The 72,089-nt window shown below is 46.8% G+C and overlaps 1 long non-coding RNA gene across 5 annotated transcripts; it reads right to left on the reverse strand.

Annotated features, from left to right (window-relative positions):
* Positions 1 to 9,675: 9,675 nt before the first annotated feature.
* On the reverse strand, positions 9,676 to 40,175 carry LOC139186866 (uncharacterized). Of its 5 annotated transcripts, none has more exons than XR_011570475.1 (5): positions 39,789 to 40,175; positions 36,780 to 37,886; positions 35,893 to 36,125; positions 29,135 to 29,361; positions 9,676 to 10,799 (listed from the first exon to the last, which is right to left on the reverse strand). It is a non-coding gene; the product is annotated as an uncharacterized lncRNA (long non-coding RNA). The 5 variants fall into 5 exon arrangements; XR_011570474.1 differs by lacking the exon at positions 9,676 to 10,799 and adding an exon at positions 17,580 to 21,246; XR_011570477.1 differs by lacking the exon at positions 9,676 to 10,799 and having other exon boundaries at positions 28,193 to 29,361; positions 36,780 to 36,852; positions 37,633 to 37,886; positions 39,789 to 40,173.
* Positions 40,176 to 72,089: the final 31,914 nt, after the last annotated feature.

The following is a 72,089-nucleotide window of genomic DNA, read 5'->3' on the forward strand; positions in this document are numbered from 1 at the left end:
ATGCCTGTATCTTGATTTTAGTCCCATAAAACCGCTTTTACCTCTGATCCCTGTAAGATGGTGTTTTTTTGATTTGTGTTGACTTGTGTTGCTTCATGTTACAAAGTTTATGACTAAAGGCAGCAAGTGGAAACTCATAGTGATAGGACTTTATACACAGTGAAAACTCTGTTTAGAACTGTATTTTCATATGATTGCTTTATCAAATTGGCATTCATGTTGATAATAAGAATTAATGCCAGTAATAATTATTAGCTATTATAAACAATTTATTATTATTATTATTATTACAGTCTTCACTTAGTATCCAGCAGTTCCTGGAACCAATCCCCCAAGGAAGGCAAAATCCAAGGTTGCTCAAGTCCCTTACATAAAATGGCAGAGTATTTGCATACAACATGCGTGTGTCCTCAGCATGACCTCATTTAAACCATCTCTAGATTACCCTATAGCACCTAATACAATGTAAGTGCTAGGGACACAGTTACTCGTACTTGGCAAATTCAAGTTTTGCTTTGGTGGACTTTCTGGAATTTTTTTCTCAGTATTTTCAATCTGCGATTGGTCGATTTAAAGATGTAGAGGGCTGATTATACTAGTGTTTGTTGATCACTCAGTATTTGCCGGGAAATTTTCTAAGAGCTTTACAAGAGCTAACTCACAACCTCCCTGTGAAATAGGAACTATGACTGTCCCCAGCTCACAGACACGGAAGTCGAGGCTCACCGAGGAAACGAAGCACAGAGAGACACGGCCACATGGTCAGCACCATGCAGCTCATCTGGCTCTGCACTTGGACATCGAGGGCCAGCGATGGGGAAGGATTCGCTGAAGTGGGGAAAGGGATGGCGGCCTAAGGCGGTGCATTCTGGTGGAGGGTGATTCCCACTGCACCTCTGGAGGGCACCACAGATACTGCCACAAGGAAGCAGAGAAAAAACAAAAGAAGCCAGGGCAAACCACGATACCAGCAGCTCAAACGTAGGAGCACATGGGCAATTAGTCAGCAGAAGGGACCCTTCCGGCATGAAACCCATCTCAGAAACCGTGATAATCAGAAGAAGCCTGGGTAATGATCTGTGAAAAGTTTAACATTTTTAAAAGGAGACTGAACACAGCAAGAGGCAGAAATAAAAGCAGGAAAGCAAGAGAGGAGAATGGGATGGGAGAAGGGAGGGCCACCCTGAGTTAAGCAAGCTTTAGATGCATAAGAAAAAGACGGCTCCTATGGGTGTACATAGTCCTTTCCGTGGTCCCATTGCCTTGTGGGGATGCTTTTAGAAGTTTCCATCCCTCCTGAGCTCAGCCAGGGGCTCTGTGTTGTGCAAACATAAGACCGTCTTGCATAGCCCAGCTGCAAGGGTGAACACCTGCAGCTCCCCTTGACTTTTGTTGTTGCTTGTTTGTTTCTGATAAACTTTTGATTTTAGAATACCTTTAGATTTACAGAGAACTTGGAAAGATAGAACAGAGAGTTCCTATAGACTCCACACCCCGTTTTTCCTACTGTGAACCTCTTACATTATAGTTGGATGTTATCTCTATGAGAATCCCAGTGCCAACTATTTAATTCATTAACCTAAAATAACATTGAACAGCCACTATGTGATAAGTGCAGGGTCTTGGCAAAATAACAGTGAGAAAGTGGACAGTCCATTTTATGTGGTCTGGGTTCTCACATAACATGTAGATAAGGTGGCTTCAGACAGATGAGAAATAGAAAAATGTGCAAGAAAGTGGCTTGCAGAGTTCGGGGAGGCAGGGTGGTCAGGGAAATCCTCTTTGATGAATTGACATGTGAGCTGAAACCTGAATCATGAGAAGGGAAGGAAGCAAGTCTCGGGCAGAGGATAGAGTCAGTGCAAAAGGTCTGGGGCAGAACAAGCTGAAAAAGTGAGAGACCAGACAAGTGTGACCGTAGCACAGGCGGCAGAAGCCAGACATAACCTTGCAGGTCAAAGGCTTTTGAGCCAATCAGATTCTTTGACAATCCAGGCTCTTTTCCTTCTGGGCTGTGTGACCTCAAGCAAGTTACTCAACCTCTCTGGTCCTTGGTGGCTTCTGTATAAAGAGCTGATGGGACAGGGCAACGTCCAGAGGCCTTGCAGCTCTGCAGCGAGCAAGATTCTTGCATGCAGCCCACCAGCAGTGCTAGCTGTGCGCTTTACAACTCCACTGGCACCATCATGGCAACCACAGGGGAAAGACGCTCTTGGAGTGTGTGATGCAGAAGCCTGGTTGTTCAGCTCCAATACTGTCCAGCTCTGCTCCCATGATAACCCACTCCTCCCCCCAACCCCATCCTCCCAAAGAAAAAAGTCAGGGTTGACATCACTGCAGAAATGAATTCTGGAAATGAGATTCCTTGGGACCAGCAGCTCACTCAGAGGCTCCAGGAAGGGCCGTGAGGAGAAGAAACACCCTTTACACATGCTCCAGGAACTCCTCAGGATTCCCAGACTTGTCTGAAGAGCCTCTGGGGCAGCTGACAAGATGATGAATGTCAGACAGGAAAGAAAGAGTTCAAAAGCCAAGGGCTAATTGGGTTGAGATAAATAAACCCTGACTGCAGGAGACCCGTACAGAAGGCCACTGCCCTGAGGTAGAGATAAGCCTGGGAAACAGGAAAGCTTCTCGGACTGGAGTCAGCCACATGGCGAGCCGATAATGGCCATTAGTGAGTACTGAGTGTGTGCTCTGAGGTGTTCTCACAAAAGCACCATTAAAGCTATGCAACCACTATCTTTACTTTTAGAAGGATGTTTCCGTTAGGAATATATTAACAGGCAAATCAGAAAACTGGATCAATAGTGGCTTAAACAAATAGGGTTTGTCTTTTTTTTTGCTTTTGCTGTTTTTCCACATGGGGAAAGGTCTGGAGACAGAGGGCTCCTAACATTGGTTGGGCCGCTTTGACCATGGCATCAGACACCCAAGTAACTCTGGGTTCTCTTCTTTGCCATCCTTACCAATTGCCATATTGCCTCATATTTGCTGCCTCAAGGTTGGAATGTGGCTGCTGTCAGTCCGGCTATCGCGTCCACTGTCAAGACACTCTTATCTGAAAGGGATTGAATAGGCAAGTAAAACCACGATATTAACTCATTGAAATACAGCCTTGAAGAAACAATTCACACCAAAGACAAAGAGCTGAAGCAGTGCCCTCAGTCCAAGTTTCTGAGCTGGTTGGTCACTGATTCTGAAACCTCCAAAGGTGTTTTATATCTCACCTAATAAAACTCCTATAAAAGCCAGAAAAATTGCTTTTTTAATTATTAAAAAGAATAAACATTTGGCAAAGGAGCTGTGCTACAGAAGTGCAGGAAGCACAGGCTTTTGAGAGTGTGGGGTCAGGGTTCTGCTTTAATAACCTGAGTTTCAGGTTATTAAAAATTGGGTTAGGTTTTCAGACAAGGTCTGCACCAAATATATACAAAACTGCCAATGTTCTTATCTATCACTAACTTGCTCTTTGACCTCAAAAATGTTACCCAGTCTCTCTGAGGTTCCATTCCTTCATCTATAAATTGAGGGAGAATAAATCGCTTTCTTTATACTGTTCAAGAATTAAATACCTTTTTTTTCTAGTTTATTTATTTATTTTTGGCTGCATGGGGTCTTCATTGCTGCACGAGGGTTTTCTCTAGTTGTGGCGAGCTGGGGCTGCTCTCTGGTTGAGGTGCGTGAGCTTCTTATTGCAGTGGCTTCTCTTGTTGAGGCAAGCATTGGCTCCAGGGTGTGTGGGTTTTAATTGTTGTGGTGCATGGGCAAAGTTGCTCCGAGCCACGTGGAATCTGCCCTGCCCAGGGATCGAACCTGTGTCCTCTGCACTGACAGGTGGATTCTTAACCACTGGACCACAAGGGAAGTCCTTAAATAAGTTAATACATGTAAAGTGCTTCATTAGTTCCATTGTGTATGTGCTGCTGCTAAGTCGCTTCAGTCGTGTCCGACTCTGCAACCCCATAGACGGCAGCCCACCAGGCTTCCCCATCCCTGGGATGTGTATGTAGTACTCAATAAATGTCAGCATTTACACACACACACACCACAATAAGCATCCATGTGCGGCTCAACAACATTCCAGAATTTTTCTCTATCAGAACCTTGAAGTGTATCACGAATGCCCTACTTTAGATAGGTGGGAAGCAGCTATGTGATCCCCTGAGTGCTCAGAGCTACTGGGTGGCTAAAGTAGGCTAGAGAAAAACCCAGGCATACACCCAGCTAGAAGGCACCTGAGTGACCAGTGAGCATCTATCCCTAAAAATTGCCTGTAACCTGGTTTCCCAAAACCTTCTGTGGAAATAAACATTGGCCAGGAGCATAGAGCTCCAAGAGCTGCTTGCTTATATTTGCTTCATATTTTGGGCTTCTGCATAATATTTTGTTTTAGGGGGAAAGAGTTCAGCAGCTAAAAAATAAACAAAAGGAATAAGCCACAGACGTGTCAAGTCACTGGCTTCTCCCCTCCTCCTAACTTTCCTTTTCTGGAAAGTAAGACTCAGAAGGGAGAGGCCATGTCGTTTGATGTCAAGGACAGCACCAGAGGCTGGGTCTTCCAGCTGCCGTCTCTCCAAGACCCACATTCCCCCTCTGCCTGGGAGCACCCATAGAGTATTTCACCCTGTTTGATTTGGAGAAATTAGACCATTTTAAACTTCCCCACAGACTGGACTCACTGTGCACCTGTCCTAAACAACCATGAAAACAACTGCAAATACCAAACTCATGACATCACACGCTGGCATCCTTCGGTGGGTGGATGCATGCCACTTTGAAAATGCTCTGCATTCGTGGAATGCTAATAAAACTTGTGCGAGAAATTGCATTTTAAAAGCATCATGGGAGACTGAGATTGCTCTTTTAAGAAACCCTAGGAGAAATCCTTTGATGGAGTAGGAATGGGGAAAAGCCTTTAACAATGGAATAAAAATCACTCATTTGAGTCTTATAAATCCAGACTGTGCTATATGGTGCTTCCTCGGAGCATATTGCTCTTTATGTGTGCAGCATATGCCTGAATGCTCGGAGATAAATCAGCAGGATAACCATGGCTGAAAAGCCACAGCTCCACCTCCTACCAGCCCCTTCTCACTTACTTACTCCCCACCTCTCCTGGCCCTCACAAAAGAAAACTACCTCCACCCCTAAAATATCTAAGTAAATGAGGCCAGGGTGATTTCAAGCAAGGAGAACAGAGTGGTGACAAGGAGACCTGCGTTCAAGCACTTTGATTTTTAGGCACCCCATCCCATCACCTCTCTGAGACTCGGTGTCTTCATCTGTAAAGCAGAAATAGTATCTGCTCAACTGAATTTAGGGAACACTTTGGGGAATCAAATTAGATGATGTATGTAAAAGCATTTATCAGATGGATGCCAGCTCAGAGGGAGGAGACAACACAGGCCTCAGAATGAATCTGCCCTCTCTTCTCCCGCCCCCTTACATGCAGTCAGCCACTAAGTCCTACAGAATCTACTCAATTAAATGCTCTTTATGTGTTATCTCCTCTTCTCCACCTCTATGGCATGGCCCTAACTCAGGTTCACCTCAACTCTCACCTATATTATTAAAACAGCCTCCTTACTAGCCTCCCACTATCAAGATGCATCCACAGAGCAGTGAAGGTGAATTTTCTAAAACGTAACTTTCTCTCTCTCTCTCTCTTTTTTTTTTTTTGGTTCTGTGGGATTTTAGTTCTCTGGGCAGGAATCGAACATACATCCTCTGCATTGGAAGCTTGAACTCTTAACCACTGGACCACCAGAGAAGTCCCTAATAAGTAACTCTTCACTTTTCTCACAAGAGGAAAGATTCAGCTCCTGTGGAAGGCTTAGTAGAGGCTTCAAGATTCATCTCGCCCACTTTCCAACTGTTCTGTGGCCAGAAACCTGGCAGACCAAGTATTTGCTCTTAAATTTTCCATTAGGCTCATAGTTCATTGGCCAAAGCAAGTCAGGGGGCCTGGGAAGGACATGTTGATTCTGCTCCTCACGGAGCAATGAATAGCTACCATGGGTGACGCATAGAATAAAGAACAAAATAAGAAATGGGTTCAAACCCTGCTCCCCACCCCCTGACCTGAAAGTGAAAGTCACTCAGTCATTTCCAACTCTTTGGTCCATGGAATTCTCCAGGCCAGAACACTGGAGTGGGTAGCCTTTCCCTTCTCCAGGGGATCTTCCCAACCCAGGGATCGAACCCAGGTCTCCCACATTGCAGGCGGATTGTTTACCAGCTGAGCCACAAGGGAATCCCAGGAATACTGGAGTGGGTAGCCTATCCCTTCTCCAGCCAATCTTCCTGATCCAGGAATCGAACTGGGGTCTCCTGCATTGCAGGCAGATTCTTTACCAAATGAGCTATCAGGGTGTGACTAACTAACAAGTCACTCAACCCTCAGAGCCTCAATTTCCCTATTTGCAAAAAATAAAACAGGGCAACATAACCTTGCCTTAAGGATTGGATGAGATCATGTATATAAACACCGGGTCGATATCTGGCACATAGTAGAAACTTAACATATGACAGCCTTTGTTACACTGGGCTGCTGTTTCCCTTGTTGATGGCTGAGAGAGTTGCTTCTCGGTGGGGTCCACAGCGTGCCACCAGTCCATAAACCCTGTTATCTACCTGCCACAGTGTAAGGGGCTTGCCCCAAATGTAAACACAGTCTTCCTCTCCCTGAGAGCAGGGCCTCGGCCCGCTGTCCCCGGCTCCCGCCCGGGGCAGGGATGCAGGCAGAAGAGGCTCAGCCCTGCCTCCCCCCAGAGAGGGCCCAGAGAAAGTGATGGTGACGTGACGAGTCTCCGCAGAGCTGGTAGCGGAGGAATCGGCCTCCTGACCTTTTCATTTAACTTCTTATTTTCCCTTTTGTTTCAGCTCCTCCGCAGCGTCTGGCTCTCATCACCAGACAGATGACGTTTGGGCCCCAGGTTCCTTGACCTCTCAAGGACCCTGCACATCTATCGGACTTATCAGAGCTCTGTGTTCCAAGCCAGATGAATGTGCCATGAAGACAAGGAAGCAGCTTGGATCTAGGAGGGAGGCTGGAGACTAAAGTGAGGACTGAGAGCCGTGCCTGGGCTGCAGGAAGGACTTGGGATCCTCAGGCCAACTCAGCAGTCCCCACAGCCCTACAAAGGCCCCTGCCGCCTTCTGCCCCCTTGTTCCAGGTTCCTTGCTAGAAGCAGAGACAGCACTGAACAGCTGAAATGTGCAAATCTTCTTGAAGACAGAAAAGCCCTCAATAAAGGACAGGGCTATTCCTTTATCATCAGTATCGTTTTTATGCGGAAGACGGGATGCAGAGACCGTTGCCGAGCACTGAGCACTCGTGAGGAACCAGACACCAAATTCGATCCTAGAGTATCCGTCTCACTCTCTCACAAGCGGAGACAAGCTGCATCTTTTCTTCTTGAACTTATAGAGGAAGAGATGGAATCCCATAGACATTGGGTGACTTGCCAGCGCCTCGGAACTTCCACAGAGCTGAGCCAGAGCTCACAGATGATTGTGTGTACCTCTAAAGCCCACCTCTCTTTTCAAGACTCCTCTGTGTGTGTGTGTGTGTGTGTGTGTGCGTGCGCTCAGTCACTCAGTCATGTCCCACTCTTGCGACCCCATGGACTGTAGCCCGCCAGGCTCCTCTGTCCATGGGTTTTCCAGGCAAGAATACTGGAGTGGATAGCCATTTCTATTCTATTCAAAACCCCTAGGTGTGCGAAGAGTAAGCACCAAAGCAGAAGCCCAGGAAAAACCTGAACTTGCCCAAAATGAGGTCAGGAGGCAGATCTGTAGTGAGGACTCAAAGGAGGGTCCCCAGAGAGGCCACTTCTGCATTGCACTTAAGCCAAAGCCCCTTCCTACCTACTTGGAACTAAGGGGACCTGCCCTGGTCTCAGGGGACCCCAACCTCCAGGTGCCACCCACCACCAGGATGGAGCAAGCACTTTGGAATCTAGAGGGCTGGTTTTTATTTTTAGCAGCTTTATTAAGATGTAATTTTCATACCATACACTTTACACATTTAAATTATGCAAGTCAGTGTGTTTTAGTATGTTCAGAATTGCTCAACCATCACCACGATCCATTTTAGAACATTTCCATTGTCTCTAAAAGTGACCAGTCTGGAGAAGGAAATGACAACCCACTGCAGTATTCTTGCCTGGAGAGTCCCATGGACAGAGGAGGCTGGTGGGCTACAGTCCATGGGGCTGCAATGAGTTGGACATGCCCGAGTGACTAACACATGCACACACATGCTTTAGTCATCATACAACCTGCAACCCACCCACCTCCCCCCAGTCCTAGCCAGCCACTAATCTACATTTAGCCTCTATAAATATGCTGATTCTGGACATTTCATAAAAGCTGGACTCATATATAACGTGTGGTCCTTTGTAACCAGCTTCTTTCATTTGACATAAAGTCCTCAGAGCTCCTCTATCCATATGCCATGCATGCAAGTATGCAGGCATCAGTACTTCATTCCTTTTAATGTCCAAATGATATTCCACTGTATGGATATGCCAAATTTTATTTATCCATTCATCAGCTGATGGACATATGAGTTGTTTATGTTGCTTGGGTATTATGAATAATGTTTTATGAGCACTCATGAACAAGTTTTTGTGTGGACATAAATTATTATGAACTTGTAAGAGTGCTTTTTATATTCTAGATAAAAGTTCATTAAAAGATCAACGACTTGAAATCTATCCTCCCATTCCATAGATCATCTTACACCTTCTCAAAGGCATCCTACAAGCATAGAAGTTTTTAATTTAAAAGAAGTTTAATTAATCTATTTTGCCATTTGTGTTTTTAGTCTTATGTATAAAAAGGCTTTGCCCAACTTGAGACCATGAGTACTTACTACTGTATTTTAGTCTAAGATTTTTATAGTTTTACTTTACATTCGAGTCTGTGATCCGTTTTGAGATCACGCTGTATGGTGTGAAGAAGAGATACATCTTTGACTTTTTGTTGCTGTTGTTCAGTCGCTCAGTTGTGTCTGACTCTTTGCGACCCCATAAACTGCAGTGCTCCAGGCTTCCCTGTCCTTCACTGTCTTCTGGAGCCTGCTCAAACTCACGTCCATTGAGTCGGTGATGCCATCCAACCATCTCGTCCTCTGTCATCCCTGTCTCCTCCTGCCTTTGTACTTTTGCATGGTCATATTTGGGCTTCCCATATGGCTCAGATGGTAAAGAATCCTCTTGCATTGCAGAAGACATGAATTTGATCCCTTGGTCATGAAGATCCCCTGGAGAAGGGAATGGCTTCCCACTGTAGTATTCTTGCCTGGAGAATTCCATGGACAGAGGAGCCTGATGGGCTGAGTCTGTGGTGTCACAAAGAGTCAGACACAACTGAAAGCATATGCACACACACAAACACACACACACGTATTAATTAATAATGATTTCAGTTTAGGGGCTGAGCAAAGTAGTGGGGAAATTGGGGCTTAATGGCAACACAGATAGTCTGCCCTTCACAGTCCTTGAATTACTCTTGTGTCTGTATTGGGCAGAGCTTCAGGAGGTCAAGGTGAAATCCTTAGCCACTACTGTTCCATGCTGTTTATTTAATGCCACCAGGCTCAGCATCCAGACCATACTGGAAAGGGGAAATATACTGAGAAAGACACAACAGCCATCACAAAAGCCATGCACTGAATCTTCTTTACTATTTAAGTATACTGACCCAATTTGCTCATAATTCTGATAAACTTCAGTATCCGTTAGAATGTTTTGCGGTACATGTAAAAGAATATTCAACTAAAATAGAATTATGCAACCCAAATGGCATATACAATAAAGGCCATAACATCACACATAATGCAAATCAGAGGTCGATGTTTCCATGTGAACCAACCAGTTCGGCAATCTCATCACGAGCCTGAGACTTTTCATCTGTCCACTCTGTCATCTTCACACAGTGGAAATGCCACCCTCAGAGCGTTAAGACATCTGTGGCAACTGTCTTCACATGGCATGTCCAAAGCCAAGGAGAGAAGAATTACCGTCTTGGGTTATTTTTTCAAGACCAGAAGCATCCACATGGTCTTTTTGTGGCATCTCATTCTTTGGAGCCATCACATGGCCCTACCAAACTCGGCATCCAGCAAGAGAGCAGAATCTCCATGAGTTTCTGCTCGGGGAGGAGGGTCACTTTTGGAGGTGGGAGGTTGACCCATGAGCACAAACCAGTCAGTGCTGCCCCCAGGGAATAAGCAGGATGATGATGGCTGTTTAGGAAATGGCAATGTTGTTCACTTTTTACGTGACTTCTAAGCCCAGGGCCACGAGAAACACAGATAAAAACACCCCTCCTACATCTGTAGCCCTTCATGTTCACACAGGAATTTACATCCATGCTCTAATTCTGGTCCCTGGGGACCCAGGAAGGCAGGAAGGATCAAGGATTCTTTATGACCACTTCACATATGAGGAAGCTGAGACTCTGACATTTTAGTGGGGTCCTTATCAGTCAAAGACAGCTCACCCCAAGTCCAAGGCTATAAGCCCCATTCCAGGCTTCAGATGGGCAGGCACACCCATCACTCAAGTCCTTCCAAGTGAGGCTTATGCGTGAACATAAGGGCAAGGGTTAGCAGACTCTTATCTGAAATTACATACCGCTCCTCTTTAAAGCTTAAAATCCTTGTCTTCAAAATATTTCAGGCTGCAAGTAGATGTGGTGTATATACAGTGGAATGTGATGATTCAGCCATAAAAAGGAATGACACGTCACCATCTGTAGCAACACGGATGCACTCGGAGGGCATCATGCTGAGTGAGATGTCAGCCAGAGAAAGATAAATATTCTGTGAGATTGTTTGTATGCGGCACCAAAAAATATAACAAACTAGTGAATATAATGTAAAAGAAGCAGACTTACAGATACAGAAGACAAACAAGAGGTTAAACGTGGCGGGGTGGGCATTACAGGGATGGAGGGTGGAAGGTATAAGCTATTGGACATAAGATAGGCTCAAGGATGCATTTTATAACACAGGGCATACAACCAATATTTTGTCATAACTGTAAATGGAAATGAAAGTGAAAGTGTTAGTCACTCAGTTGTATCCAACTCTGCAACCCCATCAACTGCATCCCGCCATGCTCTTCTGTCCATGGAATTCTCCAGGCAAGAACACTGGAGGGGGTAACCATGCCCTTCTCCTAGGGGTCTTCCCCACCCAGGGATTGGACCTGGGTCTCCCTCATGGCAGGCAGATTCTTTCCCTACTGAGACACCAAAGAAGCCCAACTTTAAATGGAAAGTAACCTTAACCCACAAGAACCTACTGTATAGCACAAGGAATTCAGCTTAGTATTCTGTAATAACCTAAATGGGGAAAGAATTTGAAAAAGAATATATACATGTGTATGTATGACTGAACCACTTTGCTGTGCATCTGAAACTTACACAACATTGTTAATCAACTATTGCCCAATATAAAATAAAAATTTCAAAAATAAAAAACAAAAATTGAATAAATAAAAATTTTAATTAAAAAAGAGAAACACCTTAAAAAACCAGTAGGTAACAGAACAAGAAGAAAAAAAAAAAAATTCAGGTTGAACAGTAAGCTCTGGGCAATACATGGAGGTCTTTGGAGCCATCTCATCTGATTTGCAGGCAGGGTAAGCATGCAGGTCTCGTCTAGGTGGCTTTGACATAATCTGCAGAGTTAATGGAGAAACAAAGCCATCACAGCTTCAGGCATCTGAGGAAGTGAGCAGAAGCCAACGGCACCCTCCAGCTCAGAGCATGAAATATTTATCACCCACTTTAATGGACCACGGCTGCCTGATCCAGGGAGGCCTGGAGCGGCCGAAGGTTAAGACACTCAAACAACAGCAACTCTATGTCTAAAGAGTTGTTTCAGGCTCGACTTGCACTGGTTGCTGGGAAAAAGCTTCTTTTTTGAGACAGAGCTGGTTTCAGTTGTCTACAGAGGGGGTTTTTTATTGAACCAGAGCTCTAAATGCGCTTTATGTGTTTATTCATTTTGTGAATGCTCACCAGCCAGCGGTGGGTTCAGGGGCTCTAAGGTGGAATTCGGCTGGCCTTTTCCATGCTCTCTGCTGTCCCGCCCTCTGTCAGGACCATGAGATGACAGGTAATCATCCTCGGGAGACGAAAACATCACGAGGGTTGGACATTTTATCCCTCCAAACCCAGCTCTTTGCTCTTGGGTCTCAGTGCTTCAGGGTTCATCTTCTTGCCTCTAATGCTGCTCTCCATGTGACCAGAAAATGTTTCTGTTGCTTGAAACCATCCAGTATGTGGTCATTTGTTACAGCAACTCTAAGAAACCAACACATCATCTAAGTTCACCGACATCTCAAATTCTAGCACAAAGGCCCCTTGCTCCAGCAGGACTATGTCACGCATTCATTCTGTAGGTCTGTGCAGAAGGATTACATTATAGGTTGTAGCTATTGGCACTGGAGACAGGGCAGTGGAGAAGCTGGCCTTAGTCTATGCCATCCAGGGAGCTTGCCTCCAATGGAGTGGGTGACAGAAGATCAACAATTGAATAATTAAAAAATACATTATCAGAGAGTGATAAGGAAAGGAAAGGAAAGTGAAGTCGCTCAGTCATGTCTGACTCTTTGCGACCCATGGACTGCAGCCTCCTAGGCTCCTCCGTCCATGGGATTTTCCAGGCAAGAGTACTGGAGTGGGTTGCCATTTCCTTCTAAGGACCTTGAAGGAAATAAAACAAGGAGCTGTAGTTAGAGTCCCTGGGGAGATAACCTAGACTGGGTGGTCAAGAAAAGCCTGGCTGAGAAGATGACCATTCAGCTGAGATTTAAGTGATTAAAAACTAGACCATAAAGAAGGTAGAGTGCCAAAGAATTGATGCTTTCAAACTGTGGTGCTGGAGCAGACTCTTGAGAGTTCCTTGGACAGCAAGGAGATCAAACCAGTCAATCCTAAAGGAAATCAACTCTGAATACTCATTGAAAGGACTGATGCTGAAACTGAAACTCCAATACTTTGGCCACCTGATTTGAAGAACTGACTCATTGGAAAAGACCCAGATGCTGGGAAATACTGAAGACAGAAGGAGAAGCGGGTGACAGAGGATGAGATTATTGGATAGCATCACCGATTCAATGGGCACGAACTTGGGCAAACTCCGGGAGATGGTGAGGGACAGGGAAACGTGACATGCTGAAGTCCATGAGGTCGCAAGGAGTCGGACACAACTTGGCAACTGAACAGCAACAGATGATTTAAAAACCACCAGAAAAAGGTGGAGGTAAAAGTTTTCCCGCAGAAGGGATGTGCAAAGACCCTGAGGCAGGGCCGAGCTTGGTGAGTTTAATGCAGAGAACAAGGGCTGTACAGCTGAAGCAGAGAGTGGGGGGAGGGGAGGGAGAGGGAGAAGACCACGCAGTTGCAGAACACTGGGACCTTGGTCTGGGTTCTCTGAGATGGAGATCAGCATGCAAGGGGATTCTTCTGGGGTTGCTCTCAGGATCACAGCTTGGAAGGGAGAGGAAAGGAAGCAGGATTCTAGGAGAGAGAAGTTGGGCTGCATGTGATGCGATTCACCCTCAGCTGAACTCCCCAGGGAGTTCTGGAGCTGAAAGGTCCTGCAGAGTTGTCCTGCCTGAAGGACAGGGAACCAGGCCCGATCCCCTGCACTGACCAGCTGATCCCAGGGTAGATAGTGTGACCATGTCTACGGGGACTCTCTTCATTTCTGGGAAGCCACAAGCCGCCAGCACTCCCAGCAGCTGGGAGACGGTCTGCTCAGTCCTGAAGGAGGACTACACACCGCAGCATCCACCCCAGGCCTTGGCAAGGAGTCTGGGTTTTACAACTTCATGTGGAAATCACAGCTCAGAGAGGGCAATGAGTTTTGTGAAGAACCAAGTTTAAGTACTTTGCTTCCTAGGCAGAACCAAGTTTAAGTACTTTGCTTCCTAGATCAATCTTCCTTGCATTATTCCTCATCCCTTCCAAGGGCCACAATGTACTATTTTGCTCCACGTTCTGATGCTCAGAGCTTCCCAGGGCAAGGCCACTTCTTTAAGTCCTTGAAAGTAGCTATTTCTAAGGAGCCATTTGATCTCTCCTCCTTTAGACACTATGAACCCTGAGAGGCATTGTGTGTACATCAACCCATGTGTGCAAACACACGTGTGCCTACACACACAGACATGTCCACACAGAAATGCACATACACCCAATAACAGAGGATTTCCCTGCATTTCTGTATCGTTGATGAAGTGAATTCTCCAGCCTTCCCTCAGTGTAGATGATTTATTACGCCCCACGGGGGTCATCGAGAAAGGTGTTTTGAAAAAAACCACGTGAAGACTGATCACCTGCTGTGTGTGATTTCTTCTCTTCTTAGCAAATAACACTTTCCCAAAGCCCCAGGCACTCAGAGAAGATGTCACCTTCCTAAGAAACAAAGGCATCTTCCACACATTCTGGATTTCAGTTTACCAGCCATGGCCAGTGACCGACTTCAGATCCTAATAGCACTGCCACTTCCATAAGCTGTGGAGGGTGCCGGTCAATGCAAGGTTGGTGCCTCCCAGGGCCTGGAAGCAGGTCAGATCAGCATCAGGTGGCCTCTCCAAAGAGCAGAAAGGCTGCGTTAGAGCTTCCCTCCACTCTCCAGATTGCTGTGCTTCTTCAAGCTTATCCCTTAATTTTATTTTAAAAGGAAAACACACACATGCTTAGAGTCGATTTTACCACCTTGCCCAGATTCTCAAGTGATGGTGGTGGCCGCTTGTGTAATCAGATGATAGAGGCAACTTGTGTAATTGATATGCTCTAAACATAGAGGCCAAGAACTGACTTCTCCAGCTGCAAGGAGGAAATAAGGACCCTGGCTCACTGTTGTCCTAGGGACAAAGGATGCTGTACAAAAGTGCCTCTCAGACTCAAAGCAGAATGCCTCTTTCAGGGTCTACCACTTGGAGCCACAGGTGGGACAAAACCTGGGCTGTTCCAACAGGTCACAGGCAGGAGGGACAGCTACACCCCTGGGACCCCCATTTGTGTGTCCACCATCAAGAGCCATCCAACCTGTTTTAAACACCCAGTTCTGCCACAGGTTAGCTGAGTGACTCCTTTCTCCATCCTCTGTGTATTCATCCTCTACAAAACGCCACACCTCTCCAAGGGTTGCGGTTGGCATTGAAGGCATTAAAGGCTCAGTACTGGAGAGGTGACTGTACCCTTGATGAGGGGTCTCAAATCTCACTTACCTCCAGTCTGGCTGGCTCAGGGACTCCCACCTGGGCTCAGACTTCCTCTGATGCTACCATCTCTCTCAAGAATGCCAAAGCAATCCATCAAAGGTCAAATTCCAGCCCATGGGTTCCCTACTCAAAAGTGCTACCATCTCTCAGAAATGTGAACAAAGACCTCTCCTTGGAATCAGAACTACATAGCATTGTGGGCTTCCCTGGTGGCTCAGAGGGTAAAAAATCCCCCTGCAATGCAGGAGACCAAGGTTTGATCCCTGTGTTAGGAAGATCCCCCAGAAAAGAGAATGGCAACCCATTCCAGTATTTTTGCCTGGAAAATTCCATGGACAGAGAAGCCTGGTGGGCTACAGTCCATGGGTTTGCAAAAGTCAGACACGACTGAACGACTAACACTTTCACGTTTCAGCATTGTGAGCAAGAGTATAGAATCATCTAGAGTCAGACTACCTGGGTTCACATCCCAGCTCCATCATTCAACAGCTGAGTGACTGGACAAGTCTGTTTTCCTCTCTGTACTTTATGTCCACGAGGAAGGCAAAGGTGTCCACTTCACAGGACTTTGGGTGTCGATAGTTGTGAGAGCGGTAGTGGATGCCTTGTAAATCCACAGTAAACTTCAGTGATTCTCAGTGTTACAATTATCCAAAATCTTCTATTATACAGTCCCAAATGCTAACCATGTAGCTGAGTCTGAGACACAGTGAAGGCAGGTGTTTATTCATGAGCCTGGGGCAGGGAACCCATCTACAATCAGCTACACTCCAGGAGGGGCTCGAGGTGCTGAAAAGCAGTCCGTTTTAGAGAAGAAAAAGGGATGCCAAGACAGTACCATTTGGTGAGGGGTTGGTGGGGGGAGTGGAGCTGGGCTGTGGGGAGACGTTATGGACGGTCTGCAGGTAGAGTCAATCATTTTTGGTCAACTGCAAGGAGCAAGCAAGCAGCCTGGGTTCTTTTCACTTGTTTGGCTGCACTGTGAAGCATGTGGGATCTTAGTTCCCTGGCCAGGGATCAAACCCCTGCAGTGGAAGCATGGAGTCTTAACCACTAGACCACCAGGGAAGTCCCAGGTGGGGCAGTTTTAAAGGGGAAGGATAGTTTGTTCAGTGTTTAGGGTGAAAGACTGTGACAGCCATCCTTTTCTCAACCCCCCAGCCCAGTTCCCCCTTTCTGAGGACGAGGTCTGATGTGGAACCTGCCCTCCATCTAACCTGTAGGAACGTGGGGGGGTGGATGGGGAGGGGACCTCCTCAATTTTGCAGCCACCACAGCCGTGCTCCACACACTCATTCCTAACTCCACACAGGATTTCCAAACACGAGCGCAGACATTCAGTTCTCCCCAAGCTTGACACAAATCCACCCAAGGCTGGTACTAAACATTTGGGAAATGTTTTATACAGGCACTTCCCTTCTCAAATACACTTTGCAGGGCTTCCCTGGTGGCTCCGTGATAAAGAACCCACCTGCCAACGCAGGAAACATGGGTTCGATCCCTGATCTGGGAAGATCCCACTTGCCTTGGAGCAACTAACCCTGTGTGCCACAACCATCGAGCCTGTGCTCTAGAGCCTGGGAGCCGCAACTACTGAGTCCACGTGCTGCAACCACTCCATGCCCTAGAGCCTGTGCTGTACATCAAGAGAGGCCACTGCAGCGAGAAACCCACACACTGCAAGTAGAGGAAAAACAACCCAAGCAGCAGTGAAGACCTAGCACAGCCCCAAATAATAAATTATTTTTAAAAATGCATTTTGCAAAGTCAGCATATTATGGTCTGGCTGACCTGGGGCAAAGTGGATGTGAGTAGATGCCCCTCTGGCCAAATTGAGTGACTCCAGAGGGAACACACTTGCGGGAGGGGAGGGGAGGCTAGGGCAGTGTTCCAGGTTTTTATGAGTAAAAAGCTTCCCTTTGGCTGGAGCCTAGCTCTGTAGGGGTAGGGGATATCCAGAGGCCTTTGGAGGCTACAGACCTGGGTGCAGCACACAGACACCAGCTCACACCCACCCCAAAACCAGGACACATATCACCTGCAGGACAGCATCCCCAGGTGCCTCCCTGATGTGGCCACCCTGTCAGGGCCAGTGTTTGGAGAGGGTCAGATATGGGCCTTCAAGACTAGCAGGTGGGTGAGGGCAGGGACTTCCAGGGAAGCTCACAGTACGGCTGCAACAGGGCAGGGCCCAAGTGTGCACACGGTTGTGAATAAGAGTCCCCTCCCTCCACTGCTCCAGGACTCAGAGGTGAGATACACAATTTTTGCTCAACTCTTATGTAAGTTACTGCATGGCTACAACATGAGTTGCATCTTATTAGAGCTGGCAACTTTGTGCAGTGCACAGCCTGGACAACTGTATACAGCAGCCCTGGATGGAGAGTTTCCTCTATTGAGATGAGGGTGAAAGCCATGGAGGAAAATCAGATCAGTAATTAAAGAAGAAGAAGGCAACAAAGTTCATTCTCATGGTCATCCCTCTTTAATTTATTCATTTATTGTTCACTGATTCAGTAATTCAAAACCCTATATTGAGCTCTTACTTAAGTCCAAGCTCTGAAGCAAGGACTAGAGTCCCAGAGACAACCCCATCAAGTCCCTGTCCTGGAGGAGACTGTAGTCACATGACACAAGAGAAGGTCTTTTGCAGAGAATGTTCACCTGACATCCTTGCCCTTTGCTTACAGTCATGAAACAAACATGTGGAGAGCTCCTGTCTGCTGCAGATATCACAATAGAGACGTGATCTCAAGAGTCTGGAGCTGATAGTTGGGACGGGAGCCAGACAAGGACTGAAACGGCTGCCACAGGGTGGGAGAGGTGATGCACCCCACCCCACCCCAAGCGTGGGTGCACTGTCCCCTATTCTTCCCAGAAGGTTCTCCTCTGATGACCCCCTCACCCTGTGGCTGGGTTCACAGCCTTTTTACGCTCTGTAGCTCTCTACTCTGCTTCTCACATCACCCGAACAGTGCCATGATCATCTACCTGCCCAAACCCACCCCTTTCTACACTGTGAGCCGCTTGGGATAAAAGACCTTTTCTCATACCTCTTCAAAGTTCAGTGTCTTGCACGGTAGATATTTGGGAAATGTTGATGGACTGTATGAATGTCTGCATGCTGCATGCAGCAATGATGTGGTTTCCAAAAAACATCACTACCAAAGAGAAGAAACCTGACTGTAATTCCTGACCCTTCCAAATTGCCCTCCCCTGGAGTTAGGTGCAGCTGGTCTTTGTCTCTCTCTCAGCCTGAACACAGAGCTATTTTTATTCACACATCTATAACATCTTCCCACCCATGCAGGAGCTGTTTCATATAAGCGGCCCCTTTCCAGCAACACACTCCTGCCAGGCCAAGTGCATTCCTTCGTCCCAGGAATGTGCCTCTTATCACTGCCCCATCAGTCAGTCAGGCTGACCCAGCAGTAGGTTCGTGTAATAACCAGAGCCTTGTGCAATTCCAAAAGAGAAGTTGACGGAGGGTGGTATGGGCCTTGAGTCTAAGCTCAGGGCTCATGGTCCCTGGAGATCCAGGGTTTCTGGAACAAATGCTTGAGGCTCACACAGCTCACCATGTGAAGCACCCCGAAACCCTGCTGCCTAATAATGTCCATTCCCCTGCCTCCTAAATCCTGGGCCTTGATCTGACCTGGTAACAGTGGGCATGGTGTTGTGGGCACGCTATCCTTCAGCCAAGTGGTGGCTCTGTCTTGGGCCATCTGGGCTTAAGTGTCCTTCACGCCACTGTTCCCCCAAGTTCCTTACACTATTAAGACTCTGCAGGGGGCTTCCCTGGTGGCTCAGTGGTAGAGAATCTGCTGCCAATGCATGAGACACGGGTTCAATCCCTGGTCCGGGAGGATCCCACATGCTGCTGCGCAATTAAGCCTATGAGCCACAACTACTGAGTCTGTGCTCCAGAGCCCGGGAACCACAATCAGGGAAGCCCTCGCTCCCTAGAGCCCGTGATCTGTAACAAGAGAAGCCACTGCAATGAGAAGCCTGCGCATTGCAACTGGAGAGTAGCCCCCGCTCACTGCCTATGCAGCAGTGAAGAAAAGTCGATGCAGAAAAGCCCAGCACAGCCAAAACACAAAACAAATACTAAATAAATTTTTTAAATTAAAAAAAAGAGTCTGCAGGTAGACACAAGCCTCATCCTGCCCTTAAGGCATCGTGGGGCCTCAGTACAGTCCCTTCCTCTCTCCCAGCTTCCCCTCACCTGCCCAGCCACCTCCTATATGGGGCAGCAACCCACTCTGCCAATTCTCTGACAAGCACCCAGTCTGCCTGAGCCTGCACAAGCCCAGGGACAGGGGACTCACTTGCTTACAGGCAGCCTGGCCCATCGTCAGAGACCTCTAAGACTGCAGCACCCCAGGCGGGGTCTGAGCCAACCACAATCGTGCAACCCCCAGCATTACCATCCCCCTTGGGTTCTTCCCCACATGGACTGGTGGCTTCTACCATCTCGTTCATGATTCCTCTTGGACAAGCTCTCTCTTCCCCTCTCCTTAGAATTCAGTTCCAGCAACTTCTCACCCAGAAGCCCTCTGAGCACCCACCACTGCTGGGCAGGCTTAGGGTTATTTTCTCTGTTGTCCCCAGACTATCCTGTTTTCTGTCACCAGCCACAGGGAGTTGAAAGAGCCTGTTCAATGTCAGTCATCCCAACACTCTGTGCGCATCTTGAGGAGATAGATAGAGGCTCCTTCATCTGAGTCTGTGGTGCCTGGAATGATGTTCGGCATCATGAAATGTAACCATGAATATTTGCTCAAGTTGTTATTATTGTTCAATTGTTCAGACATGTTGGACTCTTCGCGACCCCATGGACTGCAACATGCCAGGCTTCCCTGTCCTTCACCATCTCCTGGAGCTTACTCAAACTCACGTCCATTGAGTTGGTGATACCATCCAACCATCTCATCCTCTGTCACCCACTTTTCCTCCTATCTTCTATCTTTCCGAGCATCAGGGTCTTTTCTAGTGAGTCAGTTCTTCACATCAGGTGGCCAAAGCATTGGAGCTTCAGCTTCAGCATCAGTCCTTCCAATGAATATTCAGGGTTGATTTCCTTTAGGATTGACTGGTTGGATCTCCTTGCAGTCCAAGGGACTCTCAAGAATCTTCTCCAACACCAGTTCAAAAGCATCAATTCTTCCATACTCAGCCTTCTTTATGGTCCAACTCTCACATTCATACATGACTACTGGAAAAACCATAGCTTTGACTGCATGGACCTTTGTTGGCAAACTAATGTCTCTGCTTTTTAATATGCTATCTAGGTAGGTCACAGCTTTTCTTCCAAGGAGCAAGCGTCTTTTAATTTTGTGGCTGCAGTAACCATTTGCAGAGATTTTAGAGCCCAAGAAAGTAAAGTCTGTCACTGTTTCCATTGTTTCCCCATCTATTTGCCATGAAGTGATGGGACTGCACGCCATGATCTTTGTTTTTTGGATGGTGAATTTTAAGCCAGCTTTTTCACTCTCCTTTTTCACCTTCATCAAGAGGCTTTATAGTTCCTCTTTGCTTTCTTCCATAAGGTGGTGTCATCTACATAACTGTGGTTATTGATATTTCTCCTGGCAATCTTGATTCCAGCTTGTGCTTCATCGAGCTGGGCATTTCTCATGATGTACTCTGCATATAAGTTAAACAAGCAGGATGACAATATACAGCCTTGATGTATTCCTTTTCCAATTTGGAACCAGTCTGTTGTTCCATGCCTGATTCTAACTGTTGCTTCTTGACCTGCATACAGATTTCTCAGGCAGCAGGTAAGGTGATCTGTTATTCCCATTTCTTGAAGAATTTTCCACAGTTTGTTGTTATCCACATAAAGGCTTTAGCATAGCCAATGAAGCAGAAGTAGATGTTTTTCTGGAATTCTCTTGCTTTTTCTATGATCCAACCGATGGCTCAGACAGTAAAGAATCTGCCTGCAATGCAGGAGACCTGGGTTCGATCACTGGGTCAGGAAAATCCCCTAGAGAAGGAAATGGCAACCTACTTCAGTATTCTTGCTTGGATAACCCCATGAACAGAGGACCCTGGTGGGCTACAGTCCATGGGGTTGCAAAGAGTCAGACAAAACTTAGCACAGCACAGCAACAGATGTTGGCAATTTGATCTTTGGTTCCTCTGCCTTTTCTAAATCCAGCTTGTATATATCTGGAAGTTCTCGGTTCATGTTGCAAATAAGACCAGAATCCAAACTGGCTGGCTGGGTGCTAGGGACGGTCATAGGCTGGATCATTTTTTGTACCTGGTGAGCTGGAAAGGAACCTGGGGCAGGTGAGACCTAGTTTCTCCTCCAGGCTCAAGCACTAACTGCATTGGCTGTGAGAGAATTCAGCCCACTCTCTGGATCAGAGCTCAGCTCACCTTCCCTGGGAAAGGTCTCAATGGCTCATCTCCAAGGTCCCTTCCTTTGCTGATGCACTTTGTGGATGAAGGCCGTTGGCCTAGGTCAGGCACTAACCCTCCTATCTTCCCTTAGCTCAGGGCCAGCTGTGTCCACAAGGAAACAGGCCCCCAGGAGGCAGCTGGATTGCTATCTCTCCAGATAAGCCTCTAATTGGCCCCACAGTTTAAGACAGAGAAACAGTATTTTTAAAGATGGACACGCCTCCTGTGCCAGCTCGATTACGGGCAGGTTTTCTGTCTCATTTGTTTGCCTCTGAGTGATTTGAGATGTTCATTCTGCATCAGCAACACTTACAAGAAATATGAGAAGAAATAAATTTGCCACAGACATTATACACCACGCGGCAGTAATTACAAACCGCTGTCCTGAAAGCGGCCTGAGTTGGTTGAAATATGTGAATGCAGAATGCTTAGGAGGAGGAAAGAGGAAAAGGAGGGAAGAAGGGAGAAAGTGCGGGGAGGGCAGCGAGGTGGGAGGCAATAAAAATAGACACCATTTGTCATCAAGAAACGGTAAGCCAAGCACTACGCCAGGCCCCTTCCCAGATTTACCTCATTTCATTCCTGTAAAGTGAGAGCATTGCTAACTTCAGGTTATAAAGGAGAAAGTGAGATCAAAGGCAGAAACACAGATATGCCAGTAGTGGAGCAGAGCAATGAGAAATGGGTCAAATTGCCCTGTAAAATCTCCAAAAGGTACCGCGTACATGGGACCAGATACCAGCAAAGAAAAGCAAGGCTGAAATGGGGATTGGCTGGAAGTCTGTGAGCAGAGAATTGACACGCACCTGCCTCACTTGCTAACTGCCCTTTAAAGCCACACAGGTGTGTGCACACATGTGCACGCGTGCACACACACACACACACACACACACAGGCAGAGGATTAAGTTTCCACCTTTTTTTTTCCTCTCCTGTCCTTCAACTGGGCAATTTCTATTGATCCATCTTCATGTTTGCTGATTCTTTCTTCTCTCATCCCCAATCTGCTGCTAAATCTATTCATTAAACATTTCATTTCTGTTCATTCTTTATAATTCTAGAATTTCCTTTGAATTCTTCATAGTTTACATTTTTCTGTTAAATTTCTCTATCTGCTCCCTCATTAAAATTAAAATTTCCCTTATGTGAACTTTTCTCCAATAGTCATTTTAAAGACTTTTCTAAAAATATTTAGCAATTGGCACCTTTACCATTGCTGGATATATAAAATGGTACAACTCATGGGAAAATGTGTGTTGGCCTCTTACAAAGATAAAAATGTATTACCCTAAAAAATAAAATAATAAAGTCTTTGCAAATTGCAACATGTGCACTCTCTTGGATTTGGTTTCTACTGATTTTTTTTTATTCACTATGAAATCACATTTTCCATCCAGCTATCATGTTTGTGATCAGTTTGGAAGCCTTCTGTTAATACGTTCTCTGCTGATGTTTCTCTTATTCTTGTTATATTTGGGAAGAGGAAATATTTCTTCCCATTCTTCTCATAAAGAAAAGGATTTTCTGGCAACCTACCAATCAACAGGACAAGTTAATGCTCAGCTGATAGGCTGTGACCTCGGGTGCATCAGGGCCCAGATCCGAGGCTGGCTCTCTCTTTTACTTCCTCCCCCATGCAGTAAGCCATCCAGGATATGGCTTGTCCACCCTGTTGTTCATGGTCAAGGTCTCAGGACTCCTGTTGGGGCTCGTGGCAGGGTCCTGGGGGAAGTCAAAGTCCCGCAGGGGACCCAGGCCCTCATTCCTTTTTCCCATTCAATTTTCCCAGTGATCTTGTGAGGTGAAGGATACAAGTTATTTGCCCAGCTACTCTATGAATAAAGTGTATTAATCTCCCCTTTGGCTATCACTGCTATATGTGCAGCTCTCTCAGTCTGGATCTCCAGAGGGCAGGAGGAGTGAGACTCAGGGTCAGGGTGCTGTGTCCCCACCTTAAACTCCTAATAGCACAACAGTGCAAAAGAAAGACACTGATGTGACCATAATATGCACTTCCTGTAAATCTTCAAGAGTGCCTGTTACATTAAACAGGACTCAGCACTAGGAACTGCGCATCTAAGTCAGTTCAGTTGTGTCTAACTCTGTGACCCCATGGGCTATATCCCGCCAGGCGCCTCTATCCAAGGGCTTCTCCAGGCAAGAATAAATACTGTAATGGGTTTCTTTTTCCTCCTCCAGGGGATCTTTCCACCCCAGGGATGGAACCCATGTCTCCTACATATTCTGCATTGGCAGCTGGGTTCTTTACCAATAGCGCCACCTGGAAAACCCCTTCAAGAGTGCTTGTTGCATTAAATGGGACACAGCACTAGGAATTGTACGAAGCTCTCTTAAACTCTGGGAGCAGCCAGAGAGCTCTGCCACCTTGAGGGCATCTGGGAGGGGTTCTGAGGAAGGGGCTGACTTCCCCTCCCACGTCCATCCTGAAATGTCATCTCGGTAAGGACTTTACAATAACAGTGACTCAGTTGTGCAACCCTGAAACCTTCTGACAGCCTCTTGCTTCAGAAAGCCCGTCAGTCATTAAGATGAAAGAAAGCAGCCAGCTGTTCTGTCAAGCGGCCAGGGAGTTCCCGCTGAGGCAGTTATAGAGGGGAGCGGGGAGTTATAGAGTTATAGCAGGGGAAGCATTGGCAGGTTGGGGGTTGAGAAGGACCCCAGACCAGGCTCCCTGAACCTTTGATTGAGACCAGCCAAGTTTGTCTTTACCGATCTCAAAAACGTGCTTTCCATGAATCCAGGGCCTGGAGTTCTAAACAAGGAGGCTGTTAAAAGATAGATTAAAAGGCCTAAAAATAGTATGAGATTTCACAGCACAGAGAGGCCTGCCGGGTCTGGGCTCACAGAGGGAATTGCTTTAAGACCGTGATGAAAATGAGTCGCCAGTGTCTGCTCGGGTTATGCGAGTGCCTCTTGAAAAGGCAGAAATGGGGACTATTGTTTGTGTCAAAAATACTTCTGAAGAGGCTGCAGAAATCAAAAGGTGCTATGTGCCAGAGTCTGGAAGGGGAGAGAGGGGAGAAAGAGAGAAGAAACGGTAGCCTTACCGTGTAGGGGAAGCAGATGAGCAGGGAATAGTATTTCAGAGCAGGATGGAAGCAGAGGCTGATGGTGAAAAGAGGATGCGTTGGGGAGGCTTAGTCACCAGGCAGGCTCTCACTTTTATTGAGCTCCTGCTGTGGGCTAAGAACTGTGTGTGCGCTGTCGCTCCAGCCACGTCCGACTCTTTACAACCCCCTGGACTGTAGCCCACCAGGCTCCTCTGTCCTTGGGATTCCCCAGGCAAGAACACTGGAGTGGGCTGCTATGCCCTCCAGGACATCTTCCCGACTGAAGAATCAAACCCGTGTCTCTCGCGTCTCGCATTGGTGGGCGGGTTCTTTACCACTAGTGCCACCTGGGGAGCCCACTGCATGCTGCACTAGGTACTTACTAAGGTACTTATTCAGTGTGATACTCAGTGAAAATGAGGGATCCGTGTGGTCTTGAAGCTATCACTGCCCCTCTCTGAACCTCAGTCTCTTCTTCTGGAAAGTGAAGGTAACCATCCATTACCCCCAAGAAGAACATATTAGTTCATTAGGGCTGCCGTAACAGAGCACCACACACCAGGTGGCTTAAAGTACAGAAGTTAATTGTCTCACAGTTCTAGAGATTAGAAGTCTAAGATCAAAAGTCTGCACCTTCGGGTTTCTCCTGAGTCCTCTCTCCTTGGCTTGTAGATAGCCATCTTCTCTCTGTGTCTTCACGTGCTCTTCCCTCTACACATGTCCACATGCTAATCTCTTCTTGCAAGGACAATAGCCATACTGGGTTAGTCTCACCCATAGGACCTCATTTCACCGTACTTATCTCTTTAAAAGCCATCTCTCTGCAGTCATTCTGAGGTACTAGAGTTTAGGGTTTCAACATATCAATTTTCATGGGGGAACACAATTCAGACCATATCAGAAATTTAAGCGAGATTTCATGACTGAGACTTGCCGGGTGATCCAGTGGTTAAGAATCTGCCTGCCAACGCAGGGCACATGGGCTCCAACTCTGGTCTGGGAAGATTCCACATGCCAGGGGGCAACCAAACCCATGTGTCACAGCTTCTCTAGGGCCTGCAGCGACTACTGAGTCCACGCATCCTTGAGCCTGTGGTCCACAGTAAGAGAAGTCACCTCAACAAGAAGCCCATGTGCTGCTCCTAGACTGTAGTCTCCCCTGACGGCAACTAGAGAAAGCCTGCGTGCAGAGACTAAGACGCAGCACAGCCAAAAAATATAAATAAATAATTTTTTTAAGAGGTGTCATGGTTGAAAATGCCAAACACCTAAGAAAGGGTTCTAGGCATGGTAGCTGAATGTAAAGAAAAGTCCCTGAATAACCATAATCACGATGACATTTACCCAGAATGTATTACACTCTGGAGACTGTGATGAACAGTTGACACCCTGCATTATTTGATTGTGAGGAACCTGTGAGTTAGGTAATATTCTAATCTCCATTTGATCAATAGGTTGAGGTACATGTCACTAGGACAGGAAGTTGGCCAGCATCACACAGTAGACAGTGAAGCCAAAACCCCAAACGCCATCTGTCCGGGCCTAAACTCCTGTGATCCTCATCACTCCATTGGCTGACTTTCTAGAATGACAAAGCTCCACGTTGTAGGGATCTGAAACGTAACCCCAGTCCTCTGCTTCCCAGATCTCTTCTTCGTGCTTGAGCCCCTCTGAAACATCCTGCTGTAATAGGGAAGATCAAATCTGACTCCATGTTGGATCCGCTTCTTTGTCTTTACCTTCGTAGTCTCTTACTTTTGCTACTAGTTAAGAATGTTGCCGGTAGACTCAAATATACAGTATAGCCAATTTTCAAGGCTCTGACCTTTAAAGGTATCACACTTTTCCATTGACATAGGGATAAAAAGTTGCAGAACACGGAATAATATTTGTCTTGTTGGCAGCTCGCAGGCACATCACGACTTGACTTACATGGACAGCTGCAAGCACGAAGGATTCTGGCACCAGGAAGTTTGCAGCAACCAACCACATCTCCTCCCCCTTTTAATACAAAAGAAGACTGAATTCTAACTCAGTTCAGATGGTTCTTTGGGACGCTAGTCCACCATCTTCCCAGTCTGCTGACTTTCTGAATAAAGTCACTACTGTTTGCCTTAATACCTCACCTCTTGATTTACTGGCCTGTCAACTGGTGAGCAGTAGGAGTTTTCACTGAGTAACACAGCCACCAGGTCAACCCAGTCTTTTTTGCATTCTTCTGGTGATGAGGCACTCACTCCCTGCTGGGGCAGCCTGTCCAGTTCCCAGAAAACTCTGTAGTTTGAAAGCACTTCCTCCTCCAGGCAGACTGGTTTCGGATTCAAAATTAGTACCAAGGAAACATTTCCATTGTCGCGTCCAGGGAGGGACTCTTTGACAAGTTCTCATTGCCTTTTGAAGTAAAATAGTCATAACTTGCTCTGCTTAAAAACTGCCAACAGCGTGAGGAGAATCAAGACAGAAGACCGAAATTGCTTTTCTCTCTTCTCCCTAACACTGCCAGCAGGGAACAAGCCGACTGTGGAAGAGTTTCAATCGGGGCTAAATTTATATTCATTCAGGTGTCACCGCACTGCGCTTTCTTGCGTCTCTTCTCTGATCAATGCTCTCATTAAAGATCCAGGCTCAGCAATAGATTCACCTCAGTGCTTGTCACCCTCGGGTTTCAATAACACAGGCTCTGAGACTCTAACAAGGCACTGAAGAATGAAAAGAATAAAACCCCTTTCATTCCCTCCTTCTGTGGAGTCCTGAAATTCTTTCTCTCCGTCCTTTAAAAATGGGTCTGTTGACTGTATTAATTTTATTGAGGAGCTTTGAGAAGCGCATAAGGGAAGAAGGAGGTTGGGGAAATATTTATACACAGCAGAAGGTGTTCATGGGGCCTTTGTATGTTTATGCCAAAGCATTGAGAAATTCAAACAACAGTCACGTCTGTTTTCCTTAACTTGAAAGGTTTGTTTGGACACTTAAAAGGGAAGAACGTTGGTTTAGCTCTTACCTAATTACTTTCTTTTTCTCTTAGCAGAAGCATATTTTCGCTTTTGTATGTTCCCTTCTAGAATCTGTGTACGCACGCATGTATTTTCATGGTTCCAAGCATGATCTATACATCATGTTCTTACTATTACTTCCATGAAATAGTCCATCTTACTTATCTAATATATTGCTTCACTCCTTGTAAGTGGCATCTGGCTACAGAATAGTTTATGAAGCTCTAAACAATTCCTATTAAATTGTTTTTCTTTCTTTCATGATTAAATATGAGACACTGTGAATAACTCCATGTACACTGCTATTTTCTTCAGTTAAGCTATTTCTTTAGGTTTGCCTCCCACCCACCCCCCCCACCACCACTGGATGGGCTTGTGGGATAGAGTATGTGAACAGTTTTATGCCTTCCTGACTACATTTATATATGCATTTTTTAAACAAAATTTAGCCATTTACATCACATCAGCATGTAAGAGTGCACCAGTTTTGCCAACACCAAATCATCAATACATACCTAAATAACAAGCTTTACCTGATGGTTTTGCCTTTATATATTTATTTAAATTTTTTATTGGAATATAGTTAACTGACAATGTTGTGTTAGTTTCTGCTGTGCCCTAAAGTGAATCAGGAATACATATACGTATATCCACCCTTTTATAGATTTCTTCCCATACAGATCATTACAGCATACTGAGTAGAGTACCCTCTGCTATGGGACTTCGCAGGTGGTACTGTGGTAAAGAATCTATCTGTCAATGCAGGAGATGCAAGAGACAAGTGTTCAACCCCTGGGTCAGGAAGATCCCCTGGAATAGGAAGTGGCAACCCACTCCAGTGTTCTTGCCTGGAAAATTCCATGGACAGAGGAGTCTGGCTGGCTACAGTCCATGGAGTTCCAGAGAGTCAGACATGACTGAGTGTGCATGCGTGCGCACACACACACACACACCCATTCTGTGCTATACCGTCGGTTCCTATTAGCTATCTATTTTACATAGAGTAGTGTGTATACGTCAGTCTCAGTCTCCCAATTTATCCCCACCTATGTAAACCATAATATTTGTGACTTTATTTCTGTGACCCTGTGACTCTATTTCTATTTTGTAAATAGGTTTGTTTGTACCATTTTTTCAGATCCCACAAATAAGGTATTACATTTTTACAGTGGAATGCTAATCACTTTGCAAAGGCTTCATGTCTATTGTTAGCATGAACATGAACTATATTATCTGAAATCAAACCACTGCCATGATCTCAGCTACCCATTTTGGATGTCATGGTCCTAAAGGACCATGCCTTTTAATAATTAAGGCCGGGTGTACATCTATCCCTTTGTAACAGGCAGCTAATGGTGGGTAAGCCATCTGTTGAGCTCAGGAACTGGAAATTCACCACATACCGTTCACCACGCTGGGAGCTGCAAGGGTCATGTTTGTTTGACAGATGAGGAAACCGAGGCACAAACTGGCAGAGAGTCTGCAGTTTAGTTGAAGAGCTGATCCAGGGTCAAGCTTTCCATTTGACTTTCAATGTGAGTTCTATTTTCTTCACCAAAACTGTAATTATGCAGAATTCATTGGAGAAGCTGGTTGCAAGCAATGTTCTTATGCTTCTGTGAAAGGTGTCCTGTTTCAACAGAGTTGGAAAAGGATCTGAGACATTTTTCAAGCACATGGGCAGGGAAATAATTTTATGAATTCGTCTGATACCGTTAAACAGTGACTTTGTCTATCCTACTTCTGAGCCTCTGTTTGGTCAAAACATTGGCTGAAACTTGTCACACATCCCTATTACAAGCTTTGTGCTGAACACCTTATGGGTACAGTCTCAGAGTCATAATCATTCTATTTTATAGACAAGGCAATTGAAGGTTAGAGCAGTTAAGAAACTTATCCAAGGCCATCCTGGTAGCATGTGCTGCAGTTGGAAACTCATCTTTCTAATTGCAAAGGACACTGTCCAGATTACAGTCTGAGCACTGGACTTTCAGGCTGGGCAAAACCATGGGATGCAGCTCATGAAGCTTCTTATTTTATAAAAGGAAAACCTGAAACCAAGAAAGCTTGAGTTACTTGAATTACTAAAATCATACAGTGACAGCTCTGCCATTAAGCCCAGACTCCCTGGAACAGCCTTCAAAAATTCCAAATAATGTATTACGACCTCCACCCCCATCAGGAGGCAGAGCTTAATTCCTCCCCTCTTGATTGTGGGCTAGACTTAGTGACTTACTTCTAAAGAATAAGGTATGGAAAGAGAGAAATAGTAAGTTTATCTTGGAGAAACCTGGCAGACACCACCTTGGTCAGGTGATCAAAGTTCCCATCACCAGTGATCACTTACATTGACATCACGTATCTTTAATATCATGTAGCCAGAAGGACACTTCTCCTCTGTGATATCTTCTCAAAAATCTACGACTCTGTTCTATACATCTGTCTCTTTTGCTGTCTCGCATACAGGGTTATCATTACCATCTTTCTAAATTCCATATATATGCGTTAGTATACTGTATGGGTGTTTTTCTTTCTGGCTTACTTCACTCTGTATAATAGGCTCCAGTTTCATCCACCTCATTAGAACTGATTCAAATGTATTCTTTTCAATGGCTGAGTAATACTCCATTGTGTATATGTACCACAGCTCCCAGAGGGATGGTAAGGGGAGGGAGGTTCAGGATGGGGAACACGTGTATACCTGTGGTGGATTCATGTTGATGTATGGCAAAACCAATACAATATTTTAAAGTAATTAACCTCCAATTAAAATAAATAAATTTATATTTAAAAAAATCTACAACTCTGATCAAATCAGATGGTTCTACATGGAGGGACTTCTTCCAGCCCAGACTAGTATGTTTTACAACCATCCATAGCATGAAAGAGAAAGAAAGATTAAGAAACTGTCTCAGATCAGAAGAGACCAATGACATGACAATTAAATGCAGTGGGATCCAATCCAGGACAGAAAAAGAACATGCGTAGAAAAATAGTTAATATCCCAATGAAATCTGTGAGTTAAGAATGCTCTGCCAATATTGATTTCTGAGTTTTGATGATTTCACTCAAGTAATATATAGCTTAGGGCTTCCCGGGTGGTGCTAATGGTAAAGATCTCCTTTAATGCAGGAGATCCAGGTTCGATCCCTAGGTTGGGAAGATCCCCTGGAGAAGGGAATGGCAATCCATGTCAGCATTCTTGCCTGGAGAATTCCATGTACAGAGCAGCCTGGTGAGCTACAGTCTATGGGATCGCAAAGAGTCGGACACGATTGAGCAACACCTTCATTTCCAATATATATCTTGGTTATATATTCCAGAGTCATACATACCTGAGGTAATTGGGTAAAAAGTACCAAAAAAAAAAAAAAAAACCCTCACTTTGTAGTACCTTTGCAACTTTTCTGTAAATCTAAAAATATTCCAAAATGAAAAGTTTAAGATAACAACAAACAGGTTTCTAAAACCCAAGCTGTTTCTTTCATGGGGATTCCCTTATAGCTTATAGTTCTCCTCAAAAGAGGGGCCCAGAAGAATGTTTGGGGAGAACTTATAGCTATTATTCTTACAAGGTAGATTTTCTCAAAATATAGATTGAAAGTGAAAGTGTTAGTTTCTCAGTTGTGTCCTACTCTTTGCAATCCCGTGGACTGTAGCCAGCCAGGCTCCTCTGTCCATGGGATTCTCCAGGCAAGAATACTGGAATGGGTAGCCATGTCCTCCTCCAGAGGATCTTCCCACCCCAGGAAGATTTTCCCACCTGAACCCAGGTTTCCAGCATTGCAGATGGATTCTTTATCATCTGAGCCACTAGGGAAGCCTGAATATAGATTATCTACACACACACACACACACACACACATGCACGCACTCTTCAGGTTGCTAAAAGATACAGCAGTATTCTCTCTTCAGGCTGAGAGTCTGGGGTTGGTCTTAGTCACTGGTTAGGGGAGAATTGTGCCATGTTATTTTTTTCTTTCTTTCTTTATAGAGGCAACAATGTTGCAGCTGAGCATCTGTAGAAAGAAAATGACATCCCTTCCATTAAAAAAAGGAACAGTTAAAAATATGCATTCGTACATACTGCAATTATCATTCAGAATAAATGCAAGAACAGTGACATTAACTAATGAGAGCGAGGCAGCTGCCTGCTAATTGAAAGCATCCTCAGCCACGTGCAGAGGTGTCCGATGCTAATTGTTCATTTAGTCTGTCTGTCTGATGTCGACAGAGAACCAACTGAGCAGGGACCAAGGATGCTATTTTTTTCAGCATAGCACAGAGTCACTTTGCCTTCAACAGGGTGTTTGCTGGAAATAGGGGGAATATTACCATATGATTGTGATCTCATTAACTTAATGTTTGCCTTTGATTCACTGAGATTTTCCAAAGGAAGACGGGCTCGACAAAGACTGGTAGCAAAATGCTCATTAAGGAGGCTACTAAAATAAACTGAAAGCTAACCATATTCCCGACACCCCTGGGCACTCTGCAATGCCCCTCATCCTCCAACCAAACTGCTCAGAAATAGTACTAGTCCCTTTTATAAACAGGGCTCAGGGCTGTGAAATGACTTGTCATGCTGATGCCCTGAGAAGTGAGAGGCACGAACATCCATTCCCCAATCCCTCCTACTTCACTGCCCCAGAGCACTATGAGTCAGGCATCATGCTTGGCACCCAGATGCCAAGAGAATTGTTTTCATTATTTATGAATTTTTGCATACCCACTTCCTACAAAAGGAATTGAAATGCCTTGTGGAGATTCAATAAAACTGGATAGAAAACCAGTTGTACCCCAAAGTATCTGGTGTGTAGGTGGGTGCTGGTAGTCAAAGTTGCAAGACCCTCAATGCCCTTAAGGAAAAACTTAATAGGCCATAGGATGGGGGCAGAGGCGGGGGACAGCAACAGACGTGGTTAAGGCATGCATGAAAGTGAAAGTGAAAGTCATTCAGTCTGTTAGACTCTTTGCGACCCCCCACCAGGCTCCTCTGTCCTTGGGATTCTCCAGGCAAGAATATTGGAGTGGGTAGCCGTTCCCTTCTCCAGGGGATCTTCCCAAGCCAGGGATGGAGCCCAGGTGTTCTTCATTGCAGGCAGATTCTTTACCATATGAGCCACCAGGGAAGCCCCATTTTTAGAGTACATTTTATGCTTTGGGATGTTGTCTTAACCCTCTGCTGAGTGATGTGTCTCGGATTGGAGAGCCACAGACCAAGTGAAAAAAAAATTTTTTTTTCATTCTCCACAATGGCTTGCATACACTGCATTGTGTATGATTCCTTTGCTCATCTATAAATGATAATATCCACTTTAAGGAAATACTGTGACTGTATCAGACAACACGTGTCCACTGCTCAGTGAGTGCCTGGTGCATGTGAGGCTCAGCCACGGCAGTCAGGGGCTGGGTGTGTGCTTTGTGGAAGTGTATTGATTTGACTTAAATTGCATAAGATGGACAAAACTGCAAAGGGTTGTGTGGTAATGGGACCACATACTTCAGGGCCACCCACCTGAAGGAGAGGGAGAGGAGGAGATGGAAGAATGGATGGGGAGGCAAGTCAGAGAGGAGGGGAGGGGATAAGGAAGGAATAAGAAGCACGAAGAGAGAGAGGGGAGGAACGCGGGAAACTGGGGCAGGGCGGGGAATGAAGAGGTGTGTGGAAGAGGAGCAGTGAGGAAAGATGGGAAGAAGAGGCCAACCCAAAGGGACCGTGAGTCTGAACAGAAAGAATGGCCACTGCACCAGAGCACCAAGGGGAAGAGGGAAGCCCCACGCCTCACCTGGGCTTTTCCCAGGAGCGGGGGCCACTCCACCATCCTCTTGTCCGGGACCCTACACCCCTCCCCTGAGGACCATGAGAGCTTCTCTACAGGACATGGAAGTCATCCTTACCTCTGCTTCCCTGACCTCCTGGACAGGGCTCCAGCTCTGCACATGTTCATGGACTCAAAAAATGTTGGTGGGGACCATGGAGAGTGCATGAGAACGTAAGCCCTCCAGAGAGAAGCTGTAAGTCACCCAGGTCCCTTTTAAAGATGTTTGGGGCGGGGGTGGGTGGTCCTCTGCCAAGCGGATGGAGGGGAAGCTGGCAGGAGCAAGAAGATGCTGTAAAGGTTGATGCAGATGATGCCAGAGAGGCCCCCTGGTGGGTGTTGGGGCAGCGGGCAAGATACCAATTATAAGGAGGAGTTGGATGGTGGATTAGGAGGAAAGCAGGGAAAGTCAGAGGTGACCCTGGGCTTGCTGGTCTAGATAAATGGATGGAGGTGAATGGGGGGAGGTCTGAGAAAGAAGAATGAGAAGGTAGTTTGGGGGGTTGGCTCTTGGGAAGGACAGGTAAACTCAGTAGGGAAGTTGGATGTTTGGGTCCCCAGCAGGGATCAGAAAGTTTGTTCTGTAAATGGGCAAGTAGTGCAGTTTTCAGCTTTTTGGGTCATGCAGTCTCTTCTACAACTTCTTAGCTGTGCTGTTGTAGCTAGAAAGGGGCCCCAGCTACCACATAAAGCCATCAGCATGGCTGTGCCTCAGTAAAACTTTACCTACAAAGCAAGTAACAGGCTGGGTTTGGCTCATGTGCTACAGTTTGCCAGGCCCTGGTCAGAGCATCAGGGGTATGTCTGGACTGGATATACATGGTCAGTGAAAGGTGATTTGAAGTCATGACTGTGGATGATGGTATGGGGTGACACTAAGAGGGTGAAGAGAGAGCCTGGGCTAGACTTAGGGGCTCCTTCTCCCCAAAACATCTAGATTAGGTTTAATTAAATAACTGGATCCTATAGCCTCACCAAGTGGACACATAAAACTATTAACAAGGTGCCTCATCTGGAAATTCAGTCCACTCCCCTTTCAGGAGCAGCTGTGTCATACTTATAACGCGTGTTTTGTGTGTGCATTTGTGCTCAGTTGCTTCTGGCATGTCTGACTCTCCAACACCCCATGGACTGTAGCCCGCCAGGTTCCTCTGTCTATGGGATTCTCCAGGCAGGAATACTGGAGTGGGTTACCATGCCCTCCTCCAGGGGATCTTCCCGACCCAGGAAGCAAACCCATGTCTCCTGCATCTCCTGCATTGCAGGTGGATTCTTTACCCACTGAGCCACCTGGGAAGCCTGACCCACGCTGCATTTTGTCAGCCGAGACTCCACAGATACAGGTAGTGCTGCTGTTCCCGTCACATGCGTACATTTCAATACGCATGTGTGACGTTGTGGGCTTCCCTGGTGGCTCAGAGGATAAAGAATCTGCCTTCAGTTCAACCCAGGGGTTGAACCTGGGTCAAGAAGATCCCCTGGAGGAGGAAATGGCAACCCGCTCCCATATTCTTGCCTGAAGAATCTCCTGGACAGAGGAGCCTGGTGGGATACAGTATGTCTGTCCCAGAGCAGAAAGGCATCCACAGCCCATTTAATGGAAAAGCCCCATTAACTGCTTCTCAAGGAGGATGATCACCCAAGACTGTGTCCTCCATGGGGGAGAGAGGGGTTCAGAAGTTTCGTCCCTCATGTGGAACCCTAGTCACGAGGTCCTGCATCTCAGCTGCAGAGAGGCACCAGCTCCGACAACCCTTCAAGGGGGGAAAAAAGCATTTGCAAAACCTATTAATGGGACCATACATATGTATACATTTTACACAAAGCCTGTTTATTTTAAAAAATCAATCTCTCTCCTACAGATGGCAAATTGCAAAAAGCCACGAGAACACAGCAGCACCCTGCCAGCGGTAATTGCGATCACTCGTCTCCGAGCGGCTGAGACCTGCTATGCGGGGACGCGCACCCAGGGCAAAGGGCCACTGCTGCTGCACCAGAACAGCAGGGGCCTCCCTGGGCACACCTTCTACTGGGTCTCAGGGACAGGTTGTGCTGAGCAGGAGCACGGTCTTGGAGGGCCACACAGGATGAAGGGGACTCAAGTCCAGGTGAAGCCAGGAGTGCACGCTGGCCTGAAGGGCTGGAGTAAAGAATTAGAAAAATGCCAGGAAAACAGTGCCTGAAAAGTGAGGTGCACTGCCTCAGTTTCCCAGTCATGGAGAACAGCTGCGTTGGGAGAGTCCCACGTGGAAGCTGGTGGGAAGTGGATTTGCCACCTTCTGGGACATCTGTACGACCCACCTCACCCACATCAGCCACAGGGCTGACAGCCAGCTTACCTCTCTCAGAAGACGGTGCTGTCTAAAAATACTGGGCACGCACGTTTTTATTGCAAATTGCATCAGAGCATCAAAGCAGACACGACCGTCATTCTGATTCTCATTGTCAGCCTCAGCTTGGATCTCAGCTGCAGCTGGTGTGGACGTTTCTGAGGTCTTTGGCTCACTCTGTGCCAACAAGACCTGGTCCACACTTGGCAGGCACGCTGCTCCTGCAGGGACATGCTCCTGGCCTGTGGACAAGAACAGTTCAGCCCTGGAGGGATGTGGGCCACTCTGAGCAGTAACCCCAGGAGAGCCAAGAGCCTCCTGCCCTCTATGCTGACCATTCCAGCCAGCATCCTGGATGTTTCACAGAAGGTTCTGGAGGAAGGGAGCCCCTTCTGCCAGCAGCAGCAGCCTCATGGTCCTCCCTTAATGCTTCTCTTCTTCTCTGGTCCACCTGCCCTGCATTCTCACTCCTGCTTCTCAAGATCACCTTCCAAATAAACCAGGTAAATACAACCCCCTGTTCCAGCTCCTTCTGTTTTCAGGGGGTTCTTAGCAAGGACATCTCTGGAAATGGTATCATCTCACTAAAGATCCCAACTCTGGCTCAAAACTTAACTGAACTTTTGGTGACTCTCTCTATGCCCCAGACTTAACTGGAATAACCTTCGTGGTGAAAAAGATAGGTTGATAAACTTGACTGTGGAAACACAACATATTCCTGGGGGATTCACATCTCTGGGAAATTAACAAACCATAGTCATCCCTTTACAAACTGGAACTCTCACAGGGGAAATTACAATACATACACCCTTACTTCCGTATATTTTCAACAGCGTTGGAGGTCAAGAGTATTGAGAGGAATACATTTACAATACCACAATGCTTGTAAAACTTACTGACATAAATGACAGTAAAGAGCTGGAGGTGTGGGCTGGCAGGGTCAGAGGGGAGATGTCTTCATGGCGGCACCTGGGAAGGCAATGGCACCGAGCTCACCCAGGCTTAGGGTCTGTTTCCCCTCAGCTTCAAGGACGGGGACAGGAGGAAAATGTGCATAAAGCACCTGAGGGCCCTGAGCTGAGATTGCTCCCTGGTGGGAGGGAGATAGGATCACAAAGACTAATCAATATGCGGTCAAGAGCCGGATACACAAAACAGAGGACAGGGGTCTGCCAGAAACATCATGTGCGGCATCAGTCAAAAGAGACTAGGTCAGGAATTCCCTGGCAGTCCAGTGGTTAGGACTCAGAGCTTTTACTGCCATGGCCTGGGTTCAACCCCTGGTCAGGGAACTAAGATCCCACATGCTGGCAAGCCACAATATGTGGCCAAAAACAAAAGAAAGTAGACTAGGCCGTGTAGTGTAACAAAGCCAACTCTTCGTGGCTTAAAACCACCGAGGTTTACTTCTGTTATACACTTGGCTGGACTGTAAGATCAAACCAGTCAATCCTAAAGGAAATCAATCCTGAATATTCTTTGGAAGGACTGAAGCTGAAGCCCCAATGCTTTGGCCACCTGATGGGAAGAGCTGACCCCTTGGAAAAGACCCTGATGCTGGGAAAGATCCAAGGTAACAGGAGAAGGGGACGACAGAGGGTGAGATGGTTAGATAGTATCACCGACTCCATGGACATGATTTTGAGCCAACTCCAGGAGGCAGTGGAGGACAGAGGAGCCTGGCGTGCTGTAGTCCATGGGGTCACAAAGACTGAGACACAGCTTAGCGAGTAAACAGCACCAGCTTACACTAGGTGTCCCTCAAGAGTTGGCTGGGGCTCTGCCCCGTGCTGTTCTCACTCAGGGACTAGGCAGGTAGAGCAGCCACTGTGCGAGTCACGGTCAGTGACTGACAGCGGGGAAGGGAACCTGGTGAGTTGCTCACTGGCCTGTAAAGCTTGCATCCGATGTAGCTTTGTCACGTCTTCTCACGCATCTCTGGCCAAGGCTGATCACACGGCCACACTGAAAGGAGTTAGGACTGCAGTCTTATCAGGGTGCAGCTGGAAGTTATTGGTACAGATTGTGAGCTGCTGCAAAACACATTATGAAGCCCTCCCCAAGACCTCAGAGATGGAGGCCCTGAACTGTTTGCGGGGCACCAGGGCAGTGGCACCCCACTCCAGTACTCTTACCTGGAAAATCCCATGGATGGGGGAGCCTGGTAGGCTGCAGTCCATGGGGTCCCTAAGAGTCGGACACGACTGAGCAACTTCCCTTTCACTTTTCCCTTTCATGCGTTGGAGAAGGAAATGGCAACCCACTCCAGTGTTCTTGCCTGGAGAATCCCAAGGACGGGGGAGCCTGGTGGGCTGCCGTCTATGGGGTCGCACAGAGTCGGACACGACTGAAGCGACTTAGCAGCAGCAGCAGCAGCAGGGATGCCAAATGGATGTTGTCAATATTTGTAAAGAAATTTTTTTGCTATTTTCAGGTATCATAAATATCATCAACATTTTGGTTACAAGTGATCTCATCCTTATTATCTTGCTAATATTTTATTACTATAATTATATACATACATGTGCATGTACTCAGTCCTGTCTGACTCTTGGGGACCCCATGGGCTATAGCTCCCCCCACCAGGCTCCTCTGTCCACGGAATTCTCGAGGCAAGAATACTGAAATGGGTTGCCACTTCCTACTCCAGGGAATCTTCCTAAACCAGGGATTGAACCTACATCTCTTGCATCTCCTGCATTGGCAGGCAGATTCTTTACCACTAGAGCCACCTGGGAAGCTCCATAAGTATATATGTTATATATTTAAATACTTACCAATATTTGTTACATATATGTGGATATATAAACTACATGTATTTAAATCTTTCTTTTATTATTTAGTTTTTATATCAAAGCATTCATCTTTTTACTTGAGGACTTCAGGCACCCTAGGTTTTTTTATCTTCTTATAAAGCCCTATGTTCTATAATCACTTGTAAGACTCTCTATGACCCATTCTTTTGGTGTTTGGAAAGGACCACCATATTTTCCATCACTGAAATCTGATCCCATGATCCTAATACGGTAGAGAATCACTTCTAAGGAGAAAAACAAAGATTAGAAGTGGTGGAGGGGCAAGAATCAAGAATGAAAGACCCAAAAAGGTCAGTATCACAATGGGGAGAGGGAAGAGGACAGAGGACACAGTGTAGTGAGGGGTCACCTGTCCCAGCACCCCCTGACCTGTCCCAGCACCCACATCTGTCCCAGGGTCCCCCACCTGTCCCAGGCCCCCCCACCTGTCCCAGGGTCCCCCACCTGTCCCAGGACCCCCCACCTGTCCCAGGCAGTCCCCACCTGTCCCAGCCCCTCCCCACCTGTCCCAGGGGCCCCCCACCTGTCCCAGGGGCCCCCCACCTATCTCAGGGCCCCCCACCTGTCCCAGGAGCCCCCACCTGTCTCAGGGCCCCCCACCTGTCCCAGGCCCCCCCACCTGTCCCAGCCCCTCCCCACCTGTCCCAGCCCCTCCCCACCTGTCTCAGGGCCCCCCACCTGTCCCAGGAGCCCCCCACTTGTCCCAGGCAGTCCCCACCTGTCCCAGGAGCCCCCCACCTGTCCCAGGCAGTCCCCACCTATCCCAGGCCCCCCCACCTGTCCCAGGCAGTCCCCACCTGTCCCAGCCCCTCCCCACCTGTCCCAGGAGCCCCCCACCTGTCTCAGGGCCCCCCACCTGTCCCAGGAGCCCCCCACCTGTCTCAGGGCCCCCCACCTGTCCCAGGAGCCCCCCACCTGTCTCAGGGCCCCCCACCTGTCCCAGGCCCCCCCACCTGTCCCAGGCAGTCCCCACCTGTCCCAACCCCTCCCCACCTGTCCCAGGGTCCCCCACCTGTCCCAGGCCCCACCACCTGTCCCAGGGTCCCCCACCTGTCCCAGGAGCCCCCCACCTGTCCCCACTCCCCTCACCTGTCCCAGGGCCTCCCCCTCACTGGGATGCGGGAAGAAGCTTGAAGAGCAAGGCCACCTTTCGAGACCACAAAACTTCAGAATAGTCACTGGGACACGCAGATCTGTCTTTCGCTGCAACCTTAATCCTTCTCCTCCTGTTCACTGCAAACTCGGTGCTAACAGTTCAGGAGGGCCATTCTTCTGGACACATGGATGCCAGGACCAGAGAGGCCAGGGGGTTCTCTGGAGGGGGCACTGAGGCAGTACTGGGGGAAAGAGGGTCTCAGCTCCGTGATGCCTTGCTGGAATCCACCCGACACTCGCCCCCCACCCCTCGCTGGGTCAGGTAGTCATTATCTGCCCCCCTTATCCTCTGTCTCTGCATCTGGACCACGGACACGACCACTCTCACAATCCACCCGCTGACACTTCAAGACCTAGTCAAGGGTTGGAGCAGGAAGGAACTTCATTGACAAAGAAGAAAAAGCTTTCTGTTTGTCTTTCTTTTGCTATATTTGTCTCTCTCTGGTTCAGTTGTCATGGTTGTTTAGTTACTACGTTGTGTCCGACTCTTTGCGACTCTGTGGACTATAGCCTGCCAGGCTCCTCTGCCCATGGGATTTTCCAGGCAAGAATACTGGTGTGGGTTGCCATTTCTTCCTCCAAGAGACTGTCCCTACCAGGGGATCAAACCCTCAACTCCTGCTTGGAATGGGGGTTCATTACCACTGAGCCCCCAAGGAACCCCTTTCTGGTTTGATATCTGAATGTATATCTGGAAGAACCCAGGAGCAAGAAGCATCTGGAAAATGGATTTATTATGTTTTCTAGCTGATACTACACTGACATGTTTAATTAGGGGGAAAATGGTTCCCCACTTTCTGAATGCCTTGTGCTCTGGGAAGAGAGGTACCAGGGCCTGGCTCAAACCCTGTTGGCTTTGCGTCTTAACTGTCTCTGTGTCTCTGAGGCTGTTTCTTCAGTTGTACAATGGAAAGCAAGGAGGTTAGCTCAGAGGCTGGCAAAGACCCCTTCTGGATCGATTTAAGTGATATCCTCTTACTGAACGCCATGACTGGGGTCTCATGTTATGTGAGTTCAGGGTTCTTTTAAAAACTATAACACCATATCCTCCCCGCCTAGTGGATGATTGATCCCTCCTTTCAAACACATAAAAGTCTTTCCTCGGACTTCCCTGCTGCTCCAGTGGTTAAGAATCCCCCTGCCAATGCAGGGTACATAGGTACCCTTGATCCTGGAAGATCCCACATGCCATGGGGCAACTAAGCCTGTGTACCCCCTCTATGAAGCCCAAGTACCTAGAGCTCATGCTGTGCAGCAAGAGAAGCCACGGAAGCGAGAAGCTCCCTCACTGCAATGAAGACCCAGCACAGTCAAAAATAAATACAATTAAAATACACAAAATTTTTCCCTCTTATGCTTTCATGTGATTTCCCAGAATTTGAGATACAAAGTAAACATTCCTTGAAAAAATCTGATGATGGTTTGCAAATGAGAAACCATTCTGGGCTTAAGCATTCTTAACTCTTATCAACCTTACGCAGATATTTTAATTCACTTAGAATAGCAACTGGCTTTTTTTTTTCCTGAAGCCTTGCTATACACCAGGCATTGTTCTAACAGGCTGCATGTTCTAAATGCCCTCTTATTGGATCCCGATGATAACTTGGTGAATCGGTGCTATTATCTCGTCCCATTTTACAGATGAGTTAACTGAGGCCATGCCCCTAAGGAGGGATGGAGGAGGACTTGTATCTGGCTTGAGAGCCTGTGCTCTTCCTGTGGGACTATATCACACATCCTTGTTTTTTGCTTATTTTTCCACCCACCTGCTCACTTCCCAGAAGATGCCCTCTGCTCTGCTTTTTCCCTTCTCCTAAATGCCAACCACCGTTTCTCTTCTCAGAATTACATAGTGCAGTGTGCTTATTTCAAGCTGCCTACTATCTTTGTACAACTGCAGTCTTCCATTATCCCTGGAAACAAAAGCTGGAGAATAGGTAGGAAAGTATGTAGCCTTCCTAACATGTATGTGTGTGAGGGGGGTGTCAGAGGCCCCAGAGAGACCAACAGTCCTGCCAACAATAGAGGTGATTGGAGTTGGGGTCTCCCCTAGGCTCCTTCCTCATCTTTACCCATGTGTGTGTGTGCTCAGTCACTCCGTCATGTCTGACTCTTTGCAACTCCCTGGACTGCGGCCCGCAGCCTTCTGTCTCCATGGAATTTTCCAGGCAAGAATACTGGAGCAAGTTGCCATTTCCTTCTCCAGGGGATCTTCCCAACTCAAGGATCGAACCTGCATCTCCTGTGTCTCCTGCATTGACAAGTGTATTCTTTACCACTGTGCCACCCGGAAAACCCTCTTTACCCCATAGGCCCCAGCATTTCCCAAGCAGCAGCCCTGCTCTACTACAAGAAACAATATTCTACCCCAGCAGCTTGTTTCTAATTTCACCTTCTTGGAGTTTTCATTCCAGCAGTAAATCTTCTCAACCGGCTATTGCTACAGAAGCATTTTCAAAGAAGAAATGAAAATCGTGATCACCAGGCTGAGGAAACAAATGCATTTTATACGGTTACAGAAATGAGGAGAACCAAATCATTCCCACCCAGAAAATATGCTCCTGTGGCTCCTGTTCCAGCCTTCTGCGTGCCCCTGACTTGTTGACCAAGGTCAGGGGAGGGGGCTGCATGCAGTGCCTCCCCCACCCCCTGTCCGGAAGGAGCACCCTCCCAGGCTGCACTTGCCCTTCCATCAGGTGACGATCATAACATCTGACCCGCGGGCGGTCATGACCATTAAACCCACACGCATGTGAAGTCTACCAGAGATCCTGGAGCCCCGGAGTGGGGCCAGGAGTGATAGCTGAATTCAAATCAAGATGGATCTTGAGAATGAGCGTGTGTGTTTAATGAACAGGAACAGGGCACATTCTGGGTACCTTGTGATGGTTTGCATGCAGCCCATGAAGAAAAAAATTCATCCCCCAGAGTTTATAAAATACAAAAAGACACATATGCATAGACCTAGTCCTAACTCAGACCCAGGCTGAGTTGTCCTGTTACTGCAGACACAACCAGAGTAGCTCCTGCCCTACTGTTGGACCCCTGGGAGACCCCGAGAGAAGCGGAAAGGACTGGCCTGAAGGGCTGAGAGGCTGTGGAGGCTCAAATGGCAGAAAGCAGAATACCAATGACACCAACTCACAGTGATGCAATGACAATTCCTGTATATAGACAGCCTCCCACGTGCCAGAGACTGTGTACATATTAGCTCCACGTGACACAATAACTGTTACGTTTCCACTGCAGAGATGAAGAAGCTGAGCCCTTTTTCCAACAACTGGAAAACTAGTCGATCCAGTGTCCCTGCAGTTCACTTCAGGTGGGGACCATCGGTGCCCTTTCCCAGGTGTCACTGGTCCGTGGTCACACCAGAGCAAGCTAGTGATGGCATGTGGTCCCCACATTAGGTCACGCCACCTCCAGCCCCTGCTGTGTCAGTTACTCCTCATCATCACACTTAGCCCACGGTGTAGTTCCAGGGTCCAAACATGTGCCACAGGCATACCTTCTGCAGCCCAGGGGTGTGGTGGCAGAAACCTGCCACCGGAAGTCAACCAAGATGCTGACACCTATCCAAGAGCCCTCTCTATATATCAACCGTTGGGAGTCCTGGTGCTGCTGCAGGAAGAGGAAGTAACAGAGATACATGCAAGAGGCCCCAAGGATGTAGAGGGAAGAGCCAGCACCACGGAGACCAATGGGAGGGATGCAGAGATCAAATCAAGATTGACCTTGAACGGCATGGATGGGAATACAGCCTCTACATCTTCCTCAAGGAGGAGCCTGTGAACTACATGAAGCAAGACCTGGCAGAATCAGACTGTGGTCTGGAAGGAGCTCTCTGCTGGCTCTCTGGAGGATGGATGTGCTGGAGGGACAGAGTTGGGTTTGCATGGGAAGGACCAGGGGCCACAGTCTGCAGGAGGCAAAATTTAATGATGGGGAAGGAAGGGCTTAATGATGCCTGTCACCAACATGTCACCCAGTGCACTGACATGTATTTGTTGTTCAGTCACTAAGTTGTGTCCAGCTCTTTGCAACCCTATGGATTGTAGCCCACCAGGCTCCTCTGTCCATGGGGGATTCTCCAGGCAAGAATACTGGAGTGGGTTGCCATGCCCTCCTCCACAGGATATTCCCAACCCAGGGATCAAAACCGAGCCTCTCCTACATTGACAGGCAGGTTCTTTACTACTAGCACTGCCTGGGAAGCCTAGAGGTAGTATATCTTTTATTAAATATATTTCTAGAAAGAAAGAAAAGTGAAGTCGCTCAGTTGTGTCCGACTCTTTGCAACCCCATGGACTGTAACCCACCAGGCTCTTCCGTCCATGGGATTCTCCAGGCAAGAATACTGGAGTGGGTTGCCATTTCCTTCTCCAGGAGATCTTCCGGACCCAGGGATCGAACCCAGGTCTCCCGCATTGCAGGCAGGGGCTTTAACCTCTGAGCCACCATTTCTAAGTGTTTTACAATTTGGTATATTAGCACACTTTTAAAATTTCATTTTAGGGGGTTTGATTTAGAAATATAGTTGATTTAAACTTAAAAAGAATTTCATAGAATCAAATTTATTGAAGAGCTGCAAGGATCACACAAAGAACTCTTTATCCCGATTCACCAATTCTTTACATTTCTCCCTATATATTTTATGATTTTTTCTAAATTGTTTGAAAATAAATTGGACATAACTTTGCTGAATGCGTGTGTTTTAAGCCATTAAGTCTGCAGTAATTTTTACAGCAGCCATTGGAAACTATTAAACACCCCCTGCCCCCTATCTTTGCTGCCTGCAGGTCAGCCTCAGGAAAAGCCTCAGAGTCCTGTCCTTGATCCCCTCAATCTTTGCTGGGACATAGTCAATGAGAACTAAGGGAGGGGCTTCTCTGGGGGTCCCTGGTTAAGACTCTGAGTTGCCAATGCAGGGGACATGGGTTTGATTCCTGGTAAGGGAACTAAGATCCCACATGCATGGCCAAAAGAGTTAAAAAGAAGAAGAAGAAGAACTAAGGGAAAAAAGGGGGAAAGAAACAGTCTGACTTACAAGGGCCAAAGATCTGCTCCCACCAGGACCACCTAGCTTCTGTCTCAACCATGACCTCCACATCATGACATCCTTGCAGGCTCTGAACAACTTGATTGACACAAAGACAAATTCAGGAAAATTTTTTAATATTTACAGGCTGTATTTTTAAAATTCCAGATGTAAAGAACTCCCCTGGGCCCCAGAGGACAACACCTGTTGGTACAGCGGAGATAACTATTAGCACTGATAATGCCCGTGGGAAAAATGGCCCTTTCAGCCTCTGAATTAACATTTGGAATATTCGAGAAGTAGTAACAGAGGTGCAGTCCTCTTTCCTTCAGTTCTTTTCTTTTATCCTTTTCAAGTTTCAATCTTCAAAACACTCAAGGTCAGTACTGAAATCCCCACTTTACAGATGGAAGCAGTGAAGAGTTTTCAAGATCACAAAGGGAGTCAGTGGCATAGATCTGACTAAACGAGCATGTTCTATGAACCACAGCATTGTCTGAGGACCTTGTGTGTGCTGGGCAGGGTGTTGGTCCTGGCGGGGGCACAGACATGAAGCTATGTGGATGCACCAGGCACAGAGAGGGTCTCTCCCAGGTCCTTCGGTACCATTCCCCTTCTGTGTCCTGGGTTGGCTGAACCATACAGTTCTCAGCAGCTCCCAGTGTTAGTTGCTTAGTCGTGTCTGATTCTTTGCAACCCTGTGGACTGTAGCCCACCAGACTCCTCTGTCCATGGGATTCTCCAGGCAAGAATACTGGAGTGGGTTGCCATTCCCTTCTTCAGGGGATCTTCCCAACTGTGGGATTGAACCTGGGTCTCCTGCATTGCAGGTGGATTCTTTACCACCTGAGCCACCAGGGAAGCTCCAAAGGAATCAGTTTTCCCCTCAAAGTTGACCACCCTTGAGAGCATCCCCAGGGTCCCCTGAACCCTCCTCTGTCTTCCTTGGGTCACAGTGACTATAAGAAGTGGGGATCTCTACCCCAAGACTTCGGGGGGTCTCCTGAGGAATCCACTTCCACCCACCGCATCCATCTACTTTGTGTAAAATCATAGGTTATACTTTATTTAGATAACAGGGGTCCATTTGCAAAGGTGGGGCTGGATACAAGGAGTGGATTACATTACCCTCTTTTTGTAATTGCACATATCTTCAGATACAAGAAAGGAAAGTCAGAGCAAGGCAAGTCAGTCCTTCTTCCCTGGGAGTTCCTTCCAGAGGCCCATCCCTCCCTGCGGTGACAGGTGACACCTGACCCTTGACCCCCATTGGTGACCTTGTTCCCCACAGGCCTGAGAGCAAAGCTCCCATAGTGTGACATCATCACCAGAGCATTTGGAAAACAGAAATGTGAAGAGCAAAGGGAAGGGCTTGCCCTAAGTCTTCATAGTGGAAACAGGATGTGAAACAGACATCCTGAAACAGAAGCTTCTATTTCCCTGTCCCTCAAAAGAGAACTAACTGGCCCCAAATGATTGTGTGGGTGTTGAGAAATCCTGCTCTTCTCTGCATGTATTGCAAAGGAGAAGGAGAATGAATGTGTGGAGGGCAGCGATGGCCACTGGCCAGCCCTCAGTGATTGGGCAAATTTATCTCCCCGCCCACAGAGGAAGTGGACCACCTCCACCCGACCCAGACTGAGAGACCTGGGATGTGCTCATGCCTTCCATTTAATGACCAAAGTGCCATGAGCCATGGGTTTTCACTTGTCCCTGGTAAGTAGGTGCCATCCGCTGTGTGAAGCCACAGTCCAGAGGCTGGGCCTGTGCACTCCCAACCCCAACCTCGGCTCCACCCTGGACAGAAGCACAGGGTCTGTGTCTCCCCACCCTGTACCATCTAGCGGTCTGGCTGCAAGCTGATTTGGCCCCAGCCTCTCTACACCCTGAGCCATCCAGCCCTGCCTTACAGAAGAGTCATACTCTGAGTGCTCAAGTCGCCTGGGATAATAAGACCTCCTTTTTCAAATGTCCTTGCTCTTCCTTATCCCCTTTCATTGATAAGGACAGAGTGCCTCGTCCTTCCCTCTCTGCTCCCAGAGCATTGGTCCAAGTCTCGTTTAAAGTACTCCCTGAATTGGGAGATCAGGGTTGACATATATACACTGCTATGCATAATAGAGAACTAACGAGAAGCAACTGTATAGAGCAGGGAAGTCTACTCAGTGCTCTGTGGTGGTGTAAACAGGAAGGAAATCCAAAAAAAGAGGGGTTACATATATCTTCAGAGTCCCTCGGACTGCAAGGAGATCCAACCAGTCCATCCTAAAGGAAATCAGTCCTGAATATTCATTGGAGGGACTGATGCTGAGGCTGAAACTCCAATCCTTTGGCCACCTAATGCAAAGAACTGGTTCATTTGAGAAGACCCTGATGCTGGGGAAGATTGAAGGTGGGAAGAGAAGGGGATGACAGAGGATGAGATGGTTGGATGGCATCACCGACTCAATGGGCATGAGTTTGAGTAAACTCTGGGAGTTGGTGATGGACAGGGAGGCCTGGCGTGCTGCAGTCCAGGGGATCACAAAGAGTTGGACATGACTGAACGACTGAACTGAACTGAGCATATATATATACGTAGAGCTGATTCACTTTTGCTGTACACTAGAAACTAACACAGCAATGTAAAGCAACTGTACTCCAATAAAAATTAATAAAAAAATTTAAAAAAAAGTAAAGTACTCCCTCTATGCCTGGCAAAATTACCTGCTTGTCTTTACCTGCAGCAGTGCTTCTCAGCTGGGAGCAATTGTGCCCCCCACAGCTGACACCGGGCATTGCCTGGGGGGCATTTGATAGTCACAGCTGGGAGTAAAGGGTGGAAGTCAGAGATGCTGCTGAACACCTGAGTGTTCAAGACAGCCCTGTCCTCCAACAGAGAACTAAGTGGCCCCAAATGATTGTGTGGGTGTTGAGAAATCCTGCTCTTCTCTGCATGTATTGCTTGAGGGTAGAAACTTGAACTTACTCCTTTTTAAATTCCCCAGTGCTAGCTCAGACGCTGGCACAAGAGTCAGAATGCAATATACTTGGCAGTTGGTAAATAAATGTATGTGGGAATGAATTCTTGCCTTCCTGAAACCTGTGTTGGATCGTCACCTTCATTCAAGCACATCCTGTGGCCCACAGGTCTGTATGTAAACATATCTGTACTCACACGCAAGGACATAAGAGCACACATCCAAAGACAGGCATCCACAGGTGTGAATGCACAAATACTCATGCACGCACGCGCACACACACACCCGTCCCAGAGTCCACAGACCTCCCTCACTCCTGACCTGATCCCCCAGACCCCCCACTCATCTGAGGAGCAGGAGCCTCTTTGGTCTGCTACTATCAGAATGACCTGGGTGCCAGCACTGGGGCAAAGGCACTGAATTCTCTCCATAGTTAATTTCACTAGATGAATTTTCTTCATGTGGCTCCATTATTAAAGAAGCAATGGACCCAAAAGGAAAAAGGTCCTTTTTTTTTTTTTTGCAATTACACACACAGAAGGCAACTCAACAACTGGAAAAGTGGCATGTCAATTTGACAAGGGCGTAATGGCCCAGACGCGTGGCAGACAGGCCTGATTTATTCAGTCTCATGATGTCGGGAATGGAACAGAAGCGGCTGGAGGAACTGGTGCAAGGGACCCACCTGTCCCCTGGCAGCACCAGCTGGAGGGCAGGGGACAGGGTGCCCATGCAGCAAAGGCATGGACTCCTTTTTTCCACCCTTCCTCTCCTGGGCCCTGGGGGAAGCTAAAATAAATGGACAGCAAAGAGGAGGAGAAGGCGCGGCAGACTTGGCATAAAAATCTAGGTGCCCATTTCCTGGAAGAGTTGAAAGAGGAGGAGGATGAGATTTACCAGTGCTTTGCTCTCTGAGCCAAATTGAGTTACAACAGGCCTGTCCCACTGCTGACCTCTCAACTCTGCAAGGCCCTTAAGGTTTGCACACCGTCAGGTACCTGAGAGGAGTTTCCCTTTACCACAGCATTCCCTGCCCTCTGGATATTTACTCATTTCCTTCTGCTGGGAGGCTGTGAATTTCCTGAGCAAAAAAAAAAGAGAAGTCTTACTCATTTCTGTATTTCCAGGGCCTACCTTAGTAAATGTGTAATGAATGAGTCGGTAAATAAATGAATCTGAACAAACTTCAATCAGATGAATCTGCTGACAGTTTCAGATGGAAACATGTGAAAAGGACAAGGGCCAGCTAGCTCAAGGCCACATTTTCTCTGTCAAAGAGTCTGGGTCTTACTCAAGAGTCAAGAGTCAGCAAAGAATTAACCAGGGCGGTGGCATGTTAAGCTTACTGTGTTAAAGAAATCACTTTGTATGTGTATATTCACTGCATTTTTTAAAGCTTTAAAAAAAAAAAAAATATATATATATATATACACATATGGACCACTTTTAAAGTCTTTATTGAAATTTGTTGAGCTTCCCAGGTGGCCCAGGAGCAAAGAATCCACCTGTCAATGCAGGAGCCGGAGACGCGGGTTCAATCCCTGGGTCAGGAAGATCCCCTGGAGAAGGAAACGGCAACCCACACCAGTATTCTTGCCAAGATAATCCCATGGACAGAGCAGGCTGAGGGGCTGCAGTCTATGGGGTCGCTAAGGGTCGGACACAACTGAGCAGCTGAGCATGCACACAGGGACAAGGCCAGAACAGAGAAGAAAGAACTGTTTTTTGAAGAGAAGCAAAGCCAAGAGCAGGCTGGAAAGAGTCCTGCTGAGACTTAGGCTCTGACCCTTATGTCCCTAAAGGCCCGCCATACATCCACCTCCTGGTGCTGGGCGCGACACCAGTCTCTTCCCAGGAATTCTCCCTCCTGCATAAGCTGCTTCCAACTGGATTCTTTCCACTTGCCCTCCAACTAATTTTAGACTTCCCTGGTGGCTCAGATGGTAAAGTGTCTGCCTACAATGTGGGAGACCGGGGTTTCATCCCTGGGTTGGGAAGATACTCTGGAGAAGGAAATGGCAATCTACTCCAGTACTCTTGCCTGGAAAATCCCATGGATGGAGGAGCCTGGTAGGCTACAGTCCATGGGGTCACAAACAGTTGGACATGACTGAGCGACTCCACTTTCACTTTCCAACTAAGGATTTGGTTTTACTTTTTTAACCAGAAAAAAAAAAATCCTGAGGATGTGAGCAGATATAATTTTCATCACCTTACATTCTTATATTGCCTCTAATTTCAAATCTATACTTTGGAACCGTGACAAGCCCATCAAACATTTCCTTGAGCGATTTCCCTCAAAATGAAAAAAGGACCAGCGCTTTCAGGGTCTGCTAGTTGTTATAATGAATCTTGCCGTATCACCTGCCTTGGTTGCCCAGGTCAAGAGATGCCTTTTCTTGTTTGTTTGTGTTTTAACTTTTTATTTTATACTGGAGTGTTAGCTGATGAACAACGCAGTGATACTTTCAAGTGAACAGCAAAGGGACTCAGCCGTATGTATACATATCCATTCTTCCCCAAACTCCCCTCCCATCCAAGTAACATAACATTGAGCAAAGTCAGGAGCTACCTTTTGGTCAGCAGTCCTGCAGGTAACCTGGTCAGGAATCTACTCTTACGAGTGAGAGTGGGCAGATGCTGGCGTGAGAGAGACCTGTGTATGAATTACAGTTCTGCTATGCATGAGCTTTGTGAGTGTGTTAGTTTCTAACGTCCCTACCCTCAAAACCCTGATCTTTAAAATCCTGCTAATAATGGGCATCTGCTTCTGGAACTTGAGGGGACCTCACGTAGCAGAGCTACTGGTGTACTGGAAGCGTTGGATAACCCATGGCTCACGCTGTCAATGGTGTGTCTCATCTTCTTGGTTCCTCCCTTAGACCAATTTCCACTTGAGCAAGAACATGCTCTTTCCTAGCATGTCTTACACTCGCATCCGCCTCATGTCCTTGAATATAATTCAAATGTTTTATTATGACTTTCCCAATCTTCAGCCTTAAATTTGCCCTGGATTTATGTGTCTATTTTGCATGACGTAACAGAAGTGTATCTGTCAGCTTAGGCTTATGCTGCAGTAACAAATGACCCCGCCCCCCAAAAAATCTTGGTGGATTACAACAACAAAGGTTCATTTCTTGCTCACAATCATCTTCACCTCAAGCTACAAGTAGGGCACATCTCTGTTCCACACCTATTCACACCAAGACTAAGGAGCAGCCCCTACCCAGGACAGACCTAATTCAAAACAGAGAGAAAAGAGAGATCAGGGAACACCTTAAAACATTCAATAGCTTTGGTGCATATTACTTCCACTTTTATTTTATCGGTCAAAGCAAATCACATAGACAAACCTTCCATTAGCGGGAAGAATCATTTTCTTGCATGGATGAATTTAAGAAAATATTATGAAAAAAATAATAGTTTTTTTATTGGAAGGTTCTGCACCTGGTCTTAGGGACTCTCTGGCTGGACATGCAGAAAAATATCCATATTAAACTTTACTGTCATAGGTCCTGATTCCCTCTGGGTAGGGAGGCAGGAAGGACAGCTTGGTCTCTCCCATTTGGTTCTTTCCTTTGATGTTGAATCTCTTTGGACTCCAGTATCCCGCCCACCCTAGTAACAACCGATATTTAATTCCAGCTATTGTAAAGATGTTCACATAGGAACAACTGGAAGGAAATAGTCCAAAATCTAATTTTGGTTTTTCTCTGTGATGGTTTTGTGTGTTTGTTTTCAAGCTTTTCTAGAATGAATGTGCATTTATTAAAAAAGAAACTAAAAATAATTTTTTAAAAAAAATTAAAAGATTAGTTTGGCAGGAAAGTGGAGGACCAATTTCAGTGGAGAAATTCTGAAGGCTGGAATTCAAGGAGAGGAGATATGAGGCTGAAGCAAGGCAGTGCATGGGAACTGAGGAGAGGGTCAAGTTAACTGGGATGTAATGAGACTGAAGACTCCAAGAGGTAGGGAGGGAGGCTTCTGTTGAGCACTTATCTTGGGTCAGCACCAAGGGATGTGGAGGTTCTTCTGATCTGCAAAAGAAAAGGACACATCCCTGCAAGGGATCCCTGCGAAAGCTGCAGGGATTCCTTGAATATCTCACCCAGGTTCTTCCCTGGTAAAGTAGGCCAACATCTAATCCTCATAGGTTGTTTTATTATATGGAAATCATCATGGAAGAGCTGCCATCCTGTTGATTGGAAAACTGATGAATTCATACCATTCATCCTTCTGTCATCAAGGGAGAAAAGTGCATATTCAGACCCTCCTGACTTTGCAAAGTACACACATCCTCAGGGAAGACAGAGTTATATTTAATCAGTGGGAACTTGAGCAAGTCTCTTGGTAACTCTGATATTCTGGCTCCTCATTCTGTAAATGGAAACTATAATGCTTATTCCAAAGAGTTGGTCATCTTTGGAAACATCTACTGTGATAATGCTCAGAAGATGCCCAGAAGATGTTTGGGCTTCCCTAGTGGCTCAGATGGCAAAGAATCCACCTACAGTGCGGGAGACCTGGGTTTGTCCCCTGGGTTGGGAAGATCCCCTGGAGGAGGAAATGGCAGCCCACTCCAGTATCCTTGCCTGGAGAATCCCATGGACAGAAGAGCCCTGTGGGTTACAGTCCATGGGGTCACCAAGAGTCGGGCATGATTGGGCGACTAAGCACACAGAAGATGATCAGTAATGATTATAATTATGGAACTGTACTGGCACCACAGTGGGCACAGGGCTGCAAACTATTTCTCAAGGAAATCGCTCTGGCAACCCCTATAGTCATAATCAAAATAATAAGTAAAAGCCATCTGTAATTTTATTCATACATTCCACCATTTAATGATCAGGAGGTTCTTCCTGGCATCCAACCTAAATTTCTCCACTGCAGCTAAACCCATAAACCAACCACCTGCCAGTGGCATTGACCTTGGTCTGGAATCAGAGTCCAATGTCACAGAAAGAGCATTTACTCCAGAGTCATAACAGCTTGATCCTAGGCATGTCACTAAAATCTCTTAAGCTTCCATTTCTCCCTCTATAAAATGAGATCAATATTACCTAACTTAGCATCCTGTTCTGTGAATTATTTTGAGAGTGATATATGCAACACAACTGGCCCATAAAAGATATGCATTGAATGTGAACCCCTTTCCACTTATTTCTAATGGATTTTACCATTTAAGGAAAAGCATATTTTTTAAACTAAAGGGTTTTTTTTTTTCAACTCATTATTTTTATCCAGGACCATTATAGCTATTAAGTGTTTTGAGTGTCTCTCTCTCCAGAGACATTTTATGATGCCAATTAGAAATGTGAGTATACTGAGATTAAAAAGTAATGACTAACAAAACGAACAGTGGATTTCCCCTTTTGACACCCAGCTTGATGCTCCTGAAGCTCATTTCCAAGTATCTAAAGCTATGAGGGGTGAAAAACACATTTCTGGGGTCAGGGGAATATCACTAAGATTTTACAGTTCAGGATCATTTTAAGGCCATGGGGCAGAGGGATGATCTATGTGATCAGGGAAACACACTTCCATGAAAACTGCACAGATCTTATCCTGCTCTTTATCAGGGTAGAAATCTGACAACATAAAATGACTAGTCACACCTTAAGGAACTGGAAAGGTCACCAATAAGTCACCAATAAGAACAACCAAAGGCAGAGTTCCATTTTACATGCCTGGGTCTCCCCCATTTCATTAGTACACACAGAAAAGGTTCTCCGCCAACGTGATAAATCACTGGTGAATCCATGCTTATCTTGATGACATTATATTTTGTTTTCCCTTCAGTTCTATTCTTTTCTACCTCTTTGCTCCATTTCCTCCACCTCCTCCTCTCTAGAGACCACAGGGATAAGAATGCAATGATCTAATTTAATTTGGGGACCATAAGTTTCTTATGCTTTCCGAAGACCACTTTTCCTCTCTGCAAATGGGACAAGTAATGTCTGCTCCTGAACCTCACCTGTTTAATGCCGACAACCATCTCCTTGGTTCAGGTCCATCTTCTCTTTTGGATTAAGGCAGCTGCAGCCCATCTTGTTTCCCACCCTCTAGAATGAGCATCACTGTTCTCCCACCAGCCCACACCCTTCATTCTCCAAGCTGTTACAAGTGCTTTATCAGCAACACGATCTGACCATGTCGTACACTTTTACATATCTGTCTGTAGTGGAAGTCTCACCTACCTTCTTCACAAGGAAGAAGCCTTGAGCAAAACCTAAGAGAAGATCAGCTGTCTGCCCATAACTCATCATTCCTGCTTCTTTTCCTTTCTTTCCCGGTACACGTCCCCTTCCAGCCACACGGTACACTTCTCCCAAACCTTCCTGGCCTTTGCACCTCCAGTCTATTCTTGTGCTCTGCTCTCTTTTCTGATAATTTCTACTTGCTGAAGAGGAATCAGCTTAGAAATCTACTCTTCCAGAAAGAATCTGAAAAAAAAAAAATATATATATATATGCTTAATCGCTCAGTCATGTTCGGCTCTTTGCGACCCCATGGTCTGTAGCCCGCCAGGCTCCTCTGTCCATGTGGACAGAGGAGTAGAATACTGGAGTAGCTTGCCATGCCTACTTCTCCTACATTCTCCAGGGGATCTTCCCAACCCAGGAGCTGAACCCAGGTCTCCCACATTGCAGGCAAATTCTTTACCATCTGAGCCACCAGGGAAGTCCAAGAATACTGAAGTGGGTAATTTATCCCTTTTCCAGGGGATCTTCCTGACCCAGGAAATGAACTGGGGTCTCCTGCATTGCAGACAGATTCTTTACCAGTTGAGCTACCAGAGAAGCCCATATATGCATATGCTGCTGCTGCTAAGTCGCTTCAGTCACGTCCAACTCTGTGCGAGCCCATAAACGGCAGCCCACCAGGCTTCCCCATCCCTGGGATTCTCCAGGCAAGAACACTGGAGTGGGTTGCCATTTCCTTCTCCAATGCATGAAAGTGAAAAGTGAAAGTGAAGTCGCTCAGTTGTGTCCGACTCTAGCGACCCCATGGACTGCAGCCCACCAGGCTCCTCCATCCATGGGATTTTCTAGGCAAAAGTACTGGAATGGGGTGCCATTGCTTTCTCTGATATATGTATATATATACATATAAATATATATAAAATATATAAAATTAAAAAAAATAAAGGGAGATAGTGTGGAAAGGCAATAAAGGAAAAAATATATGCATGTATAAAATCATATATTGTATGTAATGCAATATATACTTAAAAATGTATAAATTTATAAATGCATTTAAAAAACAAAGATGAATAGGGAAAACCAGGGGAGAACTAAATTAATGTCTTTATTATACTCATAGAAGTTACTCTTAACCATTCACTATTTTTGTTAAACAATGCCCATAGAAGGAGATTTGAATGTCTTATTTCAAATTTACTTACTTTCGAAAAGTAAATTTTAAAGCTTAAAAAAGAAAGAAACCTACTCTTCCAGGAAGCTTTCCCTGCTCACCCAAAGTCTGGCTCAGGACCTGTCTTGGAGTATTCAAAAGCACTCCGCTCTGGTAGGTGTCCAGGGGCTCCCGCCATCATTGGATTGCAGGTCTCTCAAGCTGGCCAGAGCTCACTGGGTCAGAAATGCCTCATCCAACTCTGAATCCCATTGTCTAATGCAGTACAGTGAGCCCCTGTGAACCATGGTTCAGGAAGCAGTGAAAAACACTTTTGCAAAATGATGCATGCTATAATAGAAATACACTAGAAGATTGAATATCTCCATGTCTAAAACTGGAAGCAAACAACAGACGAACTCTGGGAGGATGCTTTTATGAGCATCACTCTTTTTTGGTAATTACTCTATTGAACGGCTAAATTTGGTAGGGTACAATTACAAAAGAGCCTGCCTCAGACGGTCTATCATCCCTTTCCCACGCCTGAATGGTACCTCTGATAGAACTGTGATCTTTAAGGTCACTTTCAGGAATAATTATGGTTCCATAGTGACGTTTAAACTTCCATCTCACACCAATCTGATCAGTCAAGGCTGAGCCCTGACTTGGGAACGTGTAGTAAGAAAATGGACCCAGTGAGTTTTGGACTCTGCAGGCTAGGCAGCCCCTCAGCACTCTCTCTGCTGTTTCTGGCCCTCCAGGGTCAGCAGCCAAGAGGAAAGAAGACAGACAGGGAGGCAGGAGTCTTTGTACTTAGCTGATGCTGTGCGTGTTTCTCCGGCCCGGGGGGATTAAAATGCTGGCTCTGGGACTGGTTCTGTAGAGACCCACGTGGACACTCCCGCACCCAGTCAAGCCATTCATCTCCTGGACAGAAGGCCGCAGCCACTTTTTCTGGGTTCCACATGCCTACCAGGGGGTCTCTTGAGTGGGCCCTTCAAATCCATCTAACTTCCCCCAGGGAAGCCATCCATCCTTGCCACGTGCAGGCCACCCAAGGCCTCCCCTCCTCTTCTTCCCGTCTTCCACCCTCTTACTTCTCGAGGAGAAGGATTGTGTGTGTTTTGTCTCATGTTTACCCCAGCACCTTGGGCCATCAGTTGGATCCTCTGGAGATCCCTGCTTCAGCAGCTAGAACTTCTCAAGCATCTGTACAGAGGGTAAGCTGCCTCTCCCCATATCTTGCATGCTCCCCACAGGCTCCCTTGGAGCCCAACTCTTATCTCCCATCCTCAAAACCCCTCCTGCCGCTGACCCTCTACTGTTAATCTCTGGGTCACTGGACAGGTCCTCCCACCTTCCACTGATGGAGTTTGCATTTCTGTATAGAATGTCAGGGTCCTGACCATCCTCAGTGCTGGGGTTTCATCCAAATTCTGAGACAGAAGGAAAAAACTTTCGCTATTATAAATCACATCTCAAGGAAAAAACAGACAGGAGATTTGTTTTAATGACTGGCACATAATGACAACATGTTCTACTAAGCTACAAAAAATGGTCCATGATGTCACAGGGGCCCTGTGCCTGGGATTCCTATAGACAGAAAGGATGGGAGCCTCCCCATAGCAGTGAGGTTGTGAGTGGTCTCATGCTCAGGGATGGCAGATATTTGCCAGTCATAAGAACCATTTGGGTAAGAAGGATTTAAAAAATTGAATTGTACTTGTGAGCATGCATGAGTACGCAGATATCTACTTAATGTGCTGAAGATTTTTTTTAGTACCATTGGGTTGCATTGCAGTTAAAAATGCCTAAACTCCAAAAATATTAGTAATGCAGAAAATGCCAGGTCCTGGGCACAAAGAAGGGAGTCATGACCCTGCCTGAGCTGGGAAGGTAGGAAGGCTTCATAAAGGGGATGGGACTTCTAGAGCCAGCAAGGGGAGACGAAAGAGCATGCAGGCCCCAAAGCAGCTTGAGTCAAGGGAGAGAAACATAAGAGCAGCTGGTCGATGGGGGTACATTTCAAAGTCCTGGGAGATGAGGAAAAGGAATGGTGTTGTCTGAGCTTTCTTTTCATTTGACCTGGACTTCTGACATTTTTCTCCATCTGGTTTTCACTGCAGCCCCATGAGGGTATTAACACCTTTTTTCTTTTTTTTTTCTTTTCTTTTTCCAGAGGAAGAATAAGGTTTAGAGAGACTGACTGACTTATAAAGAAAGCCAAGGGACTTCCCTGGCGGTCCAGTGGCTAAGACTCTGTGCTGCCAATGCAGGGAGCGTGGGTTTGATCCCTGGTCAGGGAACGAAGATCCCACGTGTCTCACTGTGCTGCCAAAAACTTAAAAAACAAAGGAATTAATAAAGGATATATTTTTTAAAAAGAAAGAAAGGAAGAAAGCCACACTAGGACTGAATCCATGTTTGGAGATCTCTAAGACGCAACCTAGATAGCATATTAAAAAGCAGAGACATTACTTTGCCAACAAAGGTCCATCTAGTCAAGGCTATGGTTTTTCCAGTGGTCATGTATGGATGTGAGAGTTGGACTGTGAAGAAAGCTGAGCGCTGAAGAATTGATGCTTTTGAACTGTGGTGTTGGAGAAGACTCTTGAGAGTCCCTTGGACTGCAAGGAGATCCAACCAGTCCATCCTAGAGGAGATCAGTCCTGGGTGTTCATTGGAAGGACTGATGCTGAAGCCGAAATTCCAATACTTTTGGTCACCTCATGGGAAGAGTTGACTCATTGGAAAAGACCCTGATGCTGGGAGGGATTGGGGGCAGGAGGAGAAAGGGAAGACAGAGGATGAGATGGCTGGATGGCATCACCGACTCGATGGACATGAGTTTGAGTGAACTCCGGGAGTTGGTAATGGACAGGGAGGCCTGGCGTGCTGCAATTCATGGGGTTGCAAAGAGTCAGACATGACTGAGTGACTGAATTGAACTGAACTGAAGGCTCTTGTGTGTCCCACTGCACCACGCCCGGTGGGTGTAGGAGAAGGCAATGAAAAGTTACCTAAGCCTCAGGACGCTCTGACCTTCCACACAGTGCCTACGAGGCTCATCAGAGAACAAAACTGTCGATCCCCACTGCTGGAAAAACACAACAGATGTCAGAGCAGCCTCGCTGGAGAGCGGCCAAGGCTGGCCCTGCGTCCAGATGTGGAGCACGCAGGCTGCCAGGCTTGGGAACAGACAGGTATGTGAGAGGCTCCTTCTGATGGGGTGTAGGGTGTGGAGCACCCACTCCAGGTGCTCCTGTCACCACGAATCACCATCTGATGTTTTGATCCCCAGAAAACCTCAGCAAAATCCTCCCGGTGACCGAGCATCTTCAACACTGCTGAGTCGTTCTCCCTCCGCCCTGACAGTGGCCTGCAGCTGAGAGCTTTCTCCCAGGAAAAAGTCCCTGCTGGTTATTGCCAGGGCCTGCCTGCCTTTCCAGCCAGGTCAAAGTCAAGGTGAGCGCAGGGTCAGCAGGACGGGGAGCGTACTGGGCCCAGAGCCCTCAGCCTGTGTTGGCTCAGCCTCTGTTCTGTGCCAGCCCTACCCTGAGCAGTCAGGGTGCAAGGATCTACTTCCTGCCCTGGATGGGCCACGGTCAAGGAGAAGAGATGGCCTTGCCAACAAGGAAGAGGTCCCCTTGACTGCCTTGCAGAAGACAGTTCACCCAGTCATTCAATAATTCTAAGCTGCGGACTTCCTGTGTGGTCCGGGGGCCAAGACTCTGTGCTCCCAATGCAGGGGGCCCAGGGTTTGATGCCTCCTCAGAGAACTAGATCCCAGGTCCTTATCTACCAAGAAGACCTACCTAGACTAACCTTTCTCATATAAAACCATATATACTAGATCCCACATCCTGCAACTAAAGATCCTGCATGCTGCAGCTAAGACCCCAGCACAGACAAATAAATAAATGGATATTTTTAAAAACAGCTGTAAGTTGTTCATGAAAAACACACACACGCTTCTACTCTCCCACCTCCTAGAATATGTCTAATAACCCATGGTGATTAATCCACCCAAAAGACTCAGTCAACTCTGGCTTCTCTAGCCTCAAAGAAGTGGGGGCAGGGGGAAATAATAATAAAAACAATGGTGAATCCTGGCTTTGATATTATTCTGGGCTAAATATTGCCTCAAGACTCATGGTGCAAATATCATCTGTTTCTTGGTGATTCCCCTGTGTGCAAGGTGCCGTGGGAGCCCAGGGCAGAGGGGGAGCAGTTCCTGCATCACAAAGTTTCTGTTTCATAACATGTCCTGGAAAACTCTGAAGCCACATATTCCTATGTATGTGTAATGAGGGCAGAAAGACCCTGCATCCTAGAGAACACTGGAGCCTCATCTGCACACTTCTTATGTTGTAGCAGCAGCAAAGGAAGAGGACATGAGGAATCCTGGACTGGCCAGCTGGCCCCATCCCACCCCCATACCCTCTTCAGGGTCTTTTATGTTCTCAGCAGTGACTTCTAGGCACACAGTATTGTTGTTCAGTTGCTCAGTCATGTCCGACTCTTTGTGACCCCATGGACGGCAGCACGCCCTGTCCTTCACCATCTCCCGGAGCTTACTCAAACTCATGTCCATTGAGTCGGTGATGCCATCCAGCTAGCTCGTCCTCTGCCATCCCCTTCGCCTCCTCCCTTCAATCTTTCCCAACACTGGGGTCTTTTTTAATGAGTTGATTTTTCGCAGCAGGTGGCCAAAGTATTGGAGCTTCAGCTTCAACATCAGTCCTTCCAATGAATATTCCAGCTGATTTCCTTTAGGATTGACTAGTTTGATCTCCTTGCAGTCCAAGAGACTCTCAAGAGTCTTCTCCAACACCACAGTTCAATACCCAGAAACACAACATCCGGGAACAAAGTCAGGAAACCTAGAGGTTTCCGTTTGGAATTTTTCCAAGCTCCCTGAGGCTGCTCACCCAGCTCTAGACAGCTCTGATGGGAAATGGTATCCCCGAGGCTAAACTTAAAAGTGTGTTTCCTGTGGTTTCCTGTCTTTCAGCCTGGTTTCCTAGCTAGCCTTACAATGTTTCACAAAACCAATCTGTTCCTTTTCCCGCATGACAGCCCCTAAGAAGCTTGACCATTCCAATTTCAGTCCTTTCCCCTCGCCTCCAGCTGCCTGTCCCTGGATTAAAGTGTTTCTGCTCATCAGCAGTTATTTTACCTTATTTTAAAATGTATTTATTTTTAATTGAAGGATAATTGATTTACAATATTTTGTTGGTTTCTGCCATATATCAACATGAATCAGCCATAAAATACGTGTAACTATTATTTTAAATCAGCATTTTGAATCTCTTATCACCCTGTTCCCTCTTGCGAACACATCTCTATTGGCCTGTTTAGTGAAGTAAGCTTTCAAATGAGACCTGAAGCTTCCAGGAGGAAGGGGAGGCAGGTGCAAAGGCCCTGAGGCAGCAGCAAGCTCATGAGGTCACAGGTCATTGCAGGAGCAGGAATCAAGCAGAGTGTAGTTAGAAATGAGGTGGGAGGTGTCCCTGAAAGCTGAGCTCACCAGTGGCTCACATCAGTGGGATAATGTACTTACAAAGGCTTAGTTGTCTTTGTTCCCATACTAATGTGCCAGTTTTGTCCATTATTCTGATTATGGGCTTCTCCTGGTGGCTCAGCTGTAAAGAATCTGCCGGTAATGAAGGAGCCACAGGAGATGCAGTTTCGATTTATGGGTTGGAAAGATCCCCTGGAGGAAGGCATGGCAGCCCACTCCAGTATTCTTGCCTGGAGAACCTATGGACAGAGGAGCCTGGCAGGCTACAGTTCATAGGGTTGTAAAGAGTTGAACACGACTGAAGTGACTTAGCACATGCTTACTAATTATGCAATTTACTTTACATGATATTAGCCAATGAAAAATGTTGGAGAACAAACTTGTTTCTATAAAGCTAAAATGAATGTTTTTTACAGACTTGATAAAAGCAAATTGTTAAAAAAAATAAAAATAATAAAGTCAAATCAGGTGTTGGAGGTGGCACTAGTGGGTAAAGAACCTGCCCACCAACGTAGGAGACATAAGAGACAAGAGTTTGATCTGTAGGTGGGCAAGATCCTCTACAGGAGGGCACGCCAACCCACTCCAGTATCCTTCCCTGGAGAAGCCCATGGACAGAGGAGCCTGGCGGGCTACAGTCCATAGTGTCTCTAACAGTTGGACACAACTGAAGCAACTTAGCACTAGCACTCGAGAGCTTTTTAAAAGACTGGAGAAAATAATTAACTAGGAAGTTTCAAATTCAGATTTCTGTTTAATTGCTTACATTCTCATTTTCTTTTTAGCAAAATTATACCCGGGAATTTTGGGTTATGTAATACATGTGGTTTTATATGAGAAAGGTAAGTTAAACTTTAATCATTGGAAACAGTCTCAAAGAAAAGAATCTTGACCTTTAACAAAAGATAGCGGAATGAATGTTTATTTATGTGTTTAAGGTAAAATTGCTCAATCTGCTTTGCTAAAAAAAAAAAAGAGAGAGAGAGAGAAGAAATGAGGTGGGAGAGGTAGTGAGAGCTTAGTCTGAGTAGGTCTTACTGGTAGATAAGAACCTGGGGTAAAATTGCAAGTAATGGGAGTGACACTATAGATTTATTTTTAAAGACATCACAATGGCTGAAGGATGAGGACAGATTTGAGAAGAAGTGAGAGACGAACAGGAGACCCTGAGCAGGTGACCACCTGGGAGCTTTGATCAGCGTGCCCTGGTGGATAGCTGTAGGTTACAGTCCCTGTCAGAAGCTCAATAAGAGGTGAAAACATGGACAGAATTGGGGAAATCTTACCACCAAGGGCCAACATTTCCTTTCATGCTTACTCTGTGTCAGGCACACTTCTGAGCATTTGATAGTTTTTAACTCATTTGGTTCTCACCACCACCCTATGAGACAAGGTTGTTGTGGGGATTAATTATCCATTTTACAGCTAAGGAAACTGAGCTCCAGAGAAGAAATGATAAGCTCCAGGGGGACAAACTGGGGTGTTGCTGGGAGGAGATGTTAGGTTTCCCATCTGCCAACCTCACACCCTTGTGAAGACCTCCATCTCTGGGCATGAAGCTTCCAGAATGTACTTTCCCATCTGAGCTTAGTGTAGTAGGGCTGGAGATCAATGACACATTGTGGCCTGTGACACTGTCCACTGCATGCAGGGCCTCGGTGGTCCCAGCACTGACCCATCATGTCAGAGTTGAATGTGGGGGAACCCACTGGGCAGAACCTCTTTGTGAAGGGTTTGAACTTGCCCTGCCAGGCCATGGGGAGCCACTGACAATTCTACAGCCCCCTCTAGACACTGGAAGGACCCTAATAATGGAGACAAAGAGATGTGTGTCCTTGATCTCTGAGGCTGGGGCGAGACAAGAGTTCATTACCAGGTTCCAAATGAACATGCAAGCCCCATGGAGAACTTGTGGGGCTAATTAGTATTAGGAATGAGTTTGGAGGACAAGCTTACGTGCGTGTGTTCTTGAAACATTCCCATTGGACACATCCTTGCTTCTGAGTGTTAATTAGAGCTTCTGAACAGCGGCTTGGAATTCAGTGGGAAATAAGTTGACCTAGGTTAATTCAGTGAACCAGAGGGACTATCCCCCCACCTTGAAGTCTCATTTGCTTCCAGGCTGGGGCAGCTGGACAAGTTCCAAGAGCAGCACCTGGAGTGCATTCTCCAGATTGAGTAACATCCTCAGGGTCTCTTTCCAATTAGCAATGTGAGAGTTTCCCTCCCATCTCCCAGATCTCTTAGGTTAATTGAAGGACGAAGTGATGAAGTGAAGTTTGAAGATCAATTCTGGAATTTCTGTTCTGGCTTTGGGTAGCTCTAAGACCTCAGGGAAATTGTACAGTCTCTCTGAGCCTCGGGTTCTCTGGGTGGAAAGGGGGAATGGGAGGTGTACAATGTCTCATAGAATTGGAGTGAGGATCAAAGGACCAAGGACTCAGTAGGAGGACCTGGGGAAAGTCTCGTCTCAATGGGCCAACTCTTGAGTGTGGCTCCATTACTGTCTTCTGGACCTACCTGCTTTGGATACTTGCTCCCTCCTAGTTCTAACCTACAGCAGAATGAGCAGGCATGTCTCCAGTGCCCTGGGGCTGCATCTCAGTGCTGCAGGAATCAGAAGTCTTCCATCTCTCTGCCAGAGGAGCCTCTCCAAGAAGGAAGTACCAGACATTAAGAGGAGAGCTGGTGGGAAGTGGTTGGACTTTGCTCTTTGATTTGGTCCAGCAAATGCATAGAGGATTAGTAAAACCCACCTCTGAACTGTGCCAGGATCTTCTGCAGATCATCACATTTTGTGATTCTGTAGCAGCCAGAGCGCTGCCCACGTTCCCCAGGGAAATGTTACCGTTTCAAGTCACCTGGCTCCTGGCAAGTTTCTACTCCCAACAGCATCTGTGTCACTCTGTCGCCTTCTTGGATGGCTGTCCTGAGACTGCTGGAACACTTGGCTGGTCTGCAAACACAGCAGAGTGCCGGGGGAGAGTTTGAAGATGGTGGGTGCTGGACTCAGCGACTTAGTATGCATGCACTGAAAACCACTTCCTTATATCTTCTCCATGGGATATCTATAAAGATGAAATGAAATAATGTTTATAAATGGCTTAGCACAGAGCTTGGCACACAGCAAAGAGCTGATAAATGTCAGAAGACAGGATTATGTATTCATAACATGCACTCTCAGTTTATGTGTGCTTGTTATAAATACACCATGTATAATTTAGGAAAACAAATAATTTATGTATTTTCAGTGGCTGCAAATAGTACTCTCAATGTCTAGTTAGTAGAAATAAATTATAGAAACATACATATATGCATTATTTCTATATATAGGTTTAGAGTGCCTGGTTACAAATGAGTTAATACTAAGCTGTATGCATGTGGTTTCTGGGATACGTCTCCTCAAGGAAAGTGTGAAAAAGAATGGATATATGTATAACTGAATCGCTTTGTTATACAGCTGAAACTAACATAACGTTGTGAATCAACTATGCTGTGCTGTGCTGTGCTTAGTTGCTCAGTCGTGTCCAACTCTTTGCAACCCCATGGACCACAGCACGACAGGCTTCCCTGTCCTTCACCATCTCCTGGAGCTTACTCAAACTCACGTCCATTGAGTCGGTGATGCCGTGCAACCATCTCATCTTCTGTCGTCCCCTTCTCCTCCTGCCTTCAACCTTTCCCAGCGTCAGGGATCTTTTCCAGTGAGTTGGCTCTTGGCATCAGGTGGCCAAAGTATTAGAGCTTCAGCTTCAGCATCAGTTCTTCTAATGAATATTCAGGGTTGATTTCCTTTAGGATTTACTGGTTTGATCTCCTAGCTGTGCAAGGGACTCTCAAGAGTCTTCTCCAGCACCACAGCTTGAAGGCATCAATTCTTCGGCACTCAGCCTTCTTTTTGATCCAATGCTCACATTCATACATGACTACTGGAAAAACCATAGCTTAGACTATAAGGACCTTTGTAGGCAAAGCAATGTCTGTTTTTTTAATATACTGTCTAGGTTTGTCATAGCTTTTCTTCCAAGGAGCAAGTGTCTTTTAATTTCATGGCTGCAGTCACCATCTGCAGTGATTTTGGAGCCCAAGAAAATAAAGTCTGTCACTGTTTCCATTGTTTTCCCATCTATTTGCCATGAAGTGATGGGACCAGATGCCAAGATCCTCATTTTCTGAACGTTGAGTTTTAAGCCCTCCTCTTTCACCTTCATCAAGAGGTTCTTTAGTTCTTCTTTGCCATAAGGGTAATGTCATCTGCATATCTGCAACTATTAATTTTATTTTTATTAATTTAAAAATAAAAAATCTTAGCACAGCAAAAAATAAACCAACTTGATACATCTACCCCATCTCTACCTCAACCCTACCCCACTTTGACTCCCATTGTCTGCTGTCAATGTATGTGTCAGGAGATGAAGGAAACTCAGGGCCCCGTGGTCAGCTCATCCTAGCCGTTGGCCTTTGTGTGTCAGCAAAAAGGACCGTGGACAACTATCACTGTCCACACAGAAGCCAGGTGCAGGCAGCCCCCGCCCCAGTCCCAGAGCTGCCCTTTCCATTCATTCAGTGCAGAGTAAATACTTGGGAAAACTTCCTATGCACGTCAGGTTCTATGATAAGCTCTGGACAAACACAGCATAGAAATAACAGTGGCAACAGTTAAACAGACGTGACCCCTGCGCCAATCATGAAGAAGAGAGATGCTATTCAATCAACTACACAAATAAGTGTATACGGCCAACTGTGATAATTCTGCCAATGCTCTACAGGAAATTGCATCAGGAGTCTGAGAGACAGAGGAGGTTTCAAGTTCCTCTGGAGGCTGTTGATATTCTTGTGCCCCTTCTGGACCAGGCTGGGAACCAGGATGTCAGAGATTGAAAATGGGGTCACCTGCCCATGGAGCCATGGGAAGAGCTGAAGGCTTCCAAACCAGGAGTTGGCCGTCATTTTGTTGTTCAAAACAAGACAGCCTTCCCTATTACTTTTTCACTGATCTAAGATTTAGGAGATTGAAGCACCCCCCTGAATTATTAAATAATACCCATCCTCACACCAACCTCCCCCCATCCAAATATAATTCACTCATGAACACTCAGGTCATGTGGACAAATATTAATAAATTATTCCCCCACTCCCAGTTTTCCTTTCATTATGCTTTGAAAAATCAAATCAAATCCAGAATATGGAACAGCTTATTAAAAACATAAACTCACTCTTTGACTCTGCGTGTTTGAAATAAAAGGTATTTTTTTTAATCAAAAGGAATTTCTAATTCACTGCAGGGCTCAGTTTGCTGAACTTAATCTGTTTGAAACACCACTTCTCTAAATGATGTGGGCTGGTGTCTGGTAGAGAATAAAGCAGCCACCTCAGCTTGTCCTGCATTGGTCTTTTGAGAAGTCACAGGCACTTGGAAAGACATCAGGACTGGCGAAGTCTGCTGAGGCCAGAAAAGGTGTTTGGGTTATGTTTGAAAATACAAGATTATCTAAAGGATATTTACCCAGGTGAATGGAATGAACTGGTTTCATTCATTCAACTATTCACACAGCAAATATTTATTGGGCACCAGCTATGTACCTGACTTTGTTTTAGGTGTAGGATGCCTAAATGTGCCTTTCTTCTAGCTGCTGCTGCTGCTGCTAAGTCACTTCAGTCATGTCCAACTCTGTGCGACCCCATAGATGGCAGCCCACCAGGCTCCCCCATCCCTGGGATTCTCCAGGCAAGAACACTGGAGTGGGTTGCCATTTCCTCCTCCAATGCGTGAAAGGGAAAAGTGAAAGTGAAATCGCTTGGTCGTGTCCGACTCCTAGCGACCCCATGGACTGCAGCCCTCCAGGCTCCTCCGTCCATGGGATTTTCCAGGCAAGAGTACTGGAGTGGGGTGCCGTTGCCTTCTCCACTTCTAGCTACAGAATGCTTAAAAAGGACTTATATGTGGCCCTGCCCTCAAGGAAGGCTGGGACTGGTGAAGAGCAGATGGGCTGATAATACAGGACAACACAATGATGACAGCTACCAAGGAGAAATCTGCAATGTGCAGGGCAAGAGAGGAGAGCAAACAAATATCCAGTCATCCAGGAGGACCAAGACAGCACTTTAACTGAAACTAGTCACAGCTCTTTCTGTTGCAAGGGGCTTAATCCCAACTCAGCTTGGCTTAAACAAAAGAGAGATTTCATTGACTGAAACAAACAAGTTGAAATACAAATAGAGGCAGAGTTTCAGGTATGGATGAATCCAGGAGAGCTAACAGAAGGAAGAGTTACTTCAAAGGCCCTGAGGCAGGTTTCTCTCCATCTCCCAGCTTTGTGTTGCTCACCAGGCTTCCTCCTTGGGCACATTGCCCTGAATAATGGTAAAATGGCCTTCTGTAGCTGGGAGCCCACATACTATTCACTCAGCAGCTCCAGAGAAGAGAAGAGCCTCTTTCCAGCTAGCCAGTGTGCTGACTCTAACTGGCGTGGCCTGAGCCTTCTGCCTCCTTGGGCTTATCCCTTCTTCCAGCAGAAACAGGCAGCCTTGGGCTACCTGCCCATCCCTAGAGTCAGAGAGACGCATCCATCAGGCCTTTACAGATTATATTCATTCCAGAACCTTCATTAAGGAACACTGGCAGATAATAATCCACCAGGACCAAAACAAACAAACAAAAAAAAACAGAACTCCCTGGCCTCCGTGAACTTACAAATGAGAAGAACATATCCAGGTTCTGGATGCAAAAGTGTAAATGCTGGGGAGCAAAATGAACAAAGAAGTGGGGTATGGGGCGTGGGGAGGGGGCAGCAGTTGCTACATTAAAAGGGTTTCTGGAGGCCCCTTCCACCCCAGAAAGAGACAACATTGTGCATAAGCTGAAGTTATTAAAGACTGAGTTGAGTGAGTCTCTGGGGTCAGAGGGAATACAGCAGTGCCAAGAGCCAAGCCAAGGCCCTGGGCAGGGATGGACTTGACAGCTTTGAGAGGCAGCACAGATCCCCTGGCTTGCTTGCCCCAAATGAGTGATGGGGAAGCAAGCCCGTCAGAGGAGGGCGCAAGAACTGAGAAACCTCTGTTAGGACCTTGGCTTCTGTGTCACGGGTAGTGCGGGCTGCATGGACTGTGCACGTGTGCCAGGTGGTGCCCCAAAAAGGACGACCGGGGCTCCCTGATCAGAGGACTGAGGAGGGATCCTGGGCAAAGAGGACAAGAGACGCCCTATTCAGAGTCCAGGAAGAAGTGTCAGTAGACGTGGAGGATAGACTGCCCCCTGAGCGGCTCAGAATGAGGACAGACATAAAAGGCACCAGCCATCGTGCAGGCAAGAATATTCAGAGAGAAAGACTATGCGTGGGTCAGAGCGCAGGAGAGGGACCTACGGCGGCTGAGGCTGTCCTCCGGCCTGTCACTGGGCGATGTAGACATTCAAGAGTGCTTCTGCGGAGACAGTGGAATCAATCACTCCCCCTAATCTTCCTTCCCGGGAAACTTGCAGATATTAAAATGACCACTCAAGGGGAACATGATTTGATTTCAGGTTTAATTGAAGGGCATTGTGCAAATGCAGAGATTTAGAGAGAGGGAGGCAGGAAATGCTTCCTGGAGATGGTTTAATTTCCATATCTTTTTAAAAATACAGCAAGCTGCCCGTTAAAAATGTTAGATAAAGGGTATTGCCAGCAATCGTTTCTTTTCCTTCCCGGGAAAGGGCAGATGACATTTGGGATCCCCTCGGCAGATGATAATATTAGTGAACACGGGTGAAGCTGGAAAGTTGACAAAGCATGTCCACTGGAGCTATCATTCACACAGCAGCAGAAATGTAATGGAAGATGTCATGGACTTGGACTCCACATCCAGTGCAGGGGCTCAGAGTCATAGGAAATTGGTCCCACCTGGAAGACACTTATGCATTTCAGCAAACACAAAGGGAACCCCATCAATGTGACACATACTGACCCAACTTCTCTCACGTGCCAGGATGGTCTTAGAAGCCAGAAGAGATGGACCCAGACAGCCATGACAATGACGACCATCACAAGCTCACAAGCTCTGTACTCGCAGAGCATTTTACAGTGTAGCAAAGTGCCTTCTCCTGTACTAATCCTCTCACTCACAGCAACCCTGTGCAGCGAGAATTAAGTCAGAACTACATGACGTTGGGGTTCTGGTGACTAGCACTTGTCTTAAAATTCTGGCCACTCCCTAGTACACCTCCTTATACTGGCTTTCTCCGCTTCTATTCTTGGACTAAGAGCTGGTCTATGTATATTTAATTTTCGAAATAGCCTGCAAAGTGCTGTTACTATGCCTGTCTTCAGCTTAGGACACTGAGACTTAGGATAAACAAATTGTTTCAAGGTCACTGCCCAGGCTTGACCCCAGGCAGCCTAGTTCAGGAAGCCACACCTAACCACCAGCTGTGTGCCTGCCATCTGCGATCAAGAGTTGAGTGTGAATATGGTTTTGCATTAGAAGACTATTTTTAATCCTCGCTGCACTCCCTGAAAATTTTTGTCAGAGCCCCATTCTCAAATGTGGAGGTGGAGACTTGGAGACGCTAAGCCAACCTTGGTATCAGGGCTTCCTCACTTAGAAGGTGTTAGAAGTGGGATCTGAATCCAGCTCAGCTCCAATTCACTGAACCTGTATGCCCCCACAGGACTTGTCTCCTGCTAAAGGTTCATCATGGGCTTCCCTGGTGGCTCAGTGGTAAAGAACCCACCTGCCAATGCAGGAGACATAAGAGACATGGATTCGATCTCTGGGTGGAGAAGATCCCCTGCAGGAGGGCATGGCAACCCACTCCACTGTTCTTGCCTGGAGAATACCATGGACAGAGGAGCCTGGTGGGCTACAGTCCACTGGGTCACAGAGTTGGACACGACTGAAGTGACTTAGCGTGCACGCATATGTTCATCATAATACATCCTGATTCAGCCTGACTCTTCTTCCCCTCTGGGAGAAACTAATGGGTACATCCCTGAAGGACCCAATGTGGGGATCAGGGGAAATTCCGGCTCCTTGACTTTCACCAAGACCCCCAGAACCTGAAAGATCCTGGGAGGACTGAGATCATCAGGACTTTTCCACCTGCCCGTGCACAACCAGTTTGACCACAGGGCCACTAAATGGGTCTAGGGTCAGTCGAGGAAATGACAGCTGACGGGCAGTGTAAAGGGAAGGAACAGCAAGTTAGGGTAAAACCAACACGGCTTGAACAACCAGTCAGTTCTGTCAGGACAGGGGAATTTATTGGGGTGAAAAGGACACCAGACAGCAGACAGAGCTGGGGCCCCTGACTTCCACCCTGGTCATCTACCTGTTTAGGCAAGTAACTGAAACTGCTCCCTCGACTATGCACTCCACCAGGACAAAGGCCATGAGACCTCAGAGAGGACAGACACAGGAAAGCCCCAAGCTCCCCATGTGCTCATGGTGCGTGTTCAGCAAACACTAAATACATGGGCTGTGTCTGACTGCAACCACTGAAGTTTGTTAGCTCGTGGAGGAACGCGTATGCAACCAAGCGGCCATTAACACTGGGGAGGTGAAAAGGAGGCAAACATAGATACATATATTGTTTTCCTATCCTTGACTGTCCATGTTTGCAGAAGAGCCCCGTAAAAGCCAACTTTGCAGCAGCTTCAGCTGTCTCTGGGTCAGGCGGGTGATGCATGCTCTTGGCTTGTATCTCTTGCTTTGAATCCACAAAGAAACTCCATGGCCGGAATCCCAGAAGCCACCTGAGAATTCTCCGGGTCCCAGAGGATGGGCTGCTGCTAAGAAGGAAATTCCAGAGGGCCCCAAGCTGATTGCTGGGAGATCAGGACCAGGGGCAGGGTGACTGAGACAGAAAACTCCCTCTTCCAATAAGTGACTATTTGGCTTTGAAAAACCATTTTCTTTTCCCTCTGGGTTTCCCCCAGTGAGGGGAAGACATGGGTGAGAAATGTGTCCACCAGAGTGATTTATTAGAAGGAGAAATACTGTCTGAGCTCACAGGAGCCGATCATGGTCTTAAACATGTTGCGTTCACCATCTCGTCTGATACTTATGATCACCCCGCAGATTGAGGGAGTGTCTGCATTTTAGCAACCAAGAAACCAGCAAGGAGGTGACACAGCAAGTCTGCTGTGCCAAGGAATGAAGTAGTGGAGACCACCTGGCGGCTGATCCAAAAAGGTCCAGGGTCTGAATGCTTGACCACCTCCTCCTGCTTCTTCAATCAGGACTGTTTCTGAGGGTCAAATCTGTGTTTCCCTGGTGGCTCAGTTGGTAAAAAAATTTGCCTGAAACTCAGGAGACCTGGGTTCAATCCCTGGATTTGGGAAGATCCCCTGCAGAAGGGAACGGCTTACCCACTCCTGTATTCTGGCCTGGAGAATTCTGTGGATTGTATAGCGCATGGGATCTCAAAGAGTCGGTTACGACTAAGTGACTTTCACATGCACATACATACTGAGGATCAACTTGGATGTGTTAGGAGTTGATCTTTCTCAGCAAAACTTGAAGCACAGTCTCTTCGATACTAAATGTAACTTCTTCTGCCTTCCAACGATGACAGGCATCAAACTAACTTTCTGGGAACTGAATTTCTGTGTTTCCATCCAAACCAAGAGGAGTTTGAGAGGCCTGGGAGGACGCGGCACCAGGACCCAGCTCCTGTCTTCTCTCCCTCTCAGAGAATGGCCCCCTAATTCTGGCAAATACCCAGTCAGACACCCAAGGTCTGCCCCATGCCTCCTTCATTCCCCCCAAATCCAACAAACCCACCCCGTGCTTTCCCACTTCACCTGAGAGGACCCAGCTCCCCACCTCTGCACTCACGGGATTTTAGTGACGTTCCCTCAGCAACCGCCTGCCCCTGGCTTGGCCCTGTAAACACTAGCTCCCCTGTCTCCAAGATATTCATTCAGAAATATACCTCCGATACCACCGTGCCCTCATTAAAGCCTGCCAACAGCTCCCCAAAGTTGCAAAGAAAGCATCCAGCTCCCTGCAGAGCTTCCAGGACTCTCCATGATGGGCCGCCCCCTGTGTCTCCAGCCCTGTCTTACCACGCATGTACCACTCGGGGCAATGCTGACCACCCATCTTCACTCTAAGCCCCCGCCCTTCACCTCCATCCCGGTTCTTTTCCCAAAAGAGTCCATCCACCCTGGTCACATGCTCACATTCTTCATGTGCCAGCTCCTCCTTGACCTTCAGGACTTAGCTTGGAACTTCCGTGATGGTCCAAGGGTTAAGAATCTGTTGCCAGTGCAGGAGACACGGGTTCAATCCTGGGTCCAGGAAGATCCTGCATGCCGTGGAGCAGCTAACCCACGCACCACAACTTTTGTGCCTGTGCTCTGGAGCCTGGCGCTGAG

This window comes from Bos indicus, chromosome 14, assembly GCF_029378745.1.
Source record: "Bos indicus isolate NIAB-ARS_2022 breed Sahiwal x Tharparkar chromosome 14, NIAB-ARS_B.indTharparkar_mat_pri_1.0, whole genome shotgun sequence".
NCBI classification, from domain to species: Eukaryota; Metazoa; Chordata; class Mammalia; order Artiodactyla; family Bovidae; genus Bos; species Bos indicus.